The following is a 67,366-nucleotide window of genomic DNA, read 5'->3' on the forward strand; positions in this document are numbered from 1 at the left end:
GAAAAGCACATGTGGGGAAGGAACCTGGGTGAAGGAAGAAACCTTTGGGAGGCCCAATCTTGAATGCTCTGGTTGACAAAATGCAAAAAGCCCATCTTCATCCCTCCTGCTCTGTATTTGTCAAGGCGCTGATTCTTTGGGCAACTCAAGGTACGCCAAGCTTCCTCCCCAGACAGCCCCAAGTTTAAGGGCAGGAAATGGTCTTGGACTGGGGTCTTTGCTCTGAGAGCAGTAGCACTAACACTTTGATCCAAGATGGTGGAGAGACAAAGCAGAATGTCATGAGAAACAGGCCCAACAGCACTCAGTCTGGGAGATCGAGAGGGTGGCTGGGAGGGACCTAACCAACTTGCCCCACAGACAGCCCGTTAGCACCTGGGAACGCATCTGTTTTGTAGAAATACAGCTCAGTCTAGCCCAAAGGGAGAATTCTCAGGATGCAAACAAGCAATTGAAGGTGAGGACATCAGAGAAGTGGGGACTTTCCAGGGTGGAGAGTGTGGGAAGGGATTTGTTAAAATCAGACACACTTGGGGAAGAAATCTTATGCATACAGAGAGTGTGGGCGAGATTTGGTAGGAAGCCAAACTTACCAGACCCACGTGGACACTCAGAGAAGAAACCAGAAGTCACAGTTCATTGGAAACAGAAAGATATAGTCAGAAAATCTTGAAGTATCTGGGGAGTGCAAATATCACATTATTGCTCATTATTTGTCAGAAACACATAAGCCCACACTCTCTTGAGCACCCACATAGAGAGGAAAGTGGAACAGTCAGCACAGACTCTATCTGTGCATTAACTCTTCACACGGAAAAATGCTACAGAAACAGCACAAAATCTGAACTCTTCAACCCACCACTCCACCCCAGCTGGGAGGAGACTCCAGTGGGCAGTCTCATGACCCTGCTACTCCCCGAATGAGGGGAAGGCAAAAATAATGGAATAAGAGACAGGTGGTTTTCGATCCACAGAGCTTTTAGGACAGGGAAACTGGGGACCTTCAAATGGGGCCCTCACATGGAGCATTCTTAGGCAGCCCTGCTCCGTTTGAGATTTCATTTCCGCACACCAGCCCTTCCCATGTTTCCAAGGACCTTAGGTCATAATGAGTTTACTTCTCTCCGCAGCCCTAACGCCAGCCATGATCTTTACTCAGAAATCTGTCTGCAAAGGCAGAGAGCAGAAAAGGTAAAGACAACCCTGACTGTAAGCCCAGTGCCCCATATAACTCAACTCCCAAGGAAGAATCTGGAGTCAACCTTGATGTTTCTTGAAGATAATACTCCTGTTCAGGGAGAGAAGGGTGCGTTCTGGGAAAAGATGTGCCACGTGAGGTGAGGGACATCTTGACAGCTAGACACCTTGGGGTGGGCGATCACCATCAACATGATCAGGACCGCCAGGGCCAGCCCTGATCTCTGTTTGGCCACTTGCCTACTGGACCTCTCCATCTGGAGATTCCATAAGTGCCTCCAACAAGTTTTCCTAAATAGAACTCTTGATGGTTTTCTGCAAAACATTTTCTTCCGTCAGTCTTCCACTGCCCCCCAAGTTGTTAAACCACAGGCTTAGCCTCATTCCCAAGTCCTAAATCCTTGCCCCACTAACAGGCAAGGATCATGCACCTTTGAGGAAAGCCTCTAACATGAAATGCCAAGAGAGTCTTAAAGAAGAGCAAGGTGGGAGGACTTTCCATCCCAGATATCAAGACTAATTGTAAACCCATATATATATAAATTAGGTATATATAATTAGGATAGTGTGGTTTTGCACAAGAGTAGACAAATAGACCAATGAAGCTCTGAAACACCCATGGATGGATGGATAGATGGAGGGATGGATAGATGGAGGGATGGAAAGACGGAGAGATGGATGGATGGATGGATGGATGGATACTTGATGTGCGACAGAGAGGAACACAAGGAGACATGTAAAAGAATGTTCACAGCAACACTATTTTTAACAGTTCAAACTGGGAAGCCGTCAAATGTCCATCCACATAATCGATAAGTAAATAGTGGTATTCATCTACAATTCATTTCATCAGTGGGATACTATACGATATTAAAAATAAACAGATTTCAGTTACACACAATAAAGTGGATGATTCACAGACATCATGTTAAATGGAAAAGGCCAAATACGAAAGAATCAAAGTGTGTTATTCTATTTATATGAAGTTCAGAAACAGGCAAAACTAAACTAGGATGTTGGGGAATACGCACTCAAGTAGTAAAACTCTAAAGAAAAGCAAAGAAGGGATGACCACGGAAGCCAGGCTGCTCTTGTCTTTGGAGGGGAGGAGGGTTTGCAGAGGAGGCACTTGGGGCCTCTGGTGTGCCAGCAACGTGCTTTTCCTTGACCGACCTGGGTGGTGGCCCATGGGTGTTTCCTTTCTATGTTAAGCTGTACATTTATATTTTACTCTCTTTCCTGTATATATTATCTGTCACAAAAAGGTTTTTTAAAAACGTGAAATACCAAAGGAGAAAATCCAACAAAAGATAGGAAAAAACTTTTCAAGAAACTTTATTTTTCAAAAGGACCTGGTGGTGATGGTTGCACAACAGTGTGAATGTACTTAACACGACTGCACTGTACACTTAAACATGGATACGATGGTAACTTGTATGTTATGTGTATTTTACCACAACATTAAAAAATACCTAAACACACAGAGAGTGATGTTAAAACATACCCAAGTAAATGGAGAGTGACCCGCTGTGGACATTTTGGAAAACTCAAGATCCTAAAGATATTGATTGTTGGTTACAGCATAACAATTCAATTCCCATTGTTGACTTTTCCCCCTGGGAGCTTGACAAGCTGGCTCTGGTGGAAGAGGAACAAGACAGGAAGACTTGCCTCACCAGATATCAAGACTTACTTGAAGGCTGAAGAAATTGAGGCAGAATCCTATAGACCCAGGACAAGACGGACCCATGGAACCAAGCTGAGCACTGAGAGGCAGACCAGCGCAGGTGAGGCACAGGTGGGTGGCCGGCATCAGTGGGACGCCAGTCACCCCAGGATTTACCTGAGAAGCACACCCAAGAACATTCAGGGCAGCTCCGTTCATCGGAGCAGAGAACGGGAAACAACCCCGGGGCAAATGGACAGACAAATTGTGGTATATTCCCACAATGGAATATTGTACAGCAGCAAAAACTGATGGAGTGTAACCACCTGTGCCCTATGGAGGAATCTCAGAAACAATGTTGAGTAGAAAAAGCAACTCATACAGCATGACACACGGTATAATTCCATTCTGTAAAGCTCAAAAGCAAGTACAACTAAAAAATATGTTGTTTAGGGATACATACCAATGCGATTACAAAAAACTATTAAAATGTGAGAGAATGATAACTGACAAATGGTGGTGATGGAAACTTCTGGAAAGGAGGAAGGGGTAGGATGGGGGGGGCCTAAGGCAGTCATGGGGCACTTACCAGTGATGTGCTGGTTCTCAAACTAAGTTGTGTGTTGGGGTTACGGGTTCATTTTATTGGTATACTTTGTAATTCACATCTACGATACAGACATCCTTTAGTATGTGTCAATTATTATGTAGTAAACACGGAAAAATAAGAGAAAAGTGACAGGACCTAAGCCATAGGGAATACCAGCTTCTACAGATCACTAGAGGAGATGGCGCTGGGCACAAAAGCGAGATGGTGCTGTCAGTGAGTGGCAGGAGAGCCAGAGACTGGGGCATCTCAGAGGCTGAGAGAACCTTCCTGAATAAAGAGGGGTCTCCCAGCATCAGGCTTCTAAGAACAAAGGGGGCAGATGAGGACTGAAACGTGCCTCGGACTTGGCCACCAGGGGTGACCTCTGGGCTCAGAGGAGCAGTTCTGGGGGAGCAGAGGGGACCGAAGCTACGTGTGGCTGGCTGCCGGCCAGCAGGAGCCGTGGCCAGTGGGGGCCTAGGTGAGGACAGCCCCTTCCTCAACAGGGCAGTCAAGAGGGAAGGACGAGGCTCAGACCTCAGCCCCCACCCCCACCCTGTCCTCTCCCAGGAACAGCTGGCCAGAGGGGAACGCGACTCCAGCGGACATGGACATGCTATTCCTGCTGGCAAGGTCGTGACCCCTGGGTGCAGCCAGGCCTCCTGGGGGGAGGGAAGGGCCTGCTCTCCAGCCCTGACGCTGGACGTCCAGACTCCGTGAGGACAGAAGGAGGAGGGAGCCATAAGGTAGGGGTATTGGGGTCCAGGCCTGGCCTGTAAGGGTCAGGGTCTTCCCCAAACCAGGGGAAACCCTCACTGGGTCCCACAGGCCCTCCTTCCCTATTGCCCCGCAGCGGGGCGCCGAGAAGCCCTTGTCGTGTTCTGCTGTGCAGACAGACAGACACTGATCTGATCTCCCCAGACCCGGATGGCCTCCAGTATCAGGCGGCAGCAGCAGGAACCTGCCTGGCTCCCTCTCAGCTGAGCAGGCCGCCCAGCCACCCCCTTTTGTTTGTCCTGGGAGGGGCAACTGCCGAGCAAACAGGGAGGGGGAATTCTGGATTCTGCCTCTCTTTTCCGCTTGATCCGCTGTTACCCAGGCCAGAGACCTCTGGGGCCCACACAGGCCTGGTCCCTTCCTGGCAGTGGTGTGGAAGGGAGCTGGGGTGGTGGCGTATAGAAAACCCAGAAGAAATAAACCCCAGCCCAGGGGCTTGAGCAGATGTTCACTGACCACCCACTGAGTGCTGGGCCCCAGCCTCGGTGCTCCACATGTCAGAGTTCTCTGACACCGCCCTGCCGCCCCAGGATGTCAGCATCAGGATCTCCCGTGTCCAGAAGAGGAAACTGAGGCTCAGGGTCATGAGGGAGGACGTTGGCAGAGGTGGGAATCCCACCCAGACCTCTCTGACCCGCACACCGTGCTCTGAACCTCAGCTCCTCTCTCTTCTTGGTGGAGCAGCAGGGGGAGGGGGTGAGGGGCAGGTCATGGACAGGGGCTCTCCCCCTCACCTCTCTTTTTTCTCCCCTAGAGACCTCGCTGCTGTCCAAGGACCCCAGCCAGGGAGGCAGACCCTCCCCATGGCTGAGCTCCTGCCCCTGCTGCCGTGGGCGCCCCCGCTGACCGAGGGCAGTGCCCAGGACTCACCTGTCCCCCCAGCCGAGTGGCAGAGCCAGCAGCCACAGGGTGGCAGTGTCAAGGGCCTGGCCCCTGAGCCCTGGAGGCTCCTGGAGGTGCCCTCCATCCTGATAACGCCATCTAGTGATGGGGAGTCACCCCCTGGAACCCCGACCCCCCGGCGCCTGCAGCTGCTGAGGACCCCAGACCTGGAGAGTGTGCCCCAGGACAGGTCAGACCCGGGCGGTGCATTGGGAAAGGGGTTCTCTCTCGCTGGCGACCCATGGTCCAGGGTGGGTTCCTTGTGGCTGTCACTGTCCAGGTCGGGGGCTGAAGGTCAGTTAGAATGTGGCCTCAGCCCCACAGGGGCAGGACTGGAAGTTGAGAAATAGATGCACAAACAAAAACAGGCAACTAGGAGTCTGCGTGAGGCCAACCTACTCTGAGCTCAGCTGAGCATGGCCCACGGAGCCTGGAGGCGGACACCCCTCCACCCAGCCTGTGTTTTTCAAACAGCGGGTCGTGACCCCTTTAAGGGCCAAGAAACTAACCTCGAGCATTGCAATCAGCACTTTTTTTCAAACAACACTAGGACAGAATTGAAAATAACACAGTGTCTGAGGCATAGCGAATAAGTGTGGTTTCCTGCAACTTTTGTGAGGCTACACGTATTTCTAAGTGTGCCGGAAGCCGATGTGAAAGGTATTTCCTGCTGCAGCTCACAGGCAGCAAAAACAACAAAAAAAACTTCTGCAAAGAAACACTGCCTCTGGCACAAGAAGACAGGAACTGGGAGGTTCAAGGTTACAGGGAGCAAGAGGAAAGAACCACGTTGGCCCTGAATAGAAATATCCATTGTGGTTTCTTCCAACAATGATCCTGATAAGTTTACAAAATAAAGCTCTGAATATCAATGCGGAGAAATCGCGGAAACAGTGACGATGGAGAAAGCGGGTTGCAAAATGATACAGTAGGAGCCTAATTGTGTATCCTTTTAAAAGAGATTGGACAATAGGATATATTGTTGGTAGGTGCATTCTTACGTAGAAAAAGGATAGAAGAGTGCACAGGAAGAACACACACCAACTTCAGGGCCGTGGGTACCTCGGGGGGCAGAGGCAGGGAAAGGAGGGATGGGGAGTTGGCTGAAACTGTGTTAGTTTATTTCTTTAAAAACAAAAACAGAAAAAGGATCTGAAGCAAAAATGTTCACATCTGTTATACATGGGTGGTGGGGACACAGATGACTGTTATATTTTTTACTGTTTGAAAGAAATATCCCCTAATTAAAAATTCAAAAGTATTTTAAAAGAAGAAACAGGCGAAGAGAAATATAAAGAAAGAGAGCAGTGAGACATAAAGAGAGTGGAAGGAGGCCTCTTTGAGCTCTGGGAGAGAGGCAGTCAGGTGAAGAACTGGGGGAAGAGCTTCCATGCAGAGGTAACAGCAAGTGCAAAGGCCCTGGGGCAGTAATGTACCTGGGTGAGTTAGAGGGATAGCAGTGAGGCCGGTGGCTGGAGGGAGTGAGCAAGGGGGAGTCTGACAGGAGAGGTCAGAGTGGTGCCCTGGGCACCAAGCTGAGAACTTGGCTTTTACCAGGAATGAGGTGCAGCCAGGGGAGGCTCTGAGCCCGGAGGGCCCTGACCTGACTAGGGTTCACAGGCTCCTTCTGGCTGCGATGGGGAGCGGACTGCAGGGGATGGGGGCAGGAGCAGGGAGACCAAAGAGGAGGCTGCTGTGATGGAGGCAAAGGAAGGATGCTGGAACTGGTTGGGGGCAGTGGGGGAGAAGACTTTAGAGTCTGGATAGATTTTGTAGGTGGCGCCCACAGGGTTTGCTGAGACTGGATGTGGTTGTGAAGGAAAGAGAGGGATCAAGAAAGATTGAAGTTGGGGGCCTGCCATCCACCAAAATGGAGAAGTCGAGGGGGTTTTATGGAGGGAGAGGGTGTAAGGTGGGGAGAGAGGTGGGAATGGAGTTTTTCAAGAGGCAGGAACAGCCTGTCCTGGAGAGGGGGAGGATTAAATCTGTGCGGGGTGGGGGGCGCCTCCGGCCGGGAGCTGTGAGGCGGGACTCAGTTCTGCGTTCTGGGAGAGGAGTCCAGGACACCGACAGACTCAGGCGGCCCCTGCAGAGACAGGCGTGGGCTATGGCATCAGAGCAGGGTTGCGTCCAGCTCTGCAGCCTACCGGCTGGGTGACCTCCCAGCAAGTCACTTCCCCTCTCTGAGGCCGGGCTCCCCCGTCTGCAGAAGGGCTGCAGCCGCCCTCCCCGCTGTCCCGTGGGAAAGCCCTGACCACACAGTTAGTGGGAGCCCAGCTCTGGGGTAGCGTGCCCAAGGTGACAGCACAGACAGGCGCGGGGAGGCTGGCTTCCACCTTGGTCTGGCTGACAGGGACTGGGGCCCCAGAGAGCCGGGCACTGGGACCTCCTGGGGCCGACGGGGGCTCAGAGACGGGGACGGGGAGGGGGGCGGCCTCCGGGCCCCACCCGCTGCCCCTTCCCGCCGGCCGGGGTCCCTCCGGTAACACAGCCCGGCACCTCCGTCCGCTTCCCAGAACCTCCATCCCACCCCAGCTCCGCCCCCCGCTCAGGGTCGCCGCGGGCGCAGTCGGAGCTAAGGACCCCTTCCCGGTACCAGGGAGAGGGTCGCAGCCCGTGCCAAGGAGCCGCCATGGCGGAGTTCTGTTTTCATCGAGTCGGTCTGTTTCTCTCTGTGTCTCCCTCTCCCCTGTTTCTCTCTCTCGTTAGACTCTCTCTCTCCCTGCATCTCTGGCGTCCTAGCCGCCCCTCTGGATTTCTGGGTCCGGCTCTCCCTCCCCTGCGCCCTCGTCTCCAGCTCTCCTCCTGCCTCCTCTCCCCCGGGGCCGCACTGTCCCCGCCGCCCCTCCTCTGTCCTGCCCCCCACCCCGTGCGCCCCTGCGCCCCCATGTGTCTCCCTGTCCCCTCCTCCCCCCCGTCCCCGCACCCGCCTCCGTCCATCCGGGCCGCCCGGCGCCCGCCGTCCCTCCCCCCTCCCCGGCAGGGGCGGCGCCGTGACGCGCGGGGCGGGCGCGGGGCGGGGGCGCTGACGCCGCGGCGGCTCCGGCGGCTCCGGCGGCTCCGGCCTTTTGTGCGGGCGGCGCGGCAGGGGCCCTGCGGGGACGCGGTCAGCCCAGCCCCTCAGCCGGGCCGGCCCTGCCCTGCGGCCGGGCGCGCCCTCCGCGCCGCATCCATGTTCGAGTAAGGCCCGGGCCGGGGCGGGGGCCCGGGGGGGCGCGGCCGGAGCCGGGGTCGGGGAGTTTGTGCACGTGGGGCAGCCGGGGCCTCGGGGACAGGGGCGGCCGGGGCCGAGCGCCGACGGCGGGCCGGCTCGTCACTGCGGGGCGCGGGGCGCGGGGCGCCGGCGTGGCGGGGCTTTGGCCGGGGGTCCCGGCTCATCCCGCGGGGAGCGCGGCCTGGCTCGCCCCGCCCGGGAGCCGAGGGTGGGCGCGAGGCTGAGCGGGTCTTCGGGCCCGGGGTGGAGGCCGCGCGGAGACGAGCCCCCGCCGGCCGGCTCGCAGGCCGCGGAGCCCGGGCAGGCCCGGAGCAGCCCCGCCGGGCCGGCCCCCTCCCGCCGACCGCGCCTGTCGCGACTCTGGGGGCTCCTGGCGGTGGGTGCTTGTGCGAGGCCGGCCGACCCCGAGCCTGAGACCCTCTGGGGCCCTGGGCGCCGACTTGACCTCCTACCGGTTGCCTGGGCCCGCTGTGTTTTCTGTTATGAATATGGTGTCTTGGAAGTGTGTGTACGCGTCCCTCCTAGTGTGCAGGCAGCTGTGATCCTTCTTGTCTGTGTGTGTGTAATTTACCTCTGATTCCATCTGTGGCTCCAAGTGTCACTGTAAGTTGCGTGGTGTCCAGCTGGGACTTTACAGTGTGTGTCCATATGTCTGCAGCTCTGTTTGCTCCATGACACTCTGCCTCGGTATGTGCCTGTAATTTACCTCTGAACCTGTTAGCTGTGTGCAAATGTAAGTTACCTGTGTGTGTCCGTGTGTGACGCTGTTGTGTGTCAGAGGCTCAGCATGGGTGACTGAGACCCTGTGGGCTTGTGCCTGTGGTTTACCTCGGATTCCATTTTTGTGTGAGTTCTGCTGTGTGTCCATTTGTGGTGGTGGTGTATGTGCCTGGGCTTCCATGTGTGCAGCTTGGACCCTCTGGGGCTTTGTGTGTGTGAACAAGAGAGAGAGACCCCTTGTGGCTCTTCGTGGGCCTGGGACCTCCCTCCTGGGACCTTGGCTGCACCCTTGACTTTGGAGCAATAATCACAGTTGATATTGTTCCCCTGTCACAGTTTACACAGCATGTCCCATGCATTGTTTCAGTACCTGTCCGCTGTGTTGTGGAGGTGTGTCTACACGCCCCTGGGGCTGTGTTATTCCCGAGTCCTTCGTGGCCATGCGAGTGTCCGGGTTCTCCGTCAGCCACAGCAGCCGGCACCTCCATCCCTTCCACGCTGGCACGGGCCTTTGCTTTGTCTTCGCTGCCGTACGGTGACACCACGAGAGCCGAGCTGGCCCTGTGACTTAGTTTGCCTGGGTCGTGCGTGTGTCCCCTGGGGTGCTCTGTGCCTCTTCTGTCGCTGTGTCTCTCTCTGTAGCTGTGGGAATGTTATTTGCTTTCAGTTCTTCTCTGAGACTTTCTTGTGGCTGTAAGTGTGCATGTAATGTATCTGAGACTTTCTGTGTGTTTCTGTGACTCTGCAGCTGCACGTGTGACTGTAACATACCTGTGATACTACTGCTGGGTGCGTGTGGGGGTGTGTGTGGGGGGGAGACTTCTTGCAACCGTGGGGACCTCCAGTTTGCCTGTGACACTGGCTGTGCGTGACCAACACCATTTCCTTTTTATGCCCACCTGTGTGTGCGTCTGCCCGTCTCTGACCAGAGGGAGCTCTGGGCCTCTGCAGGCCCAGGAAGCCGGAGGTGAGGTGTCCAGGGTGGCAAACCCCATTCTCTTCCGAGTCCCCGCCCCCCGTAACGGTCCTCCAGCCAGTGCGGGCTCCTCCCTTCCTCCCTTCCCTCTGCCGCAGCCGGCCTGGTTGGGCAGCCTCAGGGCTGGGCCTGCCCTTGAGGACTTCCTCTTCGTCCTGCCAAGGAGTGAGACCTCAGGGTGCGGGCCCTGCCCTGCCCGTGTGCTCGCCCTGTCCTCAGGCGCCCTCCCCCAGACCCACGGCTGCAGGGGAGTGGGACAGGTGGAGGAGGGGTCTGCCTTTCAGGCTAGAGGGGGAGGAAGTTGAGGGGAGGAGGATGTGGTCACCCCCTCCTTCACAACCCTCCCATAGCTCACCAGTGCCCTCAGGGTGAGGCCCAGATGCCTGGCCAGGGCCCACAGGGCCTGCGGAGGGCCTGTGCCCTCCTGTCCTCCTTCCCCAGCCCCACTGGCTGCCCCACTCCTCCTCGGACCTGCCAAGTCAGTCCTGTCCCTGAACTTGCTGTTCCTGCCAGTTTTCCGCCCTTTGCCAGATCTGTGCTTTGTCCTCGGGGCTCAGCTTAAGCGTGCCCTGCGTGCCAACCACCCACCCAGCCATCCTTTATCTCCATGGTCCTCCAACTTGAGCTTGCTTCCGAACCTCCTGGGCCCGCCCCCAGGGGCTGATTCAGGAGGTCTGCAGTGGGGCCGGAGTCTGCATGTCTGACGGCTTCCGGGGGCTGCTGCTGTGTGAGCAGCTGTAGGGTCCTGACCCGTCCTGAGATCCTCCTCCTCGTGGGTGGGTTCTCTTATTGATTATCTCTGTTCCCCACCCGAGTGTCGGGTCCCCGAGGGCGGGGAGCGTGTCTGTCTGGTTCACTTCTGCCAGGCAGGTGCTCGTGCGTACTTAGAGGTAAATGACTGGGGTTTAGGGTCCGTATGGGCTCCGTATGCCAGGCCGAGGTGTCTGCGGTGCCTGTCGGGGTCGGCGTAGGGGTGTGGACACGGGTGCGCTGGGACAGTGCAGGGCCGGGTACTCCGTTTCCGTCTGGCAGCCCCTAGTCCAGCCAGAGTGCCTCCGTGTGCTGGGCTCTGTGTGTATCACCTCACTTTCCCCTCCAGACAACCCTGTGACTCCATTATGCTCAAGAAGAAACTGAGGCACAGAAAGCCTCAGACACTTGCCGAAGGTCACACAGGGAGGAAGTGGCCGCACTGAGTCCCGGCCCCCTGAGGGTCGGCAAGTCACAGGCCTGGCTGAATCCAAGTTCTGTGAGGGGAGGGGTGGAGGGTCAATCGTTTATTCAGTCCCCAGGACATTCAGTCCCCAGGAGCAAATGCTCGTGGAGCACCTACTGTGTGCCAGGCCTGTTCTAGGCCATGGGGATGCAGCGGGGATCAACACCTCTTCCCATGTGGAGCTCACCCCGGTGCAGGAGGATAAGAAATGATAACAGAGAGAGGGTCAGGTGGGGAGTGAAGAGAAGGCAGGTTGGGGAGGGGGATCGGGAGAGTGGGCGGTGTGGTTTAAATAGGGGAGTGAGGGAAGGCATCTTGGAGAAGTGTCCCTTGAGCAGAGACCTGAAGGAATTGAGGGAGCCCCTCGGACTTCTGGGAGGAAGGGCATTTGGGCAGAGGGTACTGCCAGGGCAGGAACCGGGGGAGGGTGAGTGAGGGGCCCTGGGAGGGTCTGACCCTGGGCCGTTCCCTGGAGTGAGTGCAGCCAGGGAGGGCTCACCAAGAGGGCCCGACCTGACTGGGTCACAGGCTCCCTGGCTACGTGTGGAGAGCAGACAGACCAAGGGGGGCCAGGGACGGGAGCAGGGGTCCAGGGAGACATGGACCTTCCATAGTCCAGGGGAGTGGCGGGGGCCCGGGTCACCATCTATTTCATTTGTTTATTTTATTTCACAAAGTATTTATTTCACAAGTATGACATGAATGCCCACCCTGGCATTGTCCTGAGCAATACTGGGGACGGAGCAGTGACCAAGACAACACCAAGCGTGCCACCAGGGAGCTCACAAACCAGTGGGGCAATGGAGTTGTCACCAGACAGTGACTGCCCAGAGCAGTCAGGTCTGGTGGGGGCAGCCTTGGGCGAGTGGTGGCCGAGGGGTTAGGGATGGGCTGGGCGCTGCCTGGGAACGTGGGCACCCACAGAGGGGAGCTGGTGTCCCGGAGGGAGGCGGTGTGCGAGCAAGGGTCCTGAAGGATGCAGAATAATTTGCTGGACAAGGAAGAGAAAGGCCAGTCTGGACAGAGGGCACAGCCTGTGCTAAAGCTCGGAGGCGAGAGAGATATGTGGGTGGCCCCGAGTGCCCGAGGGACTCCTGCCTCCGCCCCAGAGGAGCTCGCGGCCCCCAGTTTGTAATAAAACCAGCCATGCATCCTGGACAAGTGGCTCAGGGCTTTGCGCCTCAGTTTCCTCGTCTGTAAAGCAGGAATGGTAATAGTATCAGATGCACAGGAGTGTGTAAGAAATAAGATTGATCAGAGGGAGAGCTTGCCACAGTTCCCAGTATAGTCAACAATGAATGTCCCCTTCAAGTTCCCGATACTTACCCCACGGCCCTATTACACTTCGTGTTATTCAGTCCTCTGAGTGTTCTGTTGTTCCTGTCTGCCTTCCCACCTGAAGCTGGGTTCCCCAAGGCAGGAGCTGTGTCTGGTGGCCTCTGTTGCTCCCAGCTGGGACTAGCGCACGGATGATTCCTGTGGTCACCAGTGTTCACTGAGCGTCCACTGTGCGCCAGGTGCAGTGTTGGGTGCTGGGAACTCGGGGCAGCCAGGACCTCCTAAAGTTCACAATCTGGGGCAGACAGTAAACCGAAGAAGTCAACAGGATGAATTGAGATGGTGTGAGGTGGGACTGGTGGCTGGGGGGCTCCTTCAGGCTGAGGACCAGGCTGGGAGGAGCATTTGAGCTGAATGAGATGGAGCCCGTCATGCTGGGTCTGTGGAAGGACATCCTGGCAGAGGGACAGCAAGTGGAGAGGCCTTGGTGCAGGAGTGCAGCTCGTGAGCTTAAGGGACAAAAGGAGGCTGGAATGGCTGGAGTGGAGAAAGTGATGGAGAGAGAGGGCATGAGGTCACAGTGGGGATGGGGGCCACACTAGGGCCTTGGGCGCCCAGGTGAAGGCTTTGCTTCTACAGGAGTGAGGTGCAGCCAGGGGAGGCTCTGAGCCAGGAGGGCATGACCTGACTCGGGTTCACAGGCTCCCTCTGGCTGTGCGTGGAGCGGACTGTAGGGGGCAGGGACGGGAGCAGGGAGACCGGGAGGAGGCTGCTGTGATGGTCCAGGAGGCAGAGGATGGAGGCCGGGCCAGGGCACTGGAGCAGGGGAGTTGGGTGTAATAGAAACAATGGAAATAGATTTGGGAGGTGGAGCGGGTGGGACTTGCTAACAGGCTAGAAATGAGGGATGAGGGAAAGAAAGACATTAGGAAGATACAAGCTCAAGCAACTAAGTGGGAAGTGGCTGCTCGATAAATATTTATTGTATGAGTGAATTAATAAGTGAGCTTAAAAAACAGCAGGCACTGGGGCCAGCCCCATGGCCTAGTGGTTAAGTTTGGCATGCTCCGCTTCAGTGGCCTGGGTTTGGTTCCTGGGCATGGACCTACACCACTTGTCAGTAGCCATGCTGTGGCGGCAGCCCACACACAAAATAGAGGAAGATTCGCACAGTTGTTAGCTCAGGGCGAATTTTTCTCAGCAAAAACAAAAAAACCCCAGCAGGCGTTACTGAGAGCTCGCTATACGCAGGCTCTGTGAGAAGCACTTTCCACGCACTGATTTGTTTAACTCTCCAAACGACAGATGGGGACCTGTACTCATCACCCCCCAGCTTACAGAGGAAGTACTCGGGGACCGAGAGTCAGGGACGCTGCTCCGGCCACACTGCTAGGAAATGGAGTAGAACGGGTGGGTGGGGATCAATGGGCTGATGCGTGGGCCTCCCAAAATAGGCCTGTCACCATGCCCCAGCCTGATTTCCCATAATGCCCCTCCTCTCCCCCCAGCACCACCCCCCACTCTGGCCGGAGCACGCCGAGCAGCTCCCCATCTCTCCGTAAGCGGCTGCAGCTCTTGCCCACAAGCCGACCGCCGCCTGAGCCAGAACCGGGCACCATGGTAGAGAAGGGGTCGGACAGCTCCTCAGAGAAGGGCGGGGTGCCCGGGACACCCAGCACCCAGAGCCTGGGCAGCCGGAACTTCATCCGCAACAGCAAGGTTGGTGCATGCCCAGGTGGAGTGGGTGGGGGAGATGTGGGGAGGGGTAGGGGGGTTGGGGGTGGGAAGAGGGATGAGGGTGGCATAGCGGGGTGGGAGGTCAGGGGACCCAGGGGCTTGTGCTGACTCCACTCCTTTCCCTTGCAGAAGATGCAGAGCTGGTACAGTGTAAGTGTCTGGACAGGGGGGCTGCTGGAGGGGCGAGGGAGAGGAATAGTGCTGGGCTAGCAGCCCCGGCTGTAGCAGTCAAGGTGGGGTTCCAGGGTCAGCAGACCTAGGGTCACATCCTGTGCTGCTACTTATGTGCTGTGTGACCTTGAGTGAGTTGCTTAACCTCTCTGGGCCTCTCTCTCTTCTTGAGACTCAGTCCTGACCTTATAAGGCTGAAGGCAACCTTACTAAGAGTCAGCGATGCTGGTGGGTACTTGGCCAGGGGCCTGGCTTATGTAGAAATCAGTGGCAGCTCTCGTCACGGGTTCTCTTGCGTTAGCGGCAGTGGGAGCCAGAAGTGAGTAGACACTGAGGCCTCAGAGAGCCTGAGGGGTCCTGGGTGCTTGTGGGGCAGAATTAGGGGTGTGAGCCCCCGTCCGGGTTCTCACCTCCCAAACGCCCCCAGATGCTGAGCCCCACATACAAGCAGCGGAATGAGGACTTCCGGAAGCTGTTCAACAAACTCCCTGAAGCTGAACGCCTCATCGTGGGTGAGCCCTGACCCAGACCCGGGCCTGGAGCTGCCCTGACCCTCCCCGCCGTGGCTGGCCAGGCCGCGTGACTGCTGTCTGCTCTCTCCCGCCGCCTCAGATTACTCGTGTGCCCTGCAGCGGGAGATCCTCCTCCAGGGGCGCCTCTATCTCTCCGAGAACTGGATCTGCTTCTACAGCAACATCTTCCGCTGGGAGACGACGGTGAGCCGCGGGGGGACGCGGCGGGGCCCGGGGGCGGGCAGGGCCCTGGCCCCTCTGACCGGCCTCTCGTCCTCAGATTTCCATCCAGCTGAAGGAAGTGACGTGTCTGAAGAAGGAGAAGACGGCCAAGCTGATCCCCAACGCCATCCAGATCTGCACGGAGAGCGAGAAGGTGGGCGCCAGGCCTGCCCACGGCGGGTGGTCGTGGTCTGAGCCGCTCCTCCCTCCGCCCCCACCTGAAGCCCCGTCTGTTCTGCGCCCAGAACTTCTCCCAGATCTGTCGCCTTCTCCCTCCCCTCCCGGCCCCTGCCCTGGCGCAGGCTCCCATCCTGTCTAACCTGGGTCCACCACCAGCCTCCTGTCTCGGTCCCTGCAGTCTGTCCCCTCCCTCCCACAGCTGCTCAGGGATAGTAGTAATAGTAAAATTCCTCCCTTTGTCACCTCGGATGTCCCCTCCCCATGGAAGCCTTCCCTGACGCTCCATTCTGTCCCCATGATTGTTGCCTCATGGTCCCAAGATGGCTGCTCACACCAGCGGCCCAGACGGGAGAGAGGGAATGGGGGGAGACTTCCCAGCAGACTTCCCTTTGTGTTTTCTTGGCCAAAAGTGGGTCAGCTGACCATCCCTAGCAGGCAAAGGAGACTGGAAAAGTGCCCTGGGCTACCCCCCTCACAGCCCGACCACTCTGGGCTGCCCCTGTCTGGAGGTGCGCCTGTCCCCTGCCCTGGATGTGAGCTCCGGGGACAGGGCCGGGGCCGTCTCCTCATCACGGTGACTCCAGCATCGTCCAGTGGTGGGTGGGCACAGGATAAACATTCTGTGGAAGGAATGAAGGGGTGAATGAACGGATACACGAAGATGGAGATCTGGGAACAAGTGTGGGTGGGGAGGGAGCCTCCCTCCCTCTGGCCGTGCTCTCCCCACCGCTCACACCCCTGTCTCTCCTGCAGCATTTCTTCACCTCCTTCGGGGCCCGGGACCGCTGCTTCCTCCTCATCTTCCGCCTCTGGCAGAACGCGCTGCTTGAAAAGGTGGGCCTGGAGCAGACCTGGGCGGGGGATTTTGGGGGTAGGCCAGGGGGACCATGGAGCCAGGGGTGCCAGAACTCAAGGAATGGGGGGACCCCCAGCTCTTCTCCATGGGCACCAGGCCAACACACCTGCAGCTACCTCTGTGGGCCCCACCAGGGGGCCGCCACGGGCTGCAGCCCCAGTCCCTGCCCACAGGAGATGCATATCTGTGGCCCTCATTCGCCGTCTGCAAATCCAGAATGCTCTGAGAATGAGGAGGTTTTTTTATATGTGTGGCAACAAAATCTAACAAGAGCTAACACGGTTATTTATCGTCTGCATCAGCATGTCCGGTAGAACTTTCTGCTGTGGTGGAAGTGCTCTCTATCTGTGCTGGCCACTACAGCAGCCACTGGCCACCTGTGCCTGCTGGACTCTTGACAAGTGGCTAGTGGGACTGAGGATCTGCATTCTTCATTTCATTCCATTTTAATTAATTTAAACTTAATTGGCCACATATGCTTCTTGTATAGCACAGGTCTGTATCTCAATTAATGTGACTATTCATACGTTTCAGGACAAAAAATATTAATGTTTATGACTCGGGTAAATCTTAGATATAATTGTAATTCAACATAAAGTCAGCGTGTCCGGAATAGACTATACCAGGGATTCTCAAACTTTATAGTTCCAGGAACCCTTTCACTCTTTAAAGCACTTGTAGCCTCAAAGAGCTTTTGTGTAAGCGGGTGATATCTACCAATAGTTACTGCATTAGAAATTGAGACTGGGACATTTTTAAACATGAGATACACAGGCACACACTGCATTAGCCGCCAGAAGGACAGCGTCACATGTCTCGGAGCTTCTGGAAAACTCCACTGTACTCTCATGAGGGAAGAGAATTGAAAAGGGCGAGTGACATCTTATCCTACCAGGAACACTTGTTGTACTGAGGAAAACGATCTTGAGCTCATGGACCCCCAGAAGGGTCTAGGGGACTCCCAGGAGTCCTTGGACCACACCCTGAGAACCTCTGGTCTACACTGGACTGGAGACTAAATTATTATTGGTGCTGTGTTACAGCATACAGTATAGGCACTGATTATCCTTCTTAAATCCCCAGATTTCTTAATTTTGAATCATGTCTCGCCCAGAGGTTTTGAGTAAGGGTCTTGAGACTTTGATGTATCGCATTCTGATAGTCCCCCGTGCCCCCGCGCCGAGCGACTCTCCTGGAATACCCGCTAGCGTTGCGTGAGTTGATGTAGGATGCATTCGACTGCAAGCCACTGAAAACCCAACCACACAATGGTTTAAGCAAACAGACCCTGAATTATTGCAGAAGGCAATAATAATAGCTAACATTTACGGTGCCACTGGGTGCCAGGCCTGTTCTGAGCATTTCATGAATTCACAACCATCCTGTGAGGCAGTATGGTTAGTACCTTTATTCACCAGAGAGGCAGGAGGGATAGACTTGCCCATGGTCACACAGGCTCTTATGTGGCAGAGCTGGGTTCTGACCCATTGCACTCAGGTTCTGGAGTCCACTCAACTCCTGCGTCATATTGATACTCATGTGACAAGAGGTCTGGAGGCAGGCAGTCAAGGTGGGTTTGATGGCTCCCCTGTGTCATCAAGGACCCAATCTCTTGTCCATTCTTCCACACTGTCCGCCTCTGCATATTGATGTTTTGTCCACATGCTTGTTGCCTCGTGGTTGCCAGATGGCTGCTACAGCTCCAGGTGTCATGCCCTCACATAAGTATCCCAAACATGAAGCAGGAAAGGGGTGGATAGAAAGTGAGCTTTCCTTTATCAGGGAGGGAAAGCCTCCTTTAGCCGACTTCACTGTGTGTTACTTTGGCTAGAACTGGGTCACATGACCACCGTTGGTTGCAAAGATTGCTGGGTATGTGGCACAGGAAAGATTGGGGCTGGGGAAGATTTTCACCCCAAACAAATCAGGGGTCTGCTGGCAGGGAGGGAGGGTGGATAGAGACCGGGCAGGCATGGCACAGCATCTGCTCCTGCTGGCCTCCAGCACCTCGGAAGGCCCAGACCCGCTCCCCAGGGCTGCGCCGCGTCCCGTCCTCTCGGGGGCAGCTCTGGCTGTGGCTATCCTCGGGGGCAAGGGCACTGGAGCAGGAACCCGAGGGAGGGACAGCGCAGCCTCAGGGTCTCCAGGGAGGACGAGGGCAGAGGAGGGTTCAAACCCAGGCCCTGGGGCCAGACTGGGGGTTGGAGTTCCAGCCCCACCACCGAGGAGCTGAGAGACCCAGGGAAATCACCAAACCCCATCGGTCCACTGGGGACCGTGCCTACTCCTAGCACCCAGGGCCGGCCCAGAGTAAGTGCTCAGAGCCAGGGTTGCCCAGTGGTTAGCCCCAGGGTGCTAGAGCAGCCCCCAGCTCACATCCCAGCACTGCCACTTCCTAGTGGATGGCCTCGGGCACGTTACTGCATCTCCGAGTCATTGTCTTAAAGTGCTGATGGTGTCGGCACCTCCTTCGCAGAGTTGTTCTGAAGACTCTGAGCCAGGTCGGGAGATGCCTGGCCCATGGTAACAGCTCAGTGAATGGCTGCTGCTGCTGTTACTATTGTTACTGTTACATCCTCGTCGTCCAGCCACTCTGGCCGTGGTAGCTGAAAGTCCAGGGCTCTGAGGACACCTGGGAAGACAGCTGGGGCAGGACACACGGCGGGTGGGAGCACCGCCTCTGGAGTCTGGCCGGGTTTGAATCCCAGAGTTGCCTCTGGTAACCTGTGTGACCTTGAGCTCGTGACTTCCCCTCCTGGGGCCTCCTAGTCTCCTCTGTAAAACTGGGAAGGGTAACTTGTAGCTCTGGGAGTGTTGAGAGGACCTAAGGGGGGACATCCTGGGCAGGCTGGCTCCTAGGCGAGGGGCAGAGGGGATGCAGGGCGGCGCGGGGTGCAGAGCCACTGGGCGAGGTCTGGGACGGGAGAGCATGCTGCCCCCTGGTGGAAACCGGGGGGAACTGCTGAGGCTGAGGGCTTGTCAGGCCAGGGGCGGGAAGAGCTCTGGCCCCATGGAGGTGGAGGCCAACCCCACGTCCTGCCCCCCCAGACGCTGAGTCCCCGCGAGCTCTGGCACCTGGTGCACCAGTGTTACGGCTCAGAGCTGGGCCTCACCAGCGAGGACGAGGACTATGTCTGCCCCCTGCAGCTGAACGGTCTGGGGTGAGTCAGAGATTGGCGGCTGGTTCCTGGGGTCAGGGAGACGCTGCCTGAGGAGCTCCTGGAGTCCCGAGTGGACTGAGGTGGGTATGTGGGGTCTGAAAGATACAGTGGTCCCCATCCTCCCTTTCACCACAGGACTCCCAAGGAAGTGGGAGATGTGATCGCGCTGAGTGACATCGCCCCCTCGGGGGCAGCTGACCACAGCCAGGAGCCGAGCCCAGTGGGTTCGCGCCGCGGCCGTATCACCCCCAACCTTTCCCGGGCCAGCAGCGATGCAGACCACGGGGTGAGCAGGAGGGCGGAAGAGAGAGGGTGCTTACGGGAAGAGGCAGAGGAAGGCTGGAGGTGGTGTCGGGGAGAGGGACAGACTGACAGGTAGAGGGGACAGGGGAGGGGATGGACAGAGGGACAGAGAAGAGGTGGATGGAGGGGTAAGGGAGGGGACAGTTGGAGGAATGAGACAGCTGGGAAGATGAGCAAGGAAAATAGGGACAGATAGGGAAAGACAGGGACAGGCAGAAGGGGGACACACAGACAGAAAGGGTGAGAGACAAAAGAGGCAAGAGCTGGAAGGAAGGATGGATGAGGTAGGAGACAGACAAGGCCTGGACAGGACAGACAGATGGAAAGGACAGGCATATGAAAGCTTACGGCCCAGGCATCCAAGACAGGCCCAGTAGGGGCCCCTCATAGCCAAAGCCCTCCGTCCACACGTGGCCTCCCAGCATTGCTTTTCCTGCCATCTCGAGTCCTTCTGGCCGATGTGGACACACAGGGGCCCTCAGGCTGGGACGGAGGTGGGCCGAGGCTGGATCAAGCCTTTCTCTGCAGGTAGAGGAGGAGAAGGAGGAGCAGACGGACAGCCAGCCAGACGCCTCCTCCAGCCAGACCGTGACCCCAGTGGCCGAACCCCCGAGCGCAGAGCCCACCCCGCCTGACGGGCCCACCACCCTGGGCCCTCTGGACCTGCTGCCCAATGACGAGCTGCTGACGGACACGAGTAACTCCTCCTCGTCCACGGGGGAGGAAGGTGAGGCGGTGCCCACACCACACACGACAAACCTCACTCAGACCTGAGTAAGCCAGGGATGTGCTGGCTCTTGGGACTAAAATATCCGGGAGGTGGGCAGGGGAGGCATTCAGACAGCAGGGTTAGAAGTCCGTCTGTCCTTGGCTCTGCTTTGAAGGCAGCAGGGCAGGGTGGATCAGAGCCCAGACTTGGAAGCCAGATTGCCGGGGTTCAAATTCTGGCCATCCTGCTTCCCAGCTGTGTAACTTGGGCAAGTTATTTAACCTCTCTGAGCCTCATTTTCCTCATCTGAAAAATGGAGTTAGCAATAATAATACCCACTTCATAGGGTTATTGGTTGTTGTTAGAGAGTTAAATGGGTTAGCATGTGTAAAGTGCTTGGGCCAGTTAGTACATGTTGGCTATTATTATTATTATTTCCATTTTATGCAGAGAAACTTCATTCTCAGGTAGCCTCTACTCTTGAGGGGGCAGAGAGAGGCCCAGCTCTGCCCCAGACAAGCCCAGTGGGGAGAAAGCATGCTTTTCCCAGGGGCTGCACCAAAAGCTCTAGGGTTGGCTCTGATTGGTCCAACTTGCAGAACAAGCCCAGCCCTAAACCAATCCCTGTGTCTGATTGGCCGACCCTGCGTCACTCACGCGCCCCTGAACCAATCACTGTGACCAAGAGCCACAGGCTGCTGAACCTGGGAGCACGTGCCCGTCCTGTGGTCCTGTGGCCGCAGTTGGCTGGCCTAGGTGTGTGCTCCACCTTGAACCGCTGGTGGTGGCTCTGATCGGCTGGGCCTGGGCCGCACGCCCACCCTGAAGCCATCTCTGTGGCCGAGAGGGCCGAGTGGTGCTCCGTGTCGGTGTCCACTCCCGTCCAGGATGGGGCTGGGAGTGGGGAGGAGCGATCACCCGGAGGGAAATGGAAGAGCCTCGCTCAGGAGCGGGGACTGCAAGTGGCATCACCCAGCGCCCCTCTCTGTTGCCAGCGGACCTGGCTGCCCTGCTTCCCGATCTCTCTGGCCGTCTCCTCATCAACTCCGTCTTCCACGTGGGCGCCGAGCGGCTGCAGCAGATGCTCTTCTCGGACTCGCCCTTTCTGCAGGGCTTCCTGCAGCAGTGCAAGTTCACAGGTCAGGGGGCCGAGGTTACCCGGGGTCGGGGCGGGGGGCGGACACACGACACGGGACGACAGGGACAGCGCGGGGAGGGTGGGACGGGGCAGTAGTAAGCAGGGAAATGGGCAGGCCCTGCCGTGCCGATTAGGTGTGGCCGGCTGGGGGAGGTAAAAGCAGCATCAGCAAGACCAGAGCAGCTCTGCCTCTTACCAGCTGGGTCCTGAGCCTGTCTGTGCCTCAGTTTCCTCTTCTGTATAATGGGGGTGTGATAATGGACCTGCCTTGTCAGGGTCTCATGAGAACTAAATGAGGCAATACTAGAAAAGTGCCTAGGAGAGTAGCATACAGTCAACATTTAATAAATATGAGTTAATGATCACACATTTAGTGCCCACTCTGTCAGGCCCATGCAGAGACCAGGACAGACGAACTCCAGAATCTAGTGAGAACAACAGAATATAGATGCTTACACGAGAAGGTGTGAGTGTCAGGGGTATCTGTGATCTGGGGGTGTCAGGGGAGGCTGCTGGAAGGCTGTGAAGTTGAGGCCTGAGGAGGAGCTGAGGCTACCAGGGAAAGGAGGTGGGGGAGAGGAACCCGGGAGGCCAGCAGGGTCCCTGCAGCCAGGTGTGGAGGGGGCAGCCCCAGCACCAGATTGGGGGGGAAGAGTTGGCGGTGGGCCCAGCAGAGGAGCTCAGGAGGCTGCGAAAGAGATTCAAGTTGGGGGGAGCTAGTCAGGTGGTCATTTTTATCTGTTCTTTTTTCTGTATTGATGAAAATGAACCACGTAGAATCCCCTGCAGAATGAGTAAGATTGTGTCTTGTGTTGGGGACATACAAGTCCCCCAAACTATGTTTATATCCTGGAGAGACTGGCACTCAGACTGAAGAACTCAGACTCTGTCTGGGGGTACTGGGGAGCCATGGAGTATTCCAGGCAGATAAAGGATAGTGTCAGGGTTAGCTTTAAGAAGCTACCCCTGAGGTGGCTGAGGCCAGGAACTTGGGGGGAGGCTGGAGAGGGCCCTGGCCAGGCAAGGATAGGCTGAGCCAGAAGCCATGCTCAGGAGGTCGGATCAACAGACAGGGGAGGGAATGTCCAGGCAAGGCCCAGGGCTCTGGGGGGAGCCTAGAGGACATGGGGCCCACTCTTGAGGTGGGGCCCCTAGATAAGGGGCTGGTTTGAGGAGATGCTGAGGCCAGTATGGGCCTGGTGTGAGAAGTCTGGGGGATTTCCAGGGGAAGGTGTTCAGGAGCCGAGGTCCGAGACTCAGGGGAGAAGTCAGGACTGCGACAGAGAGGGAAACTGAGGCTGCAGGAGAGGATGAGCCCCAGGAGGGCTGAGAAGTGTAGGGAAGAGAGCGGTCCCAGCTCTGAGTATCACCAACATCTCAAGTTTTATGCGTCCACAAGGAAGGTGGGCAGACACCGGAGTGTGGACACGAGGAGGGGCGGGTTTGGGGCCAAGTCCCCAGAGAACTAGAACCTTCTAAAGAAGCCGAGTCTCCTAGAGCCTGTGGGCAAAGGCCTGGAGAAGGGTCTCCTCATTCTGCTCCTCCCTCCCCCAGACGTGACCTTGAGCCCCTGGAGCGGGGACAGCAAGTGCCACCAGCGCCGGGTGCTCACCTACACCATCCCCATCAGCAACCCGCTGGGTCCCAAGAGCGCCTCCGTGGTGGAGACGCAGGTGTGCGGGCGGGGCGGCCGGGGGCGGGGGGCGGGGGGCGGGGGTGGGAGGGCCAGGGCAGCCCTGACCCCCGCCCGTCTGCGCAGACGCTGTTCCGGCGCGGCCCGCAGGCGGGCGGCTGCGTGGTGGACTCGGAGGTGCTGACGCAGGGCATCCCCTACCAGGACTACTTCTACACAGTCCACCGCTACTGCATCCTGGGCCTTGCCCGGAACAAGGCCCGCCTCCGGTGAGCCGGCCCGGCGGGGGTCCCGGGCCCCGCCCACTCCCCGCGCCCCAGTCGGCGGCAGAGGAGCAGAAGTGTTGGGTCCCCGAGGGGTCAGGGACACCCTGAGGTGTTTGGCCTGACCCACTAGCAGGCTGGAGCCGCCGCTGGAGGACGGGGCAGGTGGGAGGCAGCGGGTGGGGGGATGGGAAGCTCGTTTGGGGATGTCGGCTGTCGCTTAGAGCCCTGTGGGGCTGGGGCGCAGCGGCAGAGTGGAAGGGTGCGGGGCGAGGTGTGGCCTGAGCCGCCGGTGCGGGTGGGCAGCGCAGAGGGAGCACAGGCGGAGCCTCGCCCAGGTCGGGGGTCTGGACAGGGGGCCTAGGGCTGACGGCCGGCATTTGGGGTGATGGGGCCCTCTCTGAATTAGGGGGAGGAAAGCACCCTGGGGAACGGGGCAGCAAGGCTGCAGTCAGAGCCTGACCCCCCGCCCCGTCCCCCCCAGAGTGTCCTCTGAGATCCGCTACCGGAAGCAGCCGTGGAGCCTCGTGAAGTCCCTCATCGAGAAGAACTCGTGGAGCGGCATCGAGGAATACTTCCACCACCTGGGTAGGGGCGCAGCCTGGCTGGGGCGGGGGGCCTGGCCTGGTCCGGCAGATGCGCAGAGCTCTGTCCTGTGTCCGCAGAGCGGGAGCTCGCCAAGGCCGAGAAGCTGTCCCTGGAGGAAGGTGGGAAGGACGGCCGGGGACTGCTGTCAGGCCTGCGGCGGCGGAAGCGGCCCCTGAGTTGGAGGGGTCACGGCGACGGGCCCCAGCACGCGGAGCCCGACCCCTGCACCCGCGCTGGCATGCACACCTCGGGTGCGTCCCATCGGGCCTGGGCAGGGCGGGCAGAAGAGCGGAGCCAGGGGGTGCACTGGGGTGTCTGTCTGACTGAGTTGCTCTCCTGCAGTCTCCCTCAGTTCCCGCTTCTCGGAACCGTCCGTGGACCAGGGCCCTGGGGCGGGCATCCCCAGCGCCCTGGTTCTCATCAGCGTCGTGTGAGTACGGGGCCTGGCCTCTGGGTCAGACTGGCCTGGGTCTGCATCCTGGCTGTGTGACCTTGGGCAAGGGCTTGGCCTGTCTGGGCTTCTGGTTCTGCCAGAGTGTGGGTTCACCTCATAGCAAGGGTTAAACAAAGTGGTGTTTGGAATGCTCCCTGCAGAGCTCCTCGGCGCCCAGTGCGGATGCTAGGTTTGTCTTGGGGAAGTCTTCCCTGCTGGGACAGCGGATGCCCTGGAGGCTCCCGGGGTGGGGGGCTGTGGGTGAAGGGAATAGAGGGGCCTGACCTCGCCCAGTGGGCAGGGGGCTTTCTGGAGGAGCAGGCACCCAAAGCATGTGGAATTAGGTGAACGAGGAGAGGGATGCAAAAGAAGCAATGTTATTTACCCATTTCACTTATGCTTTCTGTGGCCAGCTGTAAGCTGGGTGTTCCTGGGGACATAGTAGTGACCAGCAGCCCTGGGGGAGACAGACCTGACACCAGGCTAAAATGATGGTGGCTGTGATAGGGGAAACACAGGCAAAGGGACAGAGCTGGGGTAGGGGAGGCACAGACAGAGGGAACAGGGCCAGGATGGGGGGGGCACAGACAGAGGGAACAGGGCCGGGATGGGGGGCACGGGCAGAGGGGACAGGGCCAGGATGGTGGGGGCAGGGGCAGAGGGGACAGGGCTGGGATGGGACAGGGGCAGAGGGAACAGGGACAGGATGGGGGAGACACGGAGGGGATAGGGCCAGGATGGGGGTGCAGGGGCAGAGCGGACAGGGCTGGGACGGTGGAGGCACAGACAGAGGGAACAGAGCTGGATGGTGGAGGCACAGGCAAAGGGGATGTTGCCAGACAGGGGAGCCGTGGGAGGTCAGTGGAGGCTTCCTCCAGGCGGGACAGGCAGGCAGTCAGGGAGGGCTTCCTGGGAAAGCAGAGGCCTCCTGAGTGGAGACCCCGAGCGTTCAGGCAGGAAGACTGACGTGCACCAGGTCCTAGAGGTACGGGGGGCGGGGGGCGGCGCAGGACGCTCTGAGGCGGTGGTGATAAAATCCGTGCTCCCAGCAGCCTCTGGGAGGTGCGAGTCAGATACACCGCACACTCAGCCTCTCTGAGCCTCATTTCCCCAACGGGAGCCACGCAGCATGCTCTGCTGGGAGCCGCCAGCCGAGGGGGTGGGGGCCGGGATGGGCTGGGCGGCTCTCATCTCTCTCTCTCTCCCTTCGCTGCCTTCTCAGGATCTGTGTGAGGTAGGGTCTTGGGTCCTTCCGCTCCTCGTCTCTCACCCCCAGAGCAGCCCCTTCCCCGTGCTCCAGGCCCGGCTTTCCCAGGGAGGTGGCCTGGCGTTGCGGTGACAGGTGCGGGCATCTGACAGGCCTGGGGTTGAACCCTGACTTTGCTGCCTATGGACTGTGTGACCCTAGGCATGTCGCTCAGGCTCTCTGGTCTTAGCTTCCTCCTCTGAAAAGGAAGATAATCCTGGTGCCCCTTTGGGGATGGTTGTGCGGGTGCCTGACTGGTGGGAGCATCCGTACCCCAACTCACGACCTCTGACCCTGCCCCCAGCCTCATCGTCCTCATCGCCCTTAACGTCCTCCTCTTTTACCGCCTCTGGTCCCTGGAGAGGACGGCCCACACCTTCGAGACCTGGCACAGTCTGGCCCTGGCCAAGGGGTGAGTGGGGAGCCTGAGGGGTTTGGGGGCTTGGGCAGGTCTGAGGGGCCAAGGCCCTGCTCAGGCCCTGCATCCCCACAGCAAGTTCCCGCAGACGGCCACGGAGTGGGCGGAGATCCTGGCCCTGCAGAAGCAGTTCCACAGCGTGGAGGTGCACAAGTGGAGGCAGATCCTGCGTGCCTCCGTGGAGCTCCTGGACGAGGTGCGGCTTTGAGGCTCCGGGCGCCTGCGTTCAGATCCCCAGAGGCAGCAGGTGCATCTGGGCCTCAGTTTCCTCCTCTGTAAAATGAGGAGGCCATTCATAGTCCCCACCTCCCAGGGGTGCTGGAAAAATCAGCAGGATGGAAGAAAGAATGTTTTGGCTCTCATCCTGGGAAAAAAGTTCAGGGTGTCTGACTTCAGGCGTGCTGGGTCCAGCCACTCAACAGTAGTAAGAATCAGTCTCTCTATCTCTTGACTCTGCCCACCCCCAGGGTTGGCTTTGTTGTGGGCATCCTCTCCCCCAGGATGACCAAGGTAGCATTTGGAGCTCCAGGCTGGCATCCAAAGAAAGAGCCCACCCTCACTGGCTGCTGGGGTCACATGCCCATCCCTGACCAGTTGCAGCGGTCAGGGATAGGTGAAGCCTGCTCCCTGAACCCCTCCCCCACTTTGGGGTGACTAAGGGTCATATGAAGGTCGGAGAGGTTCTCCAAAGACTATTGGGGTCTCATCTCCAGAAGGGATTGCCCCAGATACCCCCCGTAGTTCAGGTGTAGCGTCTGTTCAGACAGCAGGTTCAAATTCTGGTGTGTGACCTTGTGCTGGTGACTTCACCCTTGCGGACCTTGGCTTCCTTCTCAGTAAATGGGGTAACAATGGATGTGACCTCAAGGATCTTTGTGGGATTAAATGCATTAACATTTGAATAGTGCCAAGCTCGTAGTAAACACTGTGTGTGTTTGCTGTGAGCTCAGTGCCCGGTACGCACCAGGTGCTCAATAAATGTGGTCAGGCAGCACAAAGGGCAGGCACTGGGGTAAGTGCCTAAGGTGGGGAGGGGGTGTGGGAAGCTGGGGAGCACTGGCCTTGGCTGGGTGCCCAAGTTGGTGGGTGACGGTGAGGGTCGCGTCTGGTCACCGTGGACCATCATGCCGAGGCGCAGCTTTAGGGGTCTCGTTGCTCCCTGAAATCACACTCGGAGGGAGATGCTCAGGCCGGGAAGGGCCGTGCAGGACAGGGTGGGAGAGGGGACTGAGGCTGGGGCCCCATCACTCAGAGAGAGGAAGGGCAAGGCCCCCCCATCCTGAGTTAAATTCTTACTGTTTTCCTCTCTCAAACTGCCGAGGGCACAGAGTGGACTTCACAAATTGATGCTAACAGCAGACACCGATTGAGCCAGGCTGTTCCAAGTGCTAAAATGACCAGCTGGTTTGCTCCCCCTGGCCAGCCTGTGAGGGGTGCTCTTGTTAGCCCCCATCTAATAGACGGGACGCTGAGCTCTGAGGCGTTCAGACTTGCCCAAGGCTGCACAGCCAGGCGAGTAAGGATAGCTGGCGTGCATTGAGCACTTCCCATGTGCTGGGTCCTGGTGTCCCCCTAGCAGATCCCCAAACTAACCCTCAGCTCAGGGACCTGCGACGGTTGAGGGGCTGGCCCGAGGTTACCTAGTAAGTAGGAGAGTGAGATTTGAGCTCAGGCCATCTGGGCCCCGTCCATCTGCTGCCTGTGAGAGTTAAACGGGGCGCAGTAGCGCCAGCTCTTGTTACAGGGTGACCTTGGGGGGGGACGTGACCTCCCTGGACCTTCTCCAGTCCCTCAACTATGGGATGGGGGCGACGTCACCCTCCCAGCCGTGACCTCCCCCCCGCCCGCCTCTCCGCAGATGAAATTCTCGCTGGAGAAGCTGCATCAAGGCATCACTGTCCCAGACCCTCCTTTCGACTCCCAGCCACAGCCTGACGACAGCTTCTCTTGAGGACGCCTGGCCAAGCGGCTGTCCCCCCAAACCGACAGATGGACACAGAGCCTCGGTGGCCACTGCTGGCACGGTGTGAGCACCCGGAGCCTGCCGCCCACCCCTCCCAGTGGCCTGACCAGGGGCCACACAGACTTGGGGACCACAGAAGATGCACTTTAGACCAGCGTGTGCGAGTCCAGCTGCCATCACCTGACCAGCCAGGGAGCTGGCCTTGCTGTTGGCAGGCACCCCGCTAACTTATTTTGCCCAGCTGAGGTTGTAGGGGGCACCTCCTGGGGTGCATAGTTCCCTCAGCTCTGGGTTTAATGTATTATATTTATTTGGGGCTGGCAGCCCCAATAAAGGGTTGGAAATGGCTGTGACTGTGGCTGTGCGTGTGGGGCCCTGGGAGCCGGTGGGAGCACTCAGATCCCACCGAGGCCGGGAGAGAGGGGCTGTCCATTTTCTGAGGCCACGGTCACTGGTGTGACCTGGAATTCTCCAGCATCTTACACAAGCGTCGCATTATCAAGGTCCAGGGCAGGGGCTCCGAGGACAGACTCTGGTGCCTGGTGGCATGGGTTCAAATCACCTCTGATACTTAGCAGGCATGTAACCTAGAGCTGGTCCACCTCTCTGAGCTTCAGTTTCCTCTTCTGTACAATGGGCATAATTGTCTCCCGAGGGTGTTAGAAGCCAGTCTTCTCACACTTCAGCTGCGTCACAGTCTCCTGGAGGGCTCGTTATAAAAGCAGAGGCCAGACCCCCCCCCACCCCGGGTGTCTGACTCAGCAGGCGTGGGGTGGGCTGGGATCCCTCACTTCCAGCGAGGGCCCCGGTGATGCTGACGCTGATGGTCCAGGGACCCCACTTTGAGAACTGCTTTATGAGGATTCAGGGAGTTAATAAATGTGGCTACTTAACAGGGCCTGGCACAGAGTAAGTATTCAATAAACGTTATTCTTGTCGCAGAAAAATGAAGGGGAAGAAAGTAACTCACGTAATGGGTGCCGAGTGCACCCCAGGCTCTGAGCCGAGGTCTGAGATTCATTTAATTCTGACAGTAGCTCCGTGAAATGGAGACAAGGAGTTACATGCCTGAGGCCACCCAGCAGGGAGGCCAGGATGACAGGCCTGGCCCCTGGCGTGTCCACATTTAATTGCAGGGTCCTGTCCCTTTCAGGACCCCAAAAGGGCCCATCCAGATTGAGGCCATTTGGACCCGTCTTACCTATGAGGAAATGGGCTTAGAGGCAAAGTCTCTGTCCAGGTAGAGAGAGTAGGAGACAGGTAGAAGCCAGATCTGTCTCCCTAACCCTGTGCTGGTCCCGGAGTGAGGGAGGGGTGAAGAGAGACCGTTGACATATCCCAGTCAGGCTGGAAGCATCTTCTTCACTGATGGCTTGGGGCAGAGGGCTGGCTGGCTGGATGCAGGATGGAGCATAACTGGCAAAGGGCAGAGCCAGCCTGTCCCGTCCTCTAGTTGTGTGGTTGTGGCAAGTTACCCACCCTGAGCTTTGGTTTCCCATTTCTGTAAAATGAGCATCATGGTAATGCCCTCCTTGTAGGAAGGATTAAATGGTTAACATCAGCAAAGTGCTTAGAACGGCACCAAGCCTGTGCCAGGTGCTCGGAGAACATCAGCGCGTAGGGCTGGCGGGAGGCGCCCCCACCCGGTGCCTAAGGCCTGTCTTCACCGTGGCTCCGCCTTCCACCCACTGCCAGAGGGAGGGTCAGAACAGCAAGAGGGCTATTTTCTGCAGAGGAATTTCACAGCCCAGGAGGTGCTGGCACAGAGGCCCAGACCACAAAGGTGTCCGGTGTCCCTGGCTTCTTGTCCCTCTGCCCCGGGCCTGCCCCACACCCTGCTTCCTCTGGCCCAGCAGGGCTCGGCCAGGGGCATTCTGGAACCTCACCCCACCCAGAACTGGTGGCCAAGACCTGAGCAGTGACCCACAGCCCAAAGTCTCCCTCCCACCCTGGTCCTGACCGTCCAGAGCCGCCACCCCCATCCTCGCCATTTGGCAGAAGAATCAACTGACAGGACAGGCCACTTGCAGTTGGGGGAGACAGGATTCCAGATCCACCTGAGGCCAGCTGTGTGACCCTAGGCCAGGGAGTGACTCAGCCTCAGTTTCCTCTTTTGTAATAAAAACTTGGGGCCAATGTTGGGAGGCAGCAGTGGATCCAGCGTTGACACTTATTTATGCATTTGACATGACAGCTTTCTCGAGCCCTCCAAGTGCCAGGCCCAGTTCATGGTGCTGGAGACACGGGGGTGCACAGGACAAAGGCCTCACCCTGGAGGAGCGTGTAGTCCAGGGCTGGGGACCCAGGCCATGATGGGGACTATGACGTCAGGTAGGGACACTGCTGTGGAAGAAAACCAGAAAGGGTAAAGGAGGTCGGGGGGGGGGGGGGTGCAGTTTCCCTGGGCTGGACAGACGCCCTGACTAAGGTGACGTCGTCGGAGCCAAGAGCCACAGGAGGAGAGGGAGCCAGCCCCTGGGCACCTGGGGAGCAGCGGGCCAGGTGGAGGAAGGGGAGGGCCAAGGCCCTGAGGCAGGAGTGAGCTCCCAGGGCTGGGACAGCAGGGGCCTGGTGGACTGGGGGGGGGGGGCAGGTAGAAGATGATGTGGGAGACAGAGGAGAAGGGGGTCAAGCAGGCCCTGCTCCTGAAACGTGGCACCCCCAAACCCAGAGCAGCCTCTCTGGTTTGGATCCAGGCTGCCCCTCCTGCTTGGGTGGGGTCTGGAGTATCATCTGCAGCCCTAGCCTGACCCCCCCTTGCCCACTTGGAGTCCCGCATAGTGACCTCCAGGCTGGATGCCAGGGATCTGAGGGGCAGTTCACTTGGAGGTCCCAGCCAAGTCCCCTCCATCCCATGAGGATGACCTCCATAATTTGACAGCGGAAGCCCTGCCCCCAAACCGCCCTCTAGGCCCTCTTGTGCCTCTGGGGGTGACCTGTCCCAGACCCGATGCTGGAGGTTCCCAGAGTCTGGAGGGGTCGGACGCCCAGACCAGCCGCCCCGTGCCCAGAAGCCGCGGTCCCTGCGCCACAGAGAGAGGCCGGTGCAGCGGGCGCCTCCTGGGCCGCTGCGGCAAAGGCTGGGCGGCCGCGCCCTCCCCCCGCGGTGATTCATCCTGCCCCCTCCCTCTCCCCCCTCCCTCCCCAGGCCGCCGCCGCTGCAGTGCGCAGGAGACGGCGCCCCAGCGCCCGAGCCCGACCGGAGCCGGGCCGGGGTCCGCGCACCTGGCGGATGCGCCCGCGGCGCTCTCCAGCGCAGCAGCCCGAGCAGCGGCCGCCCCCCGCGCGGCGGGGATGCCCGGACGCCGGGCCCCGGGGCTGGGCCCCCGGCGGTAACCGGAGCGGGGGGGCCGGGCCCCCCCCCCCCCCCCGCCGGTCCCAGAGCCGCAGCTGCTGCGCCCGCGCGCTCCCGGGGACATTCTAACCGCCGCCGGGTCCCGCCGCCTCTCGCCCGGCTATTAATACCGACGGCCCGGGAGGGGGGCGCAGCGTGCGCAGCGCAGCCATGGGGACGCTGCTGGCCTTCGTGGTCGGCGCGGCACTGGGTGAGTGCGCGGGGGGCGCGCGCGGCGCGGGGCACGGCTGGGCGCTGGCCGGGCGGCGGGATTCGCGCTCGGGAGCCGGGACGGCGGGGCGAGGGCACCCCCGGCCCATCCCCCGGCCCGGCTAAGTCTGCTCCAGAAGTTGTGCGCGCGGGGAGCGGGGCTAGGGAGGGCGGTGGAGGTGCGGGTGGGCAAGAGCGGGCGGGGGCCGGGCTGGCACAGCTTCGCGGCTGCGGGCGCCCAGCCGGGGGCGAGGAAACGCAGAGTCAGCTGCTCCCGGAGCCCCGCAGGCTGCAATGTGACACCCACAGCCGCGGGAGGGGGTGGGGGGAAGGCGGCGCCCGGAGACTGGGACAGGAGAGACTAAGAGACAGGGAGAGATGGAGACCGGAGGGAAGGGGCGAGAGACACAAGACTCAGAACTCCTGAGTGCTCTGCTGGGAGATGGGGAGGTGGCAATAAAGGCGAACCAGAGACAGAGAGAGGCATGCAGAGTGTGCCAGGGAGAGAGACTGAGGAGAGAGTTAAGAATCCAAGCGGTGGAGAGAGGGAAACTTGAGAGAGGCAGAAAGAGATGGAAACACAGGTAGACACGGGGAGACATGGAGTTTTAAAAGGGATAGGGAAAGGGGGAGAGGGAGACCAGAGAGGGTGTCTGAGCCTGGAAAGAGGACACAAAGTGGTGGGACTGTCAGAGAGACCCCTAAGAGAGAGAAAGAAGGGGAGACAGAGACAGCAGCGCTCAAGGAGGCGGAAAGAGCTGAGGAGGAGGACAAGAAGCCCCCAAGATAGGTAGAGGAAGAGACTCCAGAACACAGAAAAAGACCCCGAGCTGGAGCTGGAGAGACACAGCATTAGCAGTTAGTGCTGGGGGGCAGGAAGGAGGTGGCAGGTGAGAATGTGGAGGAGGGACTGGGATCCAGTGGGGGTGCAAAGGCCCTGAGGCAGGAAAGAGTTTTGAGAAGCTGATAGGAGATGGGATAGGGGCCTGGAGGTGAGGGAGCTGGGAGCAGAGGGGATGGAGGCAGGAGAACTTGGGGAGGGGGTGGATGACACAGGAACTTGGGAGACTGGGGAGCAGGGCTGGAGTGTGGGTCTGCCCTGGTTCCAGCGCCCACCTCCCCCTCTGAGGCCTTGCCTTCCTCCATCCCATTTCTCCGGGGCTGGCAGGTTGTACAGAGCAGTAATGGTAGAAGTGACTGCCGCCTTGAACTTCTAATGCAGCTGGAATTCTAGTCCCGCCACCTAGATGCTGCAGTACCTTGGGCAAGTGACATTCTGAAGAAGGGGTACTTGGGTAACAAAGACCCCGAGTTACTGACAACGTTGACAGCCCTATTGATTGGGGGCCTCCTGTGTACCAGGGCCCCTCTGGGCCTCCCCTAACTTACGGAATCTGCCCAGCAACCTCCAGAAGCAAAGATATCATGGCCCTCAGTGTTCACAGAGGGAAACTGAGGCTCAGAGAAGATGAGTGACTTGCCAAGGGCACACAGCACGTGGCAGGGCCAGGTTTGGTGTCCGGTTCTGTCCCTTCATAATCATTATTGAGAGGAAACAGATGATTTCCAGGGGGCCCGCGAGCCAACAGCCAGTGAGCCTGGCCTTGCCCAGGGTGACGGGTGCCCCTGCCCGGCCTGAGTCTGCTGTCTCCACAGTGTCCTCAGCCTGGGGGGGCTGCGTGGAGGTGGACTCAGAGACTGAGGCCGTGTACGGGATGACCTTCAAAATTCTGTGCATCTCCTGCAAGCGGCGCAGCGAGACCACCGCCGAGACCTTCACGGAGTGGACCTTCCGCCAGAAGGGCACGGAGGAGTTCGTCAAGGTGCGGGGCACCCGGCACGGGTGTGGAGCGTGGGCGTCTGTGCGGAGTTAGGGGCCGGGTTCCCGGAGGGGTTGTTTGTTCGCTTTCAATAATGTGCTACTACTGATGACCAGCTCCCCCCGTGACCAGCCTGTGAGCTTGGGCTGGTCGCTGAGCCTCTCTGAGCCTTAGTGTCCTCCTCTGTAAAGATGGGGTGGCGATGGTCCCCAGCTCAGGTTTGCGTGAGCACTGAGTCGATGCACCTGGCACGTGGTTGGCACAAAATAAATACCATTGGAATTATTTAGTACCAGCAGAAACGTCTCCGACAGTCATCCTGGGAGAATAGCAGGATTCGTTTGAGCCCCTGTACACTGTGTGTGTTTTGAGTTACATCTGAGGGGCGCCGTAGACTTTTAGGGCCTGCTGGAGAACGGGGGTCTACAGCAGCTGGGATCGGGCTGCCTCTGTCCCTGCCTGAGGAGTGTGCCTGGTGGCCGGGGATAAACTGTAGAGACTGGAGGCCAGGAAGGCAGAACAGGCGCCCGGGAGGTGACTGAGGAATGTGTGAGTGTGTGTCTCAGGGCGGGGGGCACAGTCGGGGTCCGGGGGAGGCGCAGGCGTGATCCCGGCTCCCCGGGCCCTCCCCGCCTGAGGTCACGGGGCCTGAGTCCCTGCGTGTGTCCGTCTGTCTCTCCGTGTGTCAGGGCGAGGGACAGGATAGAGGTCTGGGTGGGGGGACGGGCGCAGGCAGTGACCCCGGCCCCGCCGCCCCCAGATCCTGCGCTACGAGAACGAGGTGCTGCAGCTGGAGGAGGACGAGCGCTTTGAGGGCCGCGTGGTGTGGAACGGCAGCCGGGGCACCAAGGACCTGCAGGACCTGTCCATCTTCATCACTAACGTCACCTACAACCACTCGGGCGACTACGAGTGCCACGTCTACCGCCTCCTCTTCTTCGAGAACTACGAGCACAACACCAGCGTCGTCAAAAAGATCCACCTTGAGGTGGTGGACAAGGGTGAGTCAGGCCCTGCTGCCCACCGGCGGCCAGATGGAGGCACAGATGGCAGGGAGAGGACAGGTTGGCTCCACGCCTGGGCCGGCCAGCTGCCCACGGCAGCCGGGGAGCAGCAGCTCCTTCCCCAGCTCCAGCTCTGGCCTCCGTTTCTCCCCAACCACGGAGAGGTCACCGTGGGCCTCTCCGGTGAAGTTCTGGGTGCAGAACTCGGCTCTGCCGCTTGTGCTGTGTGACCTCCGGCAGGTGCCTTTCTGTCTCTGGGCCAAAGGGTTGTCCTGTAGGAAACAGGATGAAAGGTCTCAGGGTGTTGTTTGAACCGTTCTCGTGGCCTGGGAAGGTTGGGGGCATCAGGCAGTTCGCTGGCTGTCAGCTCCTGGAGCGTGGCTGGCTCAGAGCGGGGCCTCCGGACGTGGGGGCGATGGATGGTGGTGGTGCTGATGGTCGAGTAGCCCGAGCCCTCCTCCCTCTGTCCTGGTGTGAGTGTGTCACCCAGAGCAGTGCTCCTCCAACTCCGCTGTGCACACGAACTCCCAGGAAGCTTGCTGGTGTGCAGTCCTGACTCAGCAGATCTGGGTGCGCCCGGGGTTCCTTTCTAACAAGCTCTCAGGTGAGGCGATGCTTCGGGTCTGGGGCCGCACTGAGCAGCCAGGATCTAAAGTGTTTTTGAAACTTTCCACCATTTTGGCTTTAGCTGCCTCGACCCCTTCTCTGAACCATCTTCTGATCGGTGTAAATTGGAATTTTCCAGGCCCTACAGGCCATTGGCTCAGAGAGTCAGGGAGAGATCCCTGACCTCGGGCCAGCAAAGAGCCATGGCAGGTACGTCCCGCGGGGCCCGCAGCGCACACACGTCACAGGCAACACTCGGGGTCCTTCCTTTCCCCAGGACGGAGTGGGGAAATGTGGAGTCCCTCCTCGAATCCTCCCCCACCCTCTGGGGCAGGGGACATCCCCATTTTACTGTGGGGGAGACCAGGCTCAGGGAGGTTAGGTTACGTGGCCAGGGTCACAGAGCTGGGACCTGGATATGAACCCGACCGCGCCTGTGCGACGGCCGTTTCTGTTAGCATGATTCACTCTGCTCTGTTGTCAGCCAGAGCCTGTGGGTTTCTTTTTATAATTAACATTTTTACGTTTATTGTCAAAGTGATCCCACAGAATTCAGTGCAGGAGAAGTGTCTGAGCGACTTGTAGGTCACGATGCTGGGTGGGCGGCCACCCACGGACATAGAGGATGGAGCCCCGCCTGTGTGAGTGGGGGGAAGTGGAGTCGCTGTAACAAAGACGCCCCCAAATCCCATGGCTTAAGAAAATCTGAGTCAGTCCTGTCCCCCGAATCAGTGCTGCGGTGAGGGGTCAGGAGGAGGGGGGCTCCGTGAGGCCCTCGGGCACCCAGGTTCTTTCCATCTTGTGGCTCGGCCCTCGCTCAGAACGCTGCCCTCGTCTGTGTGGTGGAGGCTGAGGCCGGGCATCCCGGGACCCGATAGGGCCTCTCTTTCAGCATTGTCTACATGTTACACCACCTCCCAGAGCCTGTGTTCTGAGCAACAGTTATCGTGATATATTGTCTTCCCAGAGCCTGTGGCCTCAGAGTTATCTGCCACGCTCCAGTGTTTTATCCACCAGATTGTAGTATTGCCTTTTTAACATCACCCACGAGAGTATAGTATTTTATATCATATTCCAAACTATACTATATTAACATTACCAAACATATGACAGTATTTTTATAATAACGCATCATACTAGAGTATTTTTAACCTTATCCACCATACTATCATATTTTTATCATTACTCACCATGCTATAGTATTTTAATATTATCAATCATATTGTAGTATTTTAAAATTTTCCTTTTTACGTTATAATATGTTCATCATTGCCCATCATACTGTAGTATTTTTAACATTACCCGTCATACTACAGTACTTTTTTCATTACCCGTAATATTATTGTCTGGTTTGCGTTGCCGGCCGTACCATATTCTTTTTTATTATACCCCACCATCTTACTGTGGTTTCAATGTTACTCATCAACCTGTATTGCCTCCTGGTGATAAGCCCCAGGGAATGAACTGAGTCTTTCCAAAGGAGGGGCAGTGGGTGTTGGTGGCAAGACCCCCTCCGCCCTGGCAGAGGTTCAGAAGATGGTGGGAAGCACCTGGGGTCCCCCACCAGGACTGGGGCCGGCACATGGGGACAAGAGGGCTAATTCTGTTTGGGGTGTCCTCCGTATGAGTGGAAGATGTCTTAAGGGAAAGCGGTGTCTGGGGCTGTGAGAAATCAGCTGCAGGGGTGCAGGCTGGGGCCTCAGACCTGGGGCTGCCTGTGCGGGCAGGTGGGTGGAGCTCTTAGGAGAGCTGGCATTTTTGAAGACATCAAAGGTCTCCCCAGAGAAGGTGCCTCTGACCCTCTGTGTGATCCTCTGCCTCGGTTCCTCATCTGTAAGGTGGGAACGACAGACCCACCCCCAAGGTGTTTGTGTGGGTTGATGGAGGCTGCACTCGATATACGGCAGCTATCGCTAGGTCTTTCTTTGGCTGTGGAAGCTTTACTGCACAGCTCAGACCCTGCAGTCACTTACACTTGGGGTTGAACCCAGGCCACGAGTGGAATCTTGGCTGTTCATCCTTGGCCCAGCACCTTCTCCACTCTGGGCCTCAGGGTCCTTGTCTGGAAAACGGGCTACAGAGCAGTGCCTCTCGCTGTCCTGATCTGATCCGGAGAGCAGGAGATTCCAGGTCACCTCAAGTCATGTGGGCATTGAGTTCCAGGAGCAGGGCTGAGAATTCCAATGAGGTGACCTTTATCCAACATACACCCAGCTCAGTGTCTTCCTGAGTCCTCCCAAGCTGACTTGGGAGCCAGGACAGTCTCTATCCCTGGGGTGGTTTGGAAGAGTCAGGGAGATGCTCGGATAAAGCACGGAGTCTGGCTGAGAGCAGTCACCGCCTGAGACGCATTCGTGATATCTTTTGAGCGAAAGAACGAATGAACGAATGAATGAATGAACGAGGTGTGGAATCCCGTCCCGGCTCCTCCTGCAGGGAAGCGGGGAGAAGCATCCAGTCCTGCACCCCCACCTCCCTCTGGCCGGGAAAGCATCGGTGCCATCTGCACCAGGGCGGGGGTCGGGGTGGGGTGCTCGCTCATGGGGGAGGATGACCCGTGCCGACGGCGGAAATGAGATCCGGCCTCGGAGAGGAGGGGCCAGGATGCGGAGGGGACACCTGCGAGGGCAGGCGAGGACGCCGCGATTGCCTTCCGCTCTGGTCCCTTTGCTGAACTGCTGCCTTTGCAGTTTAAATTTAGGCCCAGTGAGAGGAAGCTGGCGATGACAAGGGCTAGCGCTGCGGGATGGCTGGAGGTTTCCAGAAATGACAGCAAATAGCCATCTTAGTGCTGATTGCGCGCGCATCCGGAGCACGTTAGGAGTGTTAACTCGTTTTCTCTTCCAGCAGCCCTGTGAGAGGGCAGGAGTATTATCGTCCCCATTTTACAGAGGGGGAATGAGGCCGAGAGGTGGAGTCATTTGCCTGAGGTCACACAGCTAGTAAGAGGCAGAGCCTGGATTTGAACCCCGGCAGTCTGGCCCCAGCGCCCCTGATGTTTACTACTATGCTGTATTGCCCCGATAATAACAGTAATAATTATGTTAATAATAGCAAACATTTATCGAGTGCTGTTTATATGTCCAGCACTAGTCTAAGGATTTTTAAAGCTGATTTAATTCTCACAACCCCCCCCCTTCCCCCCATGAAGGAGATATTGTGATTATCGACTTCTTACAGATGGGGAAACTGAGACCCAGAGAGGTTGAGTCACTTGCCCAAGGCCACACGTGGCAAGCGGCACAGGCAGGACTGGAACCTGAGCCCTCTGGTGGCAGAGCTACAGCTCTGGGGCACCTGTAGCCACCTGGATGACACAGATGTGCCCCCAAGTTACACAGGGAGGCAGGGTGAGGGTGACCCCGAGGCCCATGTGAAGCTGTGTATTAAGGGTCACAGTAACCAGGATGGCCCCGGGGAAGCAGCATGTTCTCATTTGCAGACTGGGCCCAGGGAGGTCCAGCCACTTGCCCAAGCTCGCACAGCAAGCTGGAGGCCGGCTCAGGCTGTCGTGGCTCCTGAGCCTGGCCTCGGCTGCCCCCTGACGCTGCCAGGGCCCCTGCAGCCAACAGAGACATGGCGTCCATCGTGTCGGAGATTATGATGTATGTGCTCATCGTGGTGTTGACCATATGGCTCGTGGCAGAGATGGTGTACTGCTACAAGAAGATCGCGGCTGCCACAGAGGCCGCTGCACAGGAGAACGCGTGAGTGGGGTTGGGGGTGGAGCAGGCACCCCGGGGCACCCAGGACTTCCCTAAGGGGGGCAAGGCCGTGGTCAGGTCCAGCCCCCTCCTCCCTCACACTCTCAGCCCCTACTTGTCTTGGGACCCAGAGTTCAGGCCCAGCATCCTCTCCCCCAAGGATATAGGAATCCAGGCCCCCAGCCCCTTTCTCCCCCAGGACCCGGGAGTCTGAGCCCCTGGTTCCCTCCTCCCTCAGACTTAGGACTCCAGGCCCCCGGCCTGGACTTCTTGGGGACCCCTAGAAGTCCAGCCCGCAGCCCCCTCCTCTAACTGGAGCCCTGTGCACCTGGGGCAGAGACCTCAGCCCTCCTCAGCCTTCTGGGGTGGGGGTGGGGGTGGGGTTGGGGGAGCAGACTGATGATGGGGTACCTGTACACCTGGCCTTTGCCACCACAGCTCGGAATACCTGGCCATCACCTCAGAAAGCAAAGAGAACTGTACGGGCGTCCAGGTGGCCGAATAGCCCTGGTAAGGTGGGTGGCTGGGCAGGGCCTGGAGGGCCTGGGAGGCATAAGCCCCCTCGGTCCCTGATCCCTTGTTTCTCCCTCACCTTCAGGCCCTGGGCTCCACCTCAAGGAAGAGCCGGCCCTAATGGGGAACATCCGGCACAGCCACAGCCTACCCCCAGTGGGTGTTGGCCATCCCGGGCCTCCACAAGCCTCAGAGCCCTGCCGACGGAGCCACCAGGGTGGGAGGGGCAGGGGGCTTGGCTCACACCCCAATCCAGCCTTCTTCCTCCTGCCCCATCACCCACCCGAGTCGTGCATGACGGGTAAAGCAATACTGCCGCTGCCCCCACCCCTGCTTCTGCTGCCTGTTTGTGGGGGGGCGGTGAGGTGGGGGCAGCGGCCCCGCACCCTCCTTCTTGCTGATTTGCACACACTGGCCGCTTCAGACACGCACCAGGGGGCCCAGCCCCTCCCTGCCCCCTCCCTGCCCAGAGAGGGTCACGATGGGCCAGCATGGTTTGGGGCGGGGGGTTCTGGGACCCACTCCGACCCTAGCCACATTTCCCCTCCCGCTTCCTCTGGCTGGACCTGGGGTCCCTGCTCCCTGTGATGCACTCCTGCCCTGGCCCCACCTGCCCTCTCTCACCAGCCTTGGATTGTGGCCACTTAGAAAGGGGCCCATTCAGCCTCGTCTCTCTTTACACAAATAGTTTTGTTCATGAAATAAAAATTCTTGGACTTGATTCGTAGTCTGTCTCGTGAGCCCAGACACCCTCTACCCACCCCCCAAAATCCAAGGGCCTCAGTTTTCCTGGGGACCCTCCCTGGAGTCATTAGCTCCGAGGGACTGTGAGTGGTGAGGGAGCCAGATGGGAGCCAAGAGGCGGCCCTGGAGCGGGGACGGGGATGCTGTGGAGAGAAGAGAGGCAGGGCAGAGCTTTGGGGTTTGCTGTGCTCCTAGCAGTGTGGGTCTCTGGAGAGGTGGGAGCTGGGGAGAGGCGGAGGGAAGGAGCAAGGGGGATATGAATGGAGAGAGGAAGAGAGGCAGAGAGGAAGAGAGGCGGAGATCTAGGGCTGAGCAACACCAAGGCCACACAGTGTGTCCCCGTGGGGGCCCGTGGCTCTGAGTGGAGGGGCGGCCTGGGGCGATTGTAGGGGGATGGCTTGTCTGAGGTGAGCAGCTGTGGTCTGACTGTGTGTGGGTGCATGCTGTCCACAGGCAAGTGTCTGCTGGTGACCCTTGTGTGTCCGGCTGTTTATCTGGTCCTGGGGTCTGATGTGGATCACTCTTGGCTGCTGGCAGGACAGTGTGTATCTGCCTGGACACTTCCGGCCACTTGGCCTGGGCCTCAGCCCTGAGCGTGGCCTTTTCCCGGCCCAACCCCCCATCCCCCTGTCGAGGACTTCCCAGCCCCAGAGGTCATTGCTGCAGGCAGAGAGGCTGCCAAAGCAAACCAGCCCCCGTGACTTGTAGGAAAGCAGCTGGGGGAGGGGGCTGGGGGGGTAGAGCGGGCAAGGCAAAGCAGACAGGGGCTGGGGCCATGGAAGGGGCCGAGGCTGGAGCCGGAGTTGAGTGGGGAGGGCCTGGAAGTGGGCAGGGGTAGGGGTGCAGGAAATGGCAGGGGCAGTGGCTGGCCTGGGGCTGGGCAGGGGGTGCTGGAAGCGGCAGGGGTGGACAAGGGCAGAGTTAGCCTGGAGCTGGGGCGGGTGGGGGCTGGGCAGGAGGCAGGAGAGGTGGCAGGGGCAGGGTGGGCTAGGGCAGCTGGGGCCCTCCATCTGATGTCCCATCCTTCACTCCTTGTAGGCAGCCCCCAGCCTGCTCTGTCTCCTCAAACCCCTGGCCCTCAGGCTGAGCCTGTCGCCGCTCCCACCTCCCCTCACACTGGCACACCTGGGCCCCCTCCTGGCCGGAGGCGAGGCAGGTTGCTGGGCCGGCCCGGTCCAGCCCCTGCAAACCCTGCCCCTCCAGCCAGGTGGCCTGCGATGCTGCCAATCCTTTTGCCCGGCCCCTCCCCGCCCCTTCCCCCGCCCCTCGCCCAGCCCCCTCCTCCTCAGGTGAGGCAGCCAGGCCTAGCAGGCCTCACGCCGCTGGCCGCTGCCTCTGCCTCCTGGGCCGCCGCTGCTGCGGGGCCACCATGCCCCTGCCCAGGCCTGGAGACTGACCCCAAGCCGGCACCATCTCTCAGCTCGGCCCCCACCTGCCGGACCCCAGGGTAAGGACCAGGCCCCTCAGTGACAGTCCCCAGGACATGGGTCCCCTCACCCCCACCCAACCTAGTGCCACCTCCCAAGAGAGGGGCTCCCAGGGACCCCAAGAATGGGCTCTCTGGCTTCTCTCCAAGCGCCTCAGAGCTGCGGCCCCCTCTTCTTCAGACTCAGAGATTGGGCCCTAGGCCCCTCCGCCCTCAGACCCAGGAGCCTGGGCCCTATGCCCTTCCTCCCTCATGCTAAGGAGTCCTGGTCCCCAAACTCCTTTTCCCCAGGACCCGGGAGTTCAGGCCCCCAGCTCTCTCCTCCCTCAGATCCAGGAGTGCAGACCCTCAGTCCCGTCCTCCCCCAGGCCGGGCGTGGGGGCCCCCAGCCCTGCAAATCCACGCGTCCCCCTGGCCGCTGGTCAGACACTGACCCCATCCTTGAACCCAGCCCAGTCTGCGGCCGTGATCACGGCGTGCTCTGGCCAGGGCCCAGTCCCTGCAGCCTCCCTGGATGGGCGCCTGGGACTGGGGGGACCAGGGCTAGGCTGGGCTCCCCTGGGTCCTGCCTCCCCGTTCGTCTCCCCACAGGTCCCGCCCCGGCCCAGGAGGTCAGCCGGGGAATCATTAACGAGAGGCCGTGACATGGCGGAGAAGGACGGTGAGTCCCCCTTTCCCTGACCCCCGACTTTGGCTCTGCCTGGCACCCCTCCTTCCGTGCTCTCTTCCACACCCTCCTCCCCCAGGGAGCCCCCTCTCTCTGGCAGCCCTCCTGGGCCCATCCCCACCCCCTTCTGAAGCCACCTCCACGCGTTAACTATTAACCAAATCTGTGGGGCTGTGCCACCACCTCCCTGCTTCCCCACATGACTTTCCTGGCTCCTTGCCTCAGTTTCCCCTCGCCCCTCAGTGAGTTCTCAGCTGACCCTGGACCTGTCCTCTACCTGGGGCTAAGGTGGGGAGACTAGCTTCCATGGTTAAGGACACAGAGTCTGGGGTCGAATGCGCAGGCCTGCGTTTGAATCTGCGTCGGCCACTTCTTTGCTGTGTGATCCTGTGCGAGTGACACCATCTCTCTGGGCCTCAGTTTCTCCCTGAGTCAAGCGTGGATCCTAGTGCTACCTACCTACCTACCTACCTACGTGAGGTTGTTGGGAGCACGGAACACACACCAGACACCAACATGGGCCTTAGCATGTGAGGCACGTGCCATGAACCAGCGCTGTCACGACAAGGTGGCTGCCTGGAGTCCCAGGGACCCCAGACCCCCAGCGATTCCAGACATTCCTCCCTCTTCCTCGTGCTGTGGGCAAAAGAGCAGAGGGAGGACTTTGGACTTGGCCAGGATGGATGGAGAGGGGGAGACAGCAGGGAAACCAGCAGGGGGACGGGGGAAACTGCTGGCCCAAGTGGCTGGGACTTAGGGACTCTTGGTGGCCCCTGGCAGGGGCTCCAGACAGCCTGGCTCCCTTGCTTCTTCCTGGGAGCCAGCTAGAGGGGCGCGATGAGGGGCGGCCTTTCCTTCCTGCCTCCCTCTCTTCTTCCTGGAACCAGGCTGGCTAGGTTCAGTCCCAAGCGGTAGGTCTTTCCAGCTGTGAGGCCCTGGGCAAGCAGCTCACCCTCTCTGGGCCTCAGTTTCTTCATCTGTAAAATGGAGATGGTCGTAGCGCCCCCCCCCTTACGGGGTGGTGTGAGGATTTAAATGCCATGGCAGGCAGGAAGCGCTGAGTGTGGGGGCTGAAATGATCAGCGTGGCTCGATGGCCTCCTGGGGGCTCAGTGCAGTTAGCAAATCAGACCCCAAGCCATTCAGCTATGGCCCCAGCAAACCCAGGCTCCCAGGGGCTCGAGAGAGGGCACTGTGCCCTTGCTCAGCAGGTGGCCGGCGGAGCCCTGCGCCTTCCGGATGAGTTCCTGGAGCCAACTGAAGGGAGTCACCAGGGCTGGGGCCTGCGGGTGAAAGAACCAGGGAGAGAAAGCAGAGCCGGCCCAGAAGGATGGCCAGAGACGGGTCTGGGTGCAGAGAGAACCGAGGCAGAGTGGGCTCCAGTGCCTCCCCAGGCAGCTTGGCTCGGGCTCAGGGGGCAGTCCTATGTCAGGGCTGGAGGGGGTGGTCCAGCCTGGGCAGATGCTTGCTTGATGGTGACCTGGGGTAGGTGGCTGCGCCTCTCTGGGCCTCCTTTCCTCGTCTGTAAACCGGGGGTGATGATAATGATGCCTTCCTCATTAAGAGTTGCAAAAGTTTAAAGAAACCACAGGACAGGGTTAGGATTGGGCTGTGAGTCGGCCTGCGATTCTGCTGCTGGTGTTTGAGCCGCCATCGTGCTGTGGAAGTCCACCCAAGGCCAGGCTAGGGGACTTGGAATTGGAAGAGGGGGTATCCGAATTGATACTCAGGATGGACAGGGAGTAGGTAGGGTGTGCCGGGCAGAGGGAAGAGCGTGGCTAAGGCAGGAGGTGGGGGGTGGCACCCTGCCAGGTGTGCAGGGGCACAGAGCCACTCCGGGTGTTTCTGGAGGTGGAGCTGGAAATGGACCTGGGAGGTGAGGAGGCGTGCGCACCCGAACGGGTCTGTTAGGACCCTCGGGTGAGGGGCAGGCCAGGGCCTGGGCAGTGCCGGGTCTCTCCACAAGATGGTGCTGGAGGTCACTCAGTTTCTTATTCTAACTTGTATTTTACGAGTTCTGTGGTTTTGGTTGCTTTTTGGAAGCTCTGTCAATTGTCTGGTAATGACCCATCTGGCTGTCTGAGAATTTGGGGGAAACATATGTTCAGCCCCCAAATCTCTAACAGCCATGCTTCTATCCTGAGGGGCTGGCACCGCGGGGCTGAGGGCCTTAGACTGTCCTGGGGGATCCTGGGGAGTCGTGGAGAGTCCTAGGTAAAGAAGGGACAGGCTGGACTGGGTGTTTAGGAAGATCCCCCAGGCGTCCATGAAGAGGCTGACAGCAGGGGTCCTGAGCCCTGAGTTGGATGGGGCTGGGGGCAGGGAAGGACAGGGGGACAGGAGACACTGGGGAGGCCTCCGGGCTGTGGAGCTGACAAGCTGGTGGGGAGGGAGGCACCCTGCAGATGAGGGAGGGTCCTGAGGATGCGGGCCTCTGAGACGGGACATGGTGTTTGGAGAGACATCGAGACGAGATGGGACCTGGAGGTGTGAAGGATCTAGGGGATTCCAGGGGGAGGCATCTAAGAGGCTGCAGGACCCCTGATCTGGGACTAAGGAGAGTCCAGGGCTGGGGATAGAAAAGGGAAACTGAGGCTGTGGAGGTGGGTGAGACAGACGTGAGAGGGAGGAGGCGTGAGGGGGAGGGGGTCCTGGCCCGCCCTGTGAACTCCAGATGTCAGGGAGTCAGAAGGCAGGGAGGGCGCCGGCGGAGGAGGAGAAGGGAAGTCAGGTGCGTGTTATGTCCCGGAAGTCAAATGAGGAGGGACTTTTGTTCGGGAAGCTGGAGTCGGTCCAGTGAGGACTAAGGCAGGGAGCTGTCAATTGAGGGGAGTTTTAGAGACAAGGAGCCAAAGGTGTCACCTGTGAGGGTTTTGCAGCTGAATGGTGGGGGCAGAGCTCTCCTGTGAGGAGAGGAGGGCAGCCCGGCGGCCCCTGGAGGGGCAGAGCCTCTGGGAGGAGTAGGAGGGTAGCTGGCTTAGGAAGGCAAAGGCTCCTGAGCAATCACATGAGGATGCGGCCCCTCACACAGGAGGAGACACTTCCTGCGTCGGCAAAGATAGGCGGTGAGGGGGTCTTCACACAAGGACCCAGAGTGAGGCCGCTGCCTGTCCCACCAGAGGCACCTGTTTTGGGGTCCCCTGAACCAGAGGGCGTGGAAGGAGGTTCTTCCTCTCTCCCTGAGAGACACGGGGTGGCAGTGCTTCCCTCCCCAGAGATACACCAGAGCCTCCAGGCCGGGCTCGGAGTGGCCCACAGCCCCACAGGCACTTCTGAGAACAAGGACCCAGGACCAGCCCGATGGCCACAGGGAGCCAAGACCTCCCACTGGACCAAGAAGACGGCAGGGGCAGAGCTGGGGGCAGGGAGGGTCTGCCAGCAGGGCTGGGCTGGCCTGGCCCCCTGGGCCCTCTCTGGAGGGAGCGAGTGTTCCCTCCTGCCTTGACGGGAACTGCTGGGCTCTCAATTCTTAAGACGCCCAGATAATGGCCACCCAGGAAGGTCCTGGACCCCTCTATGCTCCGTCCGGGTGCTGGCTGGCCCTGTGCCCACCGCCCAGCCCTGGGGGAGCCTTGCAGACGGCAAGGGCAGTGGGGTACCCACCAGGCCACTGGAGACTTTGAGCGGCCTTTTCTCTTTGGTCCTCCCACCATCCCCAGTGAAGGGGTTGGCTTCTAATCCCAGGACCCCCGTTGCACTGGGAATAAAGTCCCTCTTCTCCTCGGGCCACCAGGCTTCCCCAGGCGGCCCGCCCTTGGCCCCACTGCCTTTCCCCAACTCATGCCGTTCTGGCCGTGTTGACGGCCTCTCTCACGCTAACAGACTGTGCTCGTCGCTCTTGCCTCGAGGCCTCTGCTTGTGCTGTCCCCTCGGTCCCAGTGCTCTGCCCTGAGGCCTCTGTGTGGCTGGCCTCTCCCTTCAGGTCCCAGCTCAGAGGTCACTTCTTGGGGAGGCCCTCCCTGAGCGCCCTATAGACGCCACCTGCTGCCCCGACCTGCATTCTTTTCTTCACAGACTTGGCCACAATCTGGAAATTCTCATGGTCATTTACTCGTTTACTTATTTATATCTGCCCCTCGCCTTACACACATGAGAACGTGAGCCCCAGGAGAGCCTGAATCTCATCTGTCTTGTTTTGGGTGTGTCCCCAAAGCCTAGAATGGAGCCAGGTCCACACTAGATGCTCCATAGACAATGAATGAACAAAGCTCCATTTTACAGTGAGAAAACCGAGGCCCAGAGAGGGGAAGGCAGTTGCCCGGGACCACACAGCTCTAATGATTTGCAAGCATTTATTGAGAACTTGCTGTATGCTGGGCCCTACAGCACCGAGAGGGGTAGTGTGGCTTAATGGTTATGCATGTGGGCCCAGGGTTCAGGGCTCAGCACTGCCTCTTCCTGGCTGAGTCACTTTGGGCACGTGACTCCACTCTCTGTGCCCTGGTTTTCCCTGTCTGAAAAAGGGGCCTCATAACTGAGACAGGCACTGAATACATTAATGCATTTAGAGCAGCGCGGGACCCATCGGGAGCATCTGAGAAGAGCTGGGCTCTTAGTATGATGATGATGATGATTTAAAAGAACTGTAAAGTATTGTATTTAGAGGTGAGTGCTGGGTGGATGCCCATTAAATAGATGAGGAAGCCGAGGCTCCGAGAGGCGATGCCACCTGCCCAAGGCCCCAGCTAGGAAGGGCTAAGGCCAGTCTTTTTAAGTGAGGCTGACAATTTCCAAACTTAGGTTCCTAACCTCCAGGGGCAGATTTGACGGTGGAGCACGATCCTGTGGGAGAGGTCTGGTGTTGGGGTTACCCAGGGACAGAGGTCTGGAGCAGAAGGGAGAAACGAGGCAGCGACAAAAAGCCAAACAGCAGGGAAGAGAGCTGCCGAGAGGGCAAAGGTCAGGGGTCATAGCCGCTGAGAGGCTCCAAGAACCTCTGGGAAAGTTAGCAGAAGTGAGAGGTCCAAGAAAAGATGGCACCGCGTGACAAGGGAGATGCAGAAGCGCAGCATCATTGGGAAGGAGAGGTCCCAGGAGTGCAGGCAGGGAGGGTAGCAGCTGTCCCCACCACGCCCCTTCCCGGCTGGAGCCCTTGGGAGGCTGGACACCTGGCTGGCCATGCCATGGGGAGGAACCTGGGCCCAGACCATGGCAGACTTCGGCATGCCAAGCTAGCCCTGGGGGAGCGGGGCGAGGCTGGCCCCATGCCCAGACCCTGCCACGGAGAGAGCAGCCTGGCGGGGGCCCAGCATGTGTGTGTTGCAGGTGGCCGGACTGTGCCCTGCTGCTCCGGACCCAAGGTGGCAGCTCTCACTGCGGGGACCCTCCTGCTCCTGACAGGCATCGGGGCGGCGTCCTGGGCCATTGGTGAGCATGGGCCCAGCACCTCTACCCTCCTTGGCCCCCTGCAGCCCCCGGCCTCCCGTCCTCACCTCTGCCTTCTCTGCAGTGACCGTTCTGCTCAGGAGTGATCAGGAGCCGCTGTATCCAGGTGAGTAAAGCAGGCTGGGGCCCTCCGGGGAGCCTGGAGGAGACCTGTGCCTGGTAGGGGCTCAGGGAAAGGATTTTCTGAACGATTGCACGAACACATGCAGAAACGTTGGTATAATAGTGTGCTCGTGTTGAGCCGCCTGCTGGACCAGGTGCTGTTCTAAGCTCTTCATTTGTCTCATCCAGTGTTTATCAGACTGTACATGTGTGACCCATTATTGCATCATGACATTAAATTCGCGAGTTGTAAACCACATTTTTAAAAGCATGAAATAGATTAGAAAATATCAGAGTGCATCTCGCTCAGTAAGAAAAAGTTTTGTTAATCTTCTGTTTTGGTTTTATGAGAGTAGAACTGTTAGTCTCTCCATTTTACAGATGGGGAAACTGAGGCTCAGAGCAATGTGATGTCTTACTCCAGAAAACAGAGGCTCAGGGCTACGTGATAATGTAAAAATGTGTATCTTACTGTGGGGTGTGAAACATGTTTGGGAGGTGCTGTGTGAATTTGGGGAAACTTTAGCTCTCCCAGGGTGCAGCTGCTATTGTTACCCCCATTTACAGATGTGGAAAGTGAGGACAGGCAGCTGGTGAATGACGGGGCCAGGAATAGCTCTTAGACTAGCCTGGTAGGGACGTGTCTGCAGGTGGGTGGGAATGCGTGGCCACGCTAATAAAAAGATCCAGGAACTAATTGTGGAATGAACGAACGAAATCTTCCCAAATTTCAACTCCCAGCTGCCATGCCGTGGCTCAGGGCAGCCGGAAGAAAGGGGCAGCTGGGTGATGGGCTGTGTTTTTTACTCCCAAGAGCCTCATCTAATTCCATAAGGGACTGAGCTCACGTCAGGAGAAGAAATACAAGTGCAGACAAGGAAAGCCACCATCACTGCTAGTCATCATGGCCGCCCTGAGAGCATTTACTCACGTTCCAGGCACGGGCCTCGGGGCTGCACAGGTGTCAATCATTCAGTCCTCACCACAGTCCATTTTAATAGGGGGAAACTGAGGCGCAGAAGGCCAAGGGACTTGCCGCAGGTCACAGAGCTAGTGAGTGGCAGGTCTGGGATCTGAACCCAGCGGCCTGGATCCAGTCCTGTGGAGAACTACCACGCTCCTGTTTCTTGAGAAACAGCCAGGAGAGTTGCCATAGTGACAGCTAACATGTGCCAGGCCCTGGCTGCCGCCTTTGCACAATAGCCCTGTGAGGCTGGGGCTGTTATCGTCACCCCGTTTTGCAGATGGAGGAAACTGAGGCCCAGTGGAGTGAACTGACTTGCCCAAGAACACATGCGGAATAAGTGGCAGGGCAGAAGGGTCATGCCCCACCAGCTGCCCCTCCAGGGCTCCCTGCTCACACTGGGCTGAAATTCCAACCCTCACAGGCCCCGGCTCCCAGGGTGTGGGCCCCTCTCGGCTCCCACCTCACGCTTGCTCCCGGCGCCCTCCAGCCCTCGCCGGACCCTCCTGGCACCACGGCCTTTGCTCACCCCCCTCTTTCCACTCACACCTGGAGGCAGGATTCGGTTCTGGACCGTCCCGGCTGAGCTGTGGGACCCCCTCCAGCCCTGCCTCTGAGCAGCAGTGTCCTCATCTGAAGCCAGGGTGGGAGTTAGAGGAGATGATGGTTGCAGCGCTGGCTCTTAGCCGCCTCCCTAAACGTTGGCTTTTGTGTCCCAGCCGTCAAGCTGTGACTGATGGCTCCCCTCACACTCACAGCTCCTGACTCCCTAACGGGTGAATTGCCCAAGGGCAGGGGCATTTTGTTTACCGCCCCAGGCAGTGTCCGTCACATGGTGCGTGCTCAGGAAGTCTTTGCTTAATGAAGAAGCATGAAGACAAGTCACCGGGATGAACTAACTCATCCCCACCTCCAGCGGGACAGTAACTAAGCCACGATTCCCACGCGGCCTGGCCAGCTCCGCCACCCTTCCCTTCAGTTACACGTGGGTTTCTCCAAAACATTGGGAAATTACAAAACAAACAACAACAACCCAAAAACTATATCCTACCTCATTCTTCTGGGAAATTCACACCTCTAAATATATTAGACGATTTGGTAAGCAAACAAGGTGACCTGGAACACTCTTCTCGCATTGCTTAAAATAATGCCAACAAGAATAACAAGTTTAACAGTGAGAGGCAGTGGCACAGAATGTGGCTTTAAAAATAATTGGAGGAGGGGCCGGCCCAGTGGCGCAAGCAGTTAAGTGCACGCTCTCTGCTGTGGCGGCCCGGGGTTCTCAGGTTCGGATCCCGGGCGCACACCGACGTACCGCTTGTCAAGCCATGCTGTGGCGGCGTCCCATATAAAGTGGAGGAAGATGGGCACAGATGTTAGACCAGGGCCAATCTTCTTCAGTAAAAAAGAGGAGGATTGGTGACAGATGTTAGCTTAGGGCTGGTCTTCCTCACAAAAAAAACAAAAATAATTGGAGGGGGCATTTGACATCCCGTCCCCTCCACCTGTGTCCCCCAACACGCTTACATAAAGTGATCATTTTTTCCTAAAACCTCACACTTTCTGGAAGTCAGTTTTCTGGAGCCCTTAGAAGTCATTTTAAAAGGAGAATTCACCTCCGCCCCCAGTTGGTGTTTCAAACCCCAAGTCTTGGTCTTGGGACTCAGGGGGTGGTGGGTACCACCCAGCAGAGGTTCCAGGCACCCCCTGGCCCCACCGTGGAGCAGGAGGCCATGAAGGAAGCTCTTAGTCTGGGCCGTGGGTGAGCGTACTCGGGGTGGGGACAGGGAATGGGCTGTGTGAGACCCTCAGAGGGAGCAGGGAGAGTGTAGGTCGGCAGACCGGGGTTCTTAACCGTATGCCCCTGGGCAAGTATATCCTCACCAAGCCTCAATTTTCCCATCTGCAAGATGAGCATAGAAATGGTCTCTACTTCCCAGGATGGTTGGATTCAAATATGACACATAGCAGGGGGCCAGCCCACTGACATCCCCAGGAAACCTGGCCAGTGTTATTATTACTGTGCTAGTGTTTTTAACCCCAGGAGGGAAGGTCACTTGAGAGGCTGCCTAGGATAACGTTGAAAGCTTGGGGTTTGGAGCCCCTCGGGCCTGATCCTCTTTCTGCCTCTCACTCACTTGGTGATGTTGGGCAGGTCAGCCGCCTCCCCAGGCTTCAGCTTTCCCATCTGCAAAATGGGGTGATCTTTGTGGCCTCTGGGAGAGGGTGGCCAGGCCCTGGTCAGAGGTGGGACAGGGCGGGCGTGCAGCATGGCACTGGGCACACAGCCAGTCCTCAGCAGGACAGGGTTCCCTCTGGAAGCCCTGCCTCCCCTCGTCCAGATCCGCGGGGCGGCAGGTAGACCGCTCAGTTGGGCGTGGCCTCGCCAGCTTTCTCCTGGTGAGTTTGCACCAGATTCCGTTTCCTCGAATGTGCTCTCAGAACACCAGCCATGCAGGAGGCTCAGGAGAGTGGGACCAAGGAGTTCACGCTGACCTTTCCCCAGACCTTCTCCTCCCCACCTTCCCCGTCCCGGTCAAGGTCAGCCCCGTCCTTCTGTGGCTCAGGCCAGACACCGTGGACTTGTCCTTGGCCCGTCTCTTTCCTTCACTCCCACATCCAGTCTCTCAGCAAACCCTGCGGGCTCCACCCACAACATCTGTCCAGAATCTAAACTCTTCTCCCCCACTGCCCCACCTGGTCCAGCCTCCATCCTCCGCCTCCTGGACCATCTCAGCAGCCTCCTCCCGGTCTCCCTGCTCCCGTCCCCACCCCCTGCGGTCTGCTCCACTCGCAGCCAGAAGGAGCCTGTGAACCCGAGTTAGGTCATGCCCTCCTGGCTCAGAGCCTCCCCTGGCTGCACCTCGCTCCTGGTGAAAGCCAAGTCCTCGTGTTCTGGTCTGTCTCCCACCTCATCTCCCCCTCACTCCCTCTGCTCCCGCCTCCTTGCTGTTCCTCAGACACCCCGCCACAGCCTTGGGATCTCGGAGGTTTCCTTGGCCTAGATCTCTGTTCCCCTCTGTCTTCACGGCTCTCTTTCTCACCTCCTTCAGATCTTGGTTTGGGTACCACCTTCTCGGTGAAGCTGTCCCTGCCTCTGTCAAGCCTGATTTCTCTCCCTTGTGTCACGTGATATATTTTGCTTATTTGTCCTGTTCAGTCTCCTTTGAGCTGTTGGCCCTTTGAGCCTCACAGGGCAGACGGTTTGGTCTGATTTGTTCATTGCCCAGAATAGAGCCTGGCACGTCCCGAGTATCTGGTGATGTAAATAACACACATAAGGGCCGTGACCTGGCTCAGGTGTGAACAGGGCTCCTCTGGCCAGGTGTGGGGAGCAGCCTGTGGGGGGCACAGGAGTGTCAGTTCTCAACACAACTAGCCCCAGGCAGGAGGAATCTCCCCTAAGCTCTCTCCAGCCCTCCTGTACATCTCCCTGCCCCAACTCAGTTGGTGATGATGTGTTTGGTTGGGTGACTTTTTTATTGCTGTCTGTTTCCCCCACCCCCAGACTTTGTCTGTTGAGGGCACAGTCTAGGACCGTCTTGGTCATCTTTGTGTCCCCAGCATTGCCCCACACAGGACTGGGCATGGAGTATGTGTCTAGTTAACGCTCGTTGAATGAATGAATGAATGCTGCATCCTCTGTTTGGAGAATTATCGTGCACATTATTATATTCAAGGCTCTGATAAGTCTTACAGAAAAGATAGCATTCTTCTCTTTTTCTTTAGAAACTATAGGATATCTATTTAAATATTTTGGCAATCTGATGTATTAGTCAAGGGTCTTCAGGCTGCAAAAGACAAAAAGAAAAAATAAAGAAATTGGCTAAACAAAATGGGAAATGGTTAGCTTATGTAACCAACGATTCTGGGGTTTCTTCAAGCCTGACTCCATCAAGGGGCTTTAAAAATGTCATCAGAAGTCTCTTGGCTTTCCCCCACATTGTCTTATTCTTCCCCTCATTGGGGCAGAGAGGGGCCCCAGCAGGTCCAGCCTCACACGCCGTTCTCTTGGGAGCTGGGTTAAAACAGTTTGCCTCTTCGAAAATGTCCCAGCAAAGTTCCTGACTTATAGCTCGTGAACAACCAGCTTAGGAATCCCAGTGGCGAGAGAGAGTCCCCTGGGTCCCAGCAGGGCCAGCCGAGGTCCCAGGGCCCCCGTTCGTGGGTCCACTGGGTCATGTGCCCTTGCAGACCCGTCACGGATGCAGGGCATGGGGTGCTCCGATTGGGCTGCGGGGACTCAGGACCAGAGCCGCACGGCTGGACAGCCGGCCAGGAGGGGCCGGGGAGGGTGACCCGGGCGGCCGTCCTGTTGTCCTGCAGTGCAGGTCAGCCCGGCAGACGAGCGGCTCACGGTGTTTGATGAGACGGAGGGGGCCTGGCGGCTGCTCTGCTCCTCACGCTCCAACGCCAGGGTGGCGGGCCTCAGCTGCGAGGAGATGGGCTTCCTCAGGTAGCAGGGTGCCCCAGGAGGGGGGAGCCGGGGGGCGGGAGGACAGGCCTGACCGCTGCCCCGCCCAGGGCTCTGAGGCACGCGGAGCTGGACGTGCGGACGGCGGGTGCCAACGGCACGTCGGGCTTCTTCTGCGTGGACGAGGGCAGGCTGCCGCATGCCAGGAGGCTGCTTGAGGTCATCTCCGTGTGGTGAGGAGGGCAGTGCCGGGGGAGTGGGGGCACACCCCGGCCCCCCGCTCCCAAGGCGCCCCACGCCCACTCTCCCTCCTTTTCCCTTCATCTGTCTGAACTGGCCCCACTGTTTGTTTCTCTGTGTCCCCGTCCCTGTGTCCCTCGCAGTGACTGTCCCAGGGGCCGTTTCCTGACTGCTGTCTGCCAAGGTGAGACCTTGACATCAGAACTCTCCTCCTTAGACACCCTAGGGCAGGGCCCCATAGGTTGCCCAAGGATGGGGCTCTGTCCCCTTCAGATCCCCCCAGGGCAAGACCACGTCCCGTCACATGTCCCCAGGCAGGCCATGTCCTCTCAGATCCTACAAGAATGGGGCTGCATCCTCTCAGACTCCCCCGGGGTGGTGGGGCCATCTCCCTTCAGACCCCCAGGGCAGGGACATGTCCCCATAGGTCCCCAAGGATGGGCCTATGTTTCCTCTGATCCCTCAGGTCGGGGTCATGTCCCCTCACACTCCCCAGAGTGGGTGTGTCCTCTCAGACCCCCTAGGGTTCCAGGCCCCCCGCTGCCCCTGACTGCCCCCCGCACCCCACAGACTGTGGCCACAGGAAGCTGCCCGTAGACCGCATTGTGGGAGGCCGGGACACCAGCCTGGGCAGGTGGCCGTGGCAAGTCAGTCTTCGCTATGATGGCGCGCACCTCTGCGGGGGGTCCCTGCTCTCCAGGGACTGGGTGCTCACAGCTGCCCACTGCTTCCCCGAGTGAGTGTGCCCCACGGCGCTGGGGAGGCAGGGGAGCGGCGAGGCAGGGGGGCTGTGCCCCGGCAGGCTGCCACCATCCCCTCCTGTCCCCTGGTAGGCGGAACCGGGTTCTGTCCCGCTGGCGCGTGTTTGCTGGTGCTGTGGCCCAGGCCTCACCCCACGGCTTGCAGCTGGGGGTGCAGGCCGTGGTCTACCACGGGGGCTATCTCCCCTTTCGAGACCCCAGCAGCGAGGAGAACAGCAACGATATCGCCCTGGTCCGCCTCTCCAGCTCCCTGACCCTCACAGGTAAGTCTGGGGCCGAGCCTTGGCCTGGGGATCCCTGAGGCAGGAGGATGGAGGAGGGGGCCCGGGGCATAGACTTCATGGTGGGAAAGGAAACAATATTGAGGGGCACAAGCTGGGCGTTCATCAGATAGGAATGAGTGGTGCAGCCACTTTGGAAAACCACCTGGCATTTCTTCAAAAAGGTAACCGTGGATTGCCATTTGACCCAGCATTCCAGTCTTGGGGTAGGTAGCCAAAAGAAATGAAAACACACGTCCACACAAAAACTTGTATACAAGTGTTCATAGCAGCATTATCCCAATAGTCAAAAGATGGAAACCACCCAGGTGTCTCATCTGACACACGGATCAACACAACGTGGTCAATTCACACAATAGAATAATACTTGGCCGTAAAAAGGAATGAAGTACTGATTCATGATACACAATGGATGACCCTTGAAAACGTTGTGCTGAGTGAAAGAAGCCAGACACAAAAGGCCACATACTGTGTGGCTCCATGGATATGAAATGTCCACAATAAGCAAATCTGTAGAGATAGGAAGTGGACTGTGGTTGCTGGGGGCTGGGTGGCATGGGGTCAGGGTGGGATGGGGAGGTTGGGAGGTGATAGGAAAGGATACAGCGTTTCTTTTTGGGGTGATGAAAATGTTCTAGAATTGCCTGTGGTGGTGGCCGCCCCCTCCTATCGCCAGACACGCTACGTGACTGTTATCTGTGAACCCACTAAAAACCATTGACTTGTACACTTTAAGTGGGTGGACTGTAGGTATGTGAATTATATCTCAAAGAAGCTGTTACCAAAAAAAGTAATTAAATGAAATGAAAAATATTTTTAAATCTATGAACAAATCAGAGAGGAAGTTGGGAGTGCTCCCTCCGCAGCCCTCTGGAGCATTTCCTTGCTCTCGATGAGAAAGACTCACTGGGGGGGCCATATGCCTTTAACACTTCTCCAGTGCACGCCTTTTGGGTTAAGAGCAGGCCACAATGCCATAACAATAACACAAATAGTGTCATAGTGACAATGATGCAATAAAACAGTAAAATGTTGCCATAGTGGTGAGATAATGAACCCCAGCACCGGCCCTGTTTCCGGCGTGTCCTGAGCGTGCACGCACGTGGTCTCAGCAGCCTGGGGAGGGCGGTCCTCCTATGATCCTGTTTTCCCCCATGGGGAGAGGTCCCAACACAGAGAAGGTCAGTATGCCCAAATCCCTGCAGCTGGCAAGCGGCAAAGATTTGAGCCCAGGCCACCTGGCGCTGGAATCCGCCTGTAACCTGCAGGCTGTGCCCTGGGGCAGTCAGTACCATTTTGTGGTTTGCATTATACTTATTTTTATGGTTATTTTCTTTTTAATGATCCGTGATACTGGTTTTCCACTTAGAGGAGCAATACATGTTTTTATTGAAAACAAAACAACCCTTCTCTTTAGTGAAAAGAGCAAGGGGGTTAAAATATTGAAGTAAGGGAGAATCCGTAGAATCACAGGTGGATGGGGTGGGAGGGGCTCAGATCTGAGACGCATGGCTGAGGCGACAGCGTGGGCTTTGGGGTCAGATTCAGGTCCTTGCCAGCTGTATGATCTCCGGTGTGTGCCTTCACCTGTCTGTGCCTCAGTTTCTCCATCTGTTAAATGACTTCCTAGGGTTATGGAGATGGTTAAAAGGGTTAATGTGAGTAAAGGGTTTAGAGCAATGCTAGCACAGAGTGAGCACTCGGTTAATGTCAGCTGTCATTGCTATTGTTGTTTGTTACTATTACTAGTTATGTGAGCACTTCCTGTCTGCCAGTTTTGATTTGCATTTCCCTAAAATTTAGTAGTGTTAACATCTTTTCATATGCCTGCCCTAATAATTAGTGATGTTGAGCATCTTGTCATGTGTCTGTTGGCCATCTGTATATCTTCTTTGGAAAAATATCTGTTCATATCCTCTTCCCATTTTTTGATTGGGTTGTTTGTCTTTTTGTTGTTGAGTTGTGTGAGTTCTCCATATATTATGGAGGTTAACTCCTTGTCGGATATATGGTTTGCAAATATTTTCTCCCAGTTGATGGGTTGTCTTTTTATTTTGTTCATGGTTTCCTTCGCCTTGCAGAAGCTCTTTAGTCTGATGAAGTCCCACTTGTTTATTTTTCTTTTGTTTCCCTTGCCTGAATAGACATGGTATTCAAAAAGATGCTTCTAAGACTAATGTCAAAGAGTGCACTGCCTATATTTTCTTCCAGGAGTTTTATGGTTTCAGGTCTTACATTCAAGTCTTTGATCCATTTTGAGTTAATTTTTGTGTATGGCGAAAGATAACGATCTGCTTTCCTTCTTTTGCACGTGGCTGTCCAGTTTTCCCAGCACCATTTACTGAAGAGACTTGCCTTTCTCCATTGTGTGTTCTTGGCTCCTTTGTCAAAGATTAGCTGTCCATGGATGTGTGGAGGGTGGCTTTTTCTCTTTCTCACAAAGGCACCCTCTAGGCGGGGTGTGGCCCTGTGGGTCATGGTTAAAAACACAGGCTTGGGAATTGGGCCAGCCTGGGGTCAAATTCTGGCTCTGCCATTGACTCGTTCTGGGACTTTGGACAAGTGACTTGGCCTTATTTCCCTCCTCTGTGAAATGGGCTAATCGTAGCCCCTACCTCCCTGGCTGATGGGAGATCAGAGGAACTGACACAAGAGGCGCCTGGTACATAGAGAGCTCTCGGTCGACAGCAGCGTCTGCTATGGTTGTTAGAAGAGAGCAGAGGAAGGGGGTGCCAGGGCCCTGGAGACAGCTGGCCAGAGGTTTGTCCCGGGGGCAGCCGGGGGGGCTGGACCGGCGTGCTCTCTCTCATAGAGTACATCCAGCCCGTGTGCCTCCCGGCCGCCGGCCAGGCCCTGGTGGATGGCAAGATCTGCACGGTGACCGGCTGGGGCAACACACAGTACTACGGTGAGTCCCGACCCTCCTGGGACGCCGCCACAGGGAGACTCTGACCTGGGCTGGCGAGGGCAGTCGGGCTGGTTGAATGCCTCTTGGCCCTGGGCCATAGGGACACAGAGGAGCCCGGGGTGGGCACCAGGAGGGTGGGGGGTGTGCGTGCTCCCCAGCTTCGGCCAGCCTTGCCCACACACCCCCAGGCCAACAGGCTGGGGTGCTCCAGGAGGCCCGAGTCCCCATAATCAGCAATGATGTCTGCAACGGCCCCGACTTCTATGGGAACCAGATCAAGCCCAAGATGTTCTGTGCCGGCTACCCCGAGGGCGGCATTGATGCCTGCCAGGTGAGGGACTGTGAGGGGCAGCCTCGGCCCCTGCCACGCAGCGATGGGAACCCCGGTCAGTGGGCGGTCGGGCTCCCTGTTTCAGCCCGCGGCTCCGCCAGGGCCTCCTGGCCAGCCGTCTCGGCCTCCAGCGGGCCTCCCCTCCCCAACCAGGGCGACAGTGGTGGCCCCTTCGTGTGTGAGGACAGCATCTCTCGGACACCACGTTGGCGGCTGTGCGGCATCGTGAGCTGGGGCACCGGCTGTGCCCTGGCCCGGAAGCCGGGTGTCTACACCAAAGTCAGTGACTTCCGAGAGTGGATCTTCCAGTCCATAAAGGTGACAGTCGGGCTCAGGTGGGAGCCAGAGGGCGGGGGCGTTTGGGACTCTCCTGGGGGGAAGGGAGGCGGGGGTGTTCTGGAAACCGACACCCAGGCCTAGAAGAGGGCGCCCTGGGAACAGATGGATTTCAGAGGGCTTCTGGGGAGGGAGGGGCTCCGCGGAAGCCTCTCAGACCTTGGAAGCCTCCAGCTGTCTTTCCCCAGACTCACTCCGAAGCCAGCGGCATGGTGACCCAGCTCTGACCTGTGGCTGCTCCTCGCTTCGCGCGCCTCCAGGGCCCGGATTGATCCAGCTGGCTCCAGCCCCACATGGTGGGGTCCACCCTGGGCCTGGGATGGAACATTTTTCTTCTTGGGTCCAGCCCACAGGCCCAAGGATACCCTCCCTCCGGGGTCCTTTCTTCCACAGTGGCGGGCCCACTCAGCCCTGGGACCACCTGAACCTCACCCTGCTGACCCCCGTGTAAATATTGTTCTGCCATCTGGGGATCCCCATCTCAGTGCCCCCTGGTGACAGAATGCTCTTTAAATAATAAAGATGGTTTTGATTAATGTGGCCTCTGAATTTGTAAATGTAAGTAGCTATAAGGATGTTTTTGGGGGTGAGAAGAGAAGACTTGGGGCCTGGTACAAATCAGGCAAGGAGGATGATTCCCGGATTCCCACTGGCTTAAGACAAAAGATTTTAATTGGTTCACTGAACTGGAAATGCCCTGGAATATCTGCTTCAGGTACTGCTGGATCCAGCTGCTCAAATATTTTTCATTAGGACCGTGCTTCATTTCCTCTTTCATATCTGCTTTTCTCTGTGTCAGCTGCATTTCCAAGCAGCTTCTCCTACAACCAGAGACAGAGATGTCCCCCCCACCAAACTCGAGGCATATATGCCATGGACCACTTAGCATCCCCAGTGGAAGGGGAATGCTTCTTTCCCAGTAGCTACAGCAAAAGAAGTCCCAGGCCTGGCTCTCTTGGGTCATGTGCTCGTCTCTCATCAAGTCACTGTGCACCTGATGTGTGGGGTTTGGGGGAGGGGAGGTTAGACCCTCAAGAACCACAGGACTTTGAGGGGGTCCCCAAAGGAAAATGTACTGTTTCCAGAAAAAAACGAGTATGGCTGCCCAGTGAGAAAAAACGACATCCACCTTGGGCCACAGGAAACAGGCCCTGTAGGATGGAGACAGGAGGGCCAGGCCCAGTGAGCACAGCCTGAGACCCCCACCTCTGCCTTCATCTGGGCTGGAGGTTGAATCCCAGCTTCCCCTGGGACCCACTCTTCTCCCCAGAGCATCTGCAGGTCTTGTGGGGTCCCGATGGCAACCAGGGGGTGCTGCTGCCCCTAAGCTAGGGGAAATGAAGGTGTTTCCCGCCCAGCCTCGTCCACGCGTTGCTGAAAACCAGATGGTCTTCAGGAAAACCCTCACTGGGTGCCTGTGTCCTGTGAGTTTCAATGATAAAAATTATAATACTTCGCCCATCAACTGCAAGCCCCAAACAATTCCCTAAAACATAAACAGCCTTTGAATAACGTACAGACTATCCATTTGGAAAACGCTCCCAGCATCCCTCCCTGGACACCAAACCCTTCGCACCGTTGAGCCCACCATCGCTTTGCCCGGCGGGGGCACCCCAGCCCACATCTGGTTTGCAGAGCTCCACGCAGTTTTCCTAAACGTCTGCGTGTGGCTGCGCTGTCCTACCTGTCCTCTTGAGATGTGACCAGGGACTCGCCTCACACAGCACTTTGTCAGCAATGTGTAGAGTGACGGGGACGTGACTGTAAATTGTCCTTTGCACTGTCAGCTGGAAAATGTACTGTACATGTGTTCTATGAAGTTCGGGGACTCTGAGAGCACGTGGCCCACCCTGGGGTTCTGAACAGATAGGACCATGTCCGGGAGGGTCCGAGGGGACACGGCTTACCCTGGGGGGGGAGGGGGCCGGTCTGAGCAGATATGAGCCTGCTCTGGGGGACTGAAGAGGGAATGGCCCTGCCCTGGGGGATCTGGGAGGATTTTGGACATTAGAAGCCAGTAGGCAGTCTGCTGGGAAAATGTCACCCCGGAGGCCACTCTGGGTTCTGCCGGCATTATTGCTGTCCTGGAGAGAGGGAGGGGGAGGGGAGGTTGTGATTCACTCAACAGCCATTCACTAGTTTCCTTTGTTGCTAGGGGGTGGTTGCCTCAGTTTCTCCTCCTGCTCCCACCAGCCTTGCCACCCACCCCAAGGAGCCATGCAGATATTAGAAAAATAATAATAACAATCCCGGGGGTGCTCTGAAGTTCTGCTAGGATCTTGGTCTTCAGAAAGGCTATCAAAACTCATTCTTCCATGTCATCGCTCTGCGTTCCCGAGCCAGAATTACTTGGCTCTTCTCTAATAAATGTGACCACCTCGGGAACACAAGCAGGCTCTGCATTTGCAGTTAGTGTTTCTATCTGAACGTTCACTTTCAAATATAGACAGCCCTCTGGATGTAACTGGGAATGAAAGCTTGGCGTGTGGCTTATAAGTTGGCATTTGCCCGGTCGAGATGAAGGAGGAATTCTCGCTCAAGGGTTACTCTACAGGTAAAAGCCTGCCGTGATTAAGAGTGACTGTGAGGGCCATTAATTTTATATTCAGAAAAAACTATTGTGAACGTTCAAACAGCGGGTAAGCAGGGAAATGAATTCTAGTTTCTGCAGACAGAGTCGTGCTATTTAAGCACTGCAGTTATTAAGGGGGCGTCTCTTCCAGTTCTCTTGCTGCGTGGGACAGCACCCCAAACTCAGCAATGGGAAAGAGCGACCATCTTATCACGCTTGTGGAGTCTGCGGCTCAGAAAGTTGGATAGGGAGCAGCAGGCACAGTTTGTGTCTGCTCCGCGATGTCCAGTCCTCAGCTGGAGGACTTGAAAGGGGGAGTGACTTGGGGGAGAGGGGCTGGAAGAGGGAGTCTTCCTTACTCGCAAGTCTGGTGCCTGGGCTGGAGTGGCCCCAAGGCTGCGCTTAGCTGGGACTACCAACTCATTGTCTGTCCAAGTGGCTTGGCTTCCTTCCAGCATGGCTGCCCCAGGACATTTGGACTTACATGATGGCTCAGGGCTCCAGAGTGGGCATTCCAGCAAACATCACCTTATAGACTCCAGCCTCACTTCCGCTCTACCCCATTAGTTGAACAGTCACAAACCTGCCCAGACCCGAGGAGAGGCGACAGAGACAGACCCCACCTCTCGGTCTGTTGAGAAAATTCGGGGCCATGTTTTAGAACTGCCACGGGACCTATTGACTGCGGGAGCACGTGGGCTGCTGAAAAAGTGGGGAAATGACCCCTCGCAAAAGGGTTCAATAATAAAATTGTGACAGTCATAAATTTTTAATACATTTTCAGGTTTGTTTCTCTCTCTCAGATGTTCACCCTAAGATGGTGATGGTCTGCTTTGGGCATATCTTGATTCTAACATTTGGCCAGAACGCCTATTTGTTGCACCTCTAAATAATAACAAATTCTTAATCAGAATAATTTTTATAATGATAAGCACATGCGTGAATGTGTTTTGAGCCCTTCCCTCGTGCCGGGCGCCGCGGAGAGTTTTCTGGGTGTTCCTTCAGCGTTTCCCCACATTCGGACGTTTGAGTGTGGCTTTCCTAATTTCTACTATTGACTCCTTCGCTCTACTAATGTTTATTGAGCAGGCAATTATTATGCGCCAAGCAGGACTGTTCTAAGCACTGGGGACACAGCCGGACACCACACAGACAAGTCCCGTTCTCAGGGCCTGTCTTCAGGAGACAGACCAGGAGCAAACACCACTGGTAGCGCTTGGGTTATTATTTTATTCGGATGCCTTCTCTTTCTTTTTGTCTTTCTCTTTTTTTCATCTTAGCCTTGACTTTAACAGTAATATTTAGAAACTATGGGTTTCATGTGACAGTGGCATACTTTTTTCAATATAAATAAAAATTATTAGATAAATGACCACCAGTAAAATAATAACGAATGCTCCTTCATTGCCCTCCCACACGCTCTCAGGATTCCCCCACCGGAGGCCTGTGGGCCACACTTTGGGAAATGCCTGTTGAGTCCTGATACGAGCCAGGAGGAAGAGCTGTGAATCGGCTCTCGGTGGCACATCTGAGGGGACCGTGACAGAACCCCGTGGGGGAAGGTACAGAGCCCCCCACTGCCAGCCCCTCTCGGCTGACCAGGCTTCGGCACTGCCCCCCGTTGGTTCCATGGGCCCTCAGGGAAGCTGTGTCTCCAGGCACTGGGGGTATTCCAGGGATGGAGATGGAGGCCCTAACCAAGAATTCCTGAGTGGGGAAGGCGAGGGGCCCCTCACTCACGCTGGGGTGGGAGGCAGCCTGTGCATCAAATCAGGGCCTGGCCCAGCGCCCCTTTGTCCATCTGGTTGACCGTGCGAGGGACTGGCTTGGGCTTGGGGAGCCAGAGCAGTGCATTGGGGACCCCCACTTTGAAGATGAAGTCCCCACTGCCTAACTCTGCCAGGGCAGCCCCCACGATCTCCGTAGGGGCACAGTCTGCGTCCCTTTACCCGTTCCTCATTCACCTCTCCAGGTGAATCTCTCCCTTGCTGGGATGTCCCCCCGTCATGCTCCCAAACGCCCAACGATGAGTTCCTACCGCAGTGTCCCCCACCATTCTCTGCAGACGCCACCCCTCCAGACCACCCCCTGCGCACATGCTGGCTCAGGCCCCCGGAGGCTGTGAGTCAGTCTTCAACCTGCCGGGAAGAGAGTGGGCAGGGGTCCCAGGGAGGCGCTCTGCCTCACGGGCTCTCTGCCTCACGAGTGCTCAGCCCTGCTAACGGGGCGGGGACCTCCTCCCGGGCCCCGGCTGCCTATGGTGACCCTGCCCACCGGGAAAGCCCTGGGAGCCACCTGTCTCCGCTCTCCCCGCTCGCCCCACGCCCCCCCTGCAGGCCTGGCCTAGCCTCAGCCAGACCAGATGAGAACCAGGATCCCGGGGAGCTTCCCAGGCGCCCTGGACCCCTGAACAGTGGGCCGGTGGAGCTGAGTTACAGGCGCCCCAGCCCTCACGTCAGCCCCGGGTATAAGCTGGTGCAGGCCTCTGTACATGGGACCACCATGGCAGCGTTCTGGCTACTGCTGGTGGGCGAGTGGGACCAGGGGTCTGGAGGGGAGTCAGCTGTGGAGGGCGGGTCCCAGCCCTTAGTGGCTCCCCTCCCCTCAGTCCTGCAGGACCGAGCGACCTGGAGCGAGGAGACCAGAGGTGAGGCTGGACATGCTCCTAGCCTGGTGAGGGGACACGACTATGGGGGCAGGTGGGGAGGGCCCTAGGAGTCTGGGGGTATGTGGCCCCACCTTGGAGAACTGGGGAGACCTGACCCTGCTCTTGGGGACTGAGGGGATGTGACTCCTCCCTGGGGGGCTCTGAGAGGACACAGCCCCACCGTGATGGGGCTGGGGGAGCCTTGGTGGTCTCGGTGTCCCCAGCCTCGCTCCTGTACCCCTCCGGGCTGGAGCACGGGGATGAGGCCCTCCCTGCAGGGGATGATGGCTTCTTGGAGGAGCTGCTACTGGAGCCTGTCACACTTTGTGGGGTCACACACCGGACGGCCTACGTGACTGCCCTGTCCCCTGACCACGGGTCCCTGACCCTGTCCGTATCTGCTCCTTCCTCCCTTGACCCGTATCCTCTGTCTTCTGGGCCCTGGGCCCTGTCCCTCCTCTGATCGCTGACCTGATGACACCCCCCGCCCAACTCTTTCTTCCCCACCTCCCCCAGGTCTGCACCAACGAGCTGGTGTCCTTCGGGGAGCCCGTGGCCCTGTTCACGCCTGAGGCATTTCCGCTGCAGATGGGCCAGGCCTTTGCGGCCCTGTTCTGGGCAGATGGGTCCACATTCAGCGGGGCCACGTGTGGTACCGACCCAGCCGCCAGCCCGAGCTGCTGCAGCGGGCGGCCCAAGATCTGGCCCATGCCTTCCCCCACGCCCCTCCCACCCTGTGAGCCCTGCACGTGGCCACCTGAGACTGGGTTCCCTTTTATGGGGCCCTTGGCCCCCGGGTGAGGAAGGGGGTGAGGGAGAAGGGCCCAGGCTGGTCCACCCCCAAGGAAGAAGGCGCTGGTTCCTGGGTAACTGGGAGACACCATGAGGGAGAGAGACAGACACAGAGGGAGAGAGCGAGAGATAAAAACAGGGGGGAGACGGGGAGAGATGGAGAAACAGAGGTGAAACAGAGGGAGAGAGAAAATGCGTGAGAGAGAAAGAGAGGGGAAGACACAGACCGGGAGAGAGATGGAGAAGAAGACAGAGAGATAGTGAGGGTAGGAGACAATCAGATAGAGGGAGACAGAACAAGAGAAAGAAAAGGATAAATGGTTGGTGAGGGAGGCAGAAAAAGAAATAGAAACATGGAGACAGAGGGCGAGCGAGAGGGAGGTGGATGCAGGCTCTGGTGGGGGTGGACCTGGGCGGGGGCTGGGAAGGCAGGAGAGCCAGGAAGAAGCCAGCTCCAGGGAGCAGATGGAGCCCAGCCGAGGAGTGGGACGCAAGGGGCCCGTGGGCGCTCCTGGGCCAGCCCAGGACTCCGCAGCTCCCGCCGTGCTCTCCCCTGCAGGTGAACACCTGCCAGGCGGTGCTGGCCACTGCCAACGGCGCCTCCTGGGCACTTTTCCTCTACAAGGACATCCAGTGGACCATGGGTGTGGCCAGTGGCACGACCCTCCACAATGGCCTGGGGGGCATTGCAGCCCAGGTGGGTGGGGACACAGCAGAGGCTGCCCGGCATCCTCAGGGAGGTGAGGAGACGGCCTGGCGACCTTGGCCTCAATCACACCCTAGACGGGCTTCAACAGCGGCCAGCAGAGGGACTACTCCACCGTCCCTGGCTCTAGGAGCCCCGGCATCCTGCATTCGGCAGACACCAGCAATGTGGGCGTCCCGAGGTGCTGGGCCTTCCACACCGGCAAGTCGCGGTTCCCAATGGCTGTGCCTACAATGGTGAGGCGGTAGGGGCCCCACCCAGACCTGGCTGCTCCCAGGCCCAAGCGTCTCCTCCCCCAGGACAGGGGTCCAGGCCCCCGGCCCATTCCATCCTCAGACCTGGAGTCAGGACCCCCAGTCCCCTCCTCTCTCAGGCCCCAGCCCCAGCCCTCACCCCAGCCCCACCCTCTCCACAGCCCAGGTCGTGCCCCTCGGTGCCTCTTTCTGGAACAGCAGCGCCTGCAGCCACCAGTGCCACTGTGGGAGGAGGGCCGGGTGCGCTGCTGGCTGGAGGGCTGCCAGGCCGGTTAGCAGTGTGCACCTGCACGCCCTTCCCCTGCTGCCGGGCCCCTCATGGCCCCTCCTGCCACCTATGTCCCCAGGGCCACCTGCACACCCTCTCGGGATGGCAGCTGTGGCTCCAGCCTTGCCACTTTGTCCTGGCCCTTCCACCTAGCATCGCGTGGAGGCGGAGCCGGGCTGGGGAGCCCTGATGCCAGAAGCCCTAGTGTGGCTGGTGGTCCACGGCCAGGATGTGGTGGTGAGTGAGGCTGGTGGCTGGGCTAGAGGGTGGAGCAGAGGTGGGGCACCCATGGAAGGACAGGCAAGATCGGACCAGCGGGCAGTCACGGACACGGTCAGCAGCGGGCAGGCAGAGACTGCAAGGGCAGATGGAGAAGCATATGGAAAGAATGCCAGGCAGAGAGATGGACAAGACAGACCATCAGATGGATGGACAGGAAGATAGGATGGTTGGACAGGTGGACAGGCCAAAGGACAGGTTGATAGAGAACAGAAAAACAGAATGACATTGGGATGAACAGAAGAGGTGGCGAGGCAGAAGTCAGGAGACAGATGGACAGATGGACAAATGGTGGGTAGATGGCGAGTCACTTGGGGGACTCGCCTGAGGCAGACAGATGGACAGGAGAGGAGGAGCCCCCCACGGTCTGATCCTGACCACAGGCCTCTCTCCCTGCTCCTCGGTGCAGCCCTTCGGGCCCTCGCCATCTCCCCTCCCCCTCCCCCCCACCGTTCTTTGTCACCCAGACCAGTCTCTCGCTCCCACCCTTAGTTCCCTGACTCCAGCTGCTGGCTGACCTCACTGCCATCCACTCTCCTAAGCCACTGACCCTACCGCCTCTTCCCCATCCCTTTCCTCCACGGATTTCTGGCTCCCTCTGTAACCCCTCCTCCTGTACCCTCTCCTCCTGTGCCCTCCCTCCCACTCACCAGGCAAACCCCACTTCAGAAGGCTCCGCCCTCCTCTTGCCCTCACCCCTAAGCAGCTGAACACCCCGGGCGAGCTTCACGCCTGTGATCATGAACCTGAAGGTCCATCTCACCAGCTCCCTGGTACCCCACGTGCCCCCTCTCCCTGATGACCAGTCCACACCTTCTCCTCTCCCCTCAGACCAAACCTCACCCTCAGCTGCCATATTTCGCTTCCTATTTCCCTGGGAAACATCAGCAGGAACCCTCCCTGAGTACCCCTACCCTTCCTGTAACTCCCCCCGCCCACCCGAGCCCCTCTGCCTTCCAGGCTGCTGGATGGGAGAGGTCTGTGCTCCGGCTAAGCCTCACCCTGAGATTGCTCCTGGGTCTCGCCCACAATTCTTCCCGCTCTCTCTTCCTCATCAGTCCTTCTCAAAGCAGGCAGACAGCAGCAGCAGCAGCAGCACCGGGGAACCTGTTTGAGATGGAAATTCTGGGGCCCACCCTAGACTACCACTCTGGGTGGGGCCAGCGTCTGGGTTACCAGCCCCTCGGGACCCTCATGCACACTCGTCTGAGCACCACTGATCTGAGTCTACACCCTCAATTTGCCCCTTTCTATTGGATCCTCTCATCACCTTTCAACGGGCTGTGATTTGTCCCATTTTAAAAAACCTCCCTCGACCCCCGTCCCCTCCAGCTATCCCCGCTTCCTTAGATTCCCGTCACAGCAAAAGCCCACCCAGGAGCCGTCCCTGCTCGCTGCCTCCCATGCCTCCTTTCATTCTCTTGTGAGCTCTCTCTAGTCCCTTCAACTTCAGGCCACCGAAACCACTCCTGGCCAGGTGCCCCCAGTCCACTGGTCCGTCCTCAGTCCACGTCCTGCTTGACCATCAGGGGCTTTAGACCCCGCCCAGCCCCTCCCTCCTCCATGAGGCACTTCCTTCCCACTTCCGGGCCCCCAGGCTCCTGGTTTTCTCCCACCTGTCTGCCTGGGCCTCCTCATCAGCCCCACCCCACACGTTGAGTGCCAGGGCTCGGCCCACCCTCCTCTCCTGCCCATCCCTCTCCCTTGGGCGTCCCTTCCAGGTTTTCTGCTGTAAATACCCCTATCTTCTTCCCCTCTCCCCTCAAGAGTGTACCCCGTTACTGAGTGTCACCCCCTTCTTCCTGACACACGTATTTCCATCCTAAATGCCTCCCACCAGGAGCCTCCCCCAGAGTCGAACCTGTGCCGAGGCCCCCTAACCCCAGTGCTGTGTCCTGTCCCCACAGGTGAACGGGCGTCTGTTTCCTCTGCGCCCTCTGTCCCTGAGACTGGGCTTGCTGCCCACGCAGGGGACTCAGCCACCCACCTGGCCACGGACACAGGCCTCGAACTGTGGATCCAGGATGGGCATCTGGAACTCGTGGTACCAG

The 67,366-nt window shown here is 58.3% G+C and overlaps 3 protein-coding genes across 14 annotated transcripts; all 3 read left to right on the forward strand.

The window, feature by feature from the left end:
• The first annotated feature begins 5,845 nt into the window (after window positions 1-5,845).
• On the forward strand, window positions 5,846-28,396 carry GRAMD1A (GRAM domain containing 1A). 6 transcript variants are annotated; one of them, XM_087422153.1, is made up of 19 exons: window positions 5,846-6,039; window positions 14,024-14,234; window positions 14,382-14,402; window positions 14,851-14,935; window positions 15,036-15,139; window positions 15,216-15,311; window positions 16,091-16,171; window positions 19,242-19,354; window positions 19,490-19,640; window positions 20,186-20,384; window positions 21,362-21,505; window positions 23,059-23,177; window positions 23,264-23,406; window positions 23,885-23,988; window positions 24,066-24,239; window positions 24,331-24,418; window positions 25,972-26,079; window positions 26,161-26,332; window positions 27,944-28,396. In XM_087422153.1, exons 1-18 carry the CDS (start codon window positions 6,011-6,013, stop codon window positions 26,291-26,293), a joined length of 2,103 nt encoding a protein of 700 aa, XP_087278279.1. In that variant the 5' UTR covers window positions 5,846-6,010; the 3' UTR covers window positions 26,294-26,332; window positions 27,944-28,396. The 6 variants fall into 6 exon arrangements, with proteins under 6 accessions (XP_087278279.1, XP_087278277.1, XP_087278275.1 ...); XM_087422149.1 differs by having other exon boundaries at window positions 5,847-6,039; window positions 26,161-26,281; XM_087422150.1 differs by lacking the exon at window positions 5,846-6,039 and adding an exon at window positions 8,179-8,291 and having other exon boundaries at window positions 26,161-26,281.
• Window positions 28,397-31,368: 2,972 nt separating this feature from the next.
• Window positions 31,369-39,974, forward strand: SCN1B (sodium voltage-gated channel beta subunit 1). 2 transcript variants are annotated; one of them, XM_087422243.1, is made up of 6 exons: window positions 31,369-31,593; window positions 33,249-33,415; window positions 34,173-34,413; window positions 38,588-38,729; window positions 39,165-39,241; window positions 39,325-39,974. In XM_087422243.1, exons 1-5 carry the CDS (start codon window positions 31,554-31,556, stop codon window positions 39,229-39,231), a joined length of 657 nt encoding a protein of 218 aa, XP_087278369.1. In that variant the 5' UTR covers window positions 31,369-31,553; the 3' UTR covers window positions 39,232-39,241; window positions 39,325-39,974. The 2 variants fall into 2 exon arrangements, with proteins under 2 accessions (XP_087278369.1, XP_087278368.1); XM_087422242.1 differs by having other exon boundaries at window positions 31,371-31,593; window positions 39,165-39,236.
• Window positions 39,975-41,301: 1,327 nt separating this feature from the next.
• On the forward strand, window positions 41,302-58,337 carry HPN (hepsin). 6 transcript variants are annotated; one of them, XM_087422190.1, is made up of 14 exons: window positions 41,302-41,430; window positions 42,001-42,070; window positions 47,341-47,442; window positions 47,525-47,566; window positions 52,853-52,982; window positions 53,051-53,173; window positions 53,324-53,364; window positions 53,751-53,916; window positions 54,014-54,204; window positions 54,387-54,428; window positions 57,035-57,130; window positions 57,319-57,461; window positions 57,615-57,796; window positions 57,986-58,337. In XM_087422190.1, the coding sequence occupies exons 2-14, from the start codon at window positions 42,055-42,057 to the stop codon at window positions 58,011-58,013; spliced, it is 1,302 nt and encodes a 433-aa protein (XP_087278316.1). In that variant the 5' UTR covers window positions 41,302-41,430; window positions 42,001-42,054; the 3' UTR covers window positions 58,014-58,337. The 6 variants fall into 6 exon arrangements, with proteins under 6 accessions (XP_087278316.1, XP_087278312.1, XP_087278313.1 ...); XM_087422186.1 differs by lacking the exon at window positions 41,302-41,430 and having other exon boundaries at window positions 41,438-42,070; XM_087422187.1 differs by lacking the exon at window positions 41,302-41,430 and having other exon boundaries at window positions 41,438-42,070; window positions 57,615-57,779.
• Window positions 58,338-67,366: the final 9,029 nt, after the last annotated feature.

This window comes from Ceratotherium simum, chromosome 33, assembly GCF_057802395.1.
Source record: "Ceratotherium simum simum isolate JZ-2026a chromosome 33, ASM5780239v1, whole genome shotgun sequence".
NCBI lineage: Eukaryota > Metazoa > Chordata > Mammalia > Perissodactyla > Rhinocerotidae > Ceratotherium > Ceratotherium simum.

Excerpts from the sequence above, each read along its gene's own strand:
- GRAMD1A (XM_087422149.1), top strand. The coding sequence starts at position 6,011 with ATGGAGAAAGCGGGTTGCAAAATGATACA. Across the intron at positions 21,506-23,058 it reads GCAGCAGTGCAAGTTCACAG|ACGTGACCTTGAGCCCCTGG; the intron begins GTCAGGGGGCCG and ends TCCCTCCCCCAG. Across the intron at positions 23,989-24,065 it reads GGAATACTTCCACCACCTGG|AGCGGGAGCTCGCCAAGGCC; the intron begins GTAGGGGCGCAG and ends CTGTGTCCGCAG.
- HPN (XM_087422186.1), top strand. The coding sequence starts at position 41,662 with ATGCTAAGGAGTCCTGGTCCCCAAACTCCTTTTCCCCAGGACCCGGGA. Across the intron at positions 53,917-54,013 it reads GCTGCCCACTGCTTCCCCGA|GCGGAACCGGGTTCTGTCCC; the intron begins GTGAGTGTGCCC and ends GTCCCCTGGTAG. Across the intron at positions 57,462-57,614 it reads GCGGCATTGATGCCTGCCAG|GGCGACAGTGGTGGCCCCTT; the intron begins GTGAGGGACTGT and ends CTCCCCAACCAG.
- SCN1B (XM_087422243.1), top strand. The coding sequence starts at position 31,554 with ATGGGGACGCTGCTGGCCTTCGTGGTCGGCGCGGCACTGG. Across the intron at positions 31,594-33,248 it reads CGTGGTCGGCGCGGCACTGG|TGTCCTCAGCCTGGGGGGGC; the intron begins GTGAGTGCGCGG and ends CTGTCTCCACAG. Across the intron at positions 38,730-39,164 it reads GCCGCTGCACAGGAGAACGC|CTCGGAATACCTGGCCATCA; the intron begins GTGAGTGGGGTT and ends TTGCCACCACAG.